Source organism: Erinaceus europaeus, chromosome 14 (assembly GCF_950295315.1).
Source record: "Erinaceus europaeus chromosome 14, mEriEur2.1, whole genome shotgun sequence".
In the NCBI taxonomy this organism is placed as follows: domain Eukaryota; kingdom Metazoa; phylum Chordata; class Mammalia; order Eulipotyphla; family Erinaceidae; genus Erinaceus; species Erinaceus europaeus.
This window is the reverse complement of record NC_080175.1, coordinates 69,749,862-69,821,950: the sequence shown is the minus strand read 5'-3', so window position 1 is coordinate 69,821,950 and position 72,089 is coordinate 69,749,862. Positions and strand designations below refer to the sequence as shown.

Sequence of the window (72,089 nt, the reverse complement as noted above, 5' to 3'; positions counted from 1 at the left end):
GGTATATTTCAACATGTTTATAAGAACTACCTGTGTTTAAATGATTTAAAAGCCAAGCACCATTGGAGGGCATTTGATGATACTAGAAAGATGGGAGAAATCAATCTTGTTAAGGATGGAAGAATTCACTGAATACCTAGGAGGTGCCAATTGAACAATCCTGCAAGTTTAATTATAGAAAAGGTATAGTTTATCTAGAATCTCTAAACTATTCTTTGTGGGAAGCATTTTTATTCCCTTTTCAAGGAAACTGAGAAATAGAGAAATTAAATAACTTGCACAAGGCTGCTTAGCTAGATAAGGTGGGAGAGAAAGATGAAGAAATTGTAACCAGAAGACCTTATTATAGCAACATTATAAAAACAGGCCATCTGTTGGCAGTGATGGGATTAGTGGGTTGAAGTGAAGTTGAAGTACTGAGTAGAGTAGGGAAACCTGAAGACAGTTGTCATGATTTTGACTTTGTTTGTTCTAGGCTTTGTCCTAGTACCAGAGGGATGAGATTCCATTGTTAGTTATGTTAGGAGAAAGAAATTCTGCTGCAGGAATTCTGCCCACAATAGTATTCACTCAGTGCAGATTACCATTAGAATGTGCAATTTGAGAGCCTCTTATTTTGCAAAGACCAATTCTTATCCACTCCCCAAATCCAATTCATTTTTATGTGTTCTGCTTATAAAGAGTAGGTCATTGAAACTATACTGTATTTCTGAGAGTGGAAGAGGAACTTTGAAGTATATAAAAATAACCTTGTAATTTGCAGATGATTGTCATATTGATCTCTAATGAATTGATTAAACTTGATTTCTTATAAATTCTTCAGGAACTAGAAAACATAAAGAGTAAGATAATAATCAACAACTCCCACACCCATAATATTAATGAAACACACAACCCAGCTCTAAAGATATATTTCCCAGTCAGGTGGTGGCATACCTGATTAAGCACACACATTACAATGTGCAAGGACAATGTTTCAAGGCCCTGCTCTTCACTTGTAGGGGAAAGGGTTCATGAGTGGTGTAACAGGGCTGCAAGTATCTGTCTCTTTCTCTCTCTATCTCCTGGCCCCCTCAATTTCTCTCTGTCTCTATCCAATAACAAATAATTACTTAAAGTAAACTTTTAAAAAGGGATCTTTTCCACAAATACCACATTGTTAAACTTGTAAAGTTTATATATTTGTGAAGTTTATACAGTTTCCTCATGGTTGGCAACACCGAGTTGAAAAAAAAAAGTTAAGAGTTTGATAATGTGATGATAACAGTAACTATCCATTGTCTTTTTGAATCCTATGACAGCAGGAACCTCACATCTCCACTACAGAGCCTATATTTACCCCAGTCCTGGAACCTTAGGATAGGGCCCACTTTCCTGCATGCCTCTCCCAATCCATATCAAATAATATTGCATCAGCCGATCACAACCTAACCAACACAAAGATTGCCACCTCAACATGCTTCAGCTCAGACTTCAGGTGTGGAATGACAACCCTTCAGCTTCATTACTCGGGTGAGAACTTTCCTTTCATAGCATTCTCTAATTCCATCCCACATGTTTCACTTTCTGACAAAGTCCCAAAACCTAGATATAGACCAGGTTCTGTGAGAGAGAGCATATGTTCACACGTATCCATAAACAAGTGCAAAATATATACTTGAAAGCAGAAGTACACTAGAGTTTGCAGTGAGTACCCCCCCCCCCAACACTTCCTCTCCACTATTCCAACCTTTGGGTCCATGATTCTTCAACAATTTGTTGGGCTTTGTATGTTAACTCTCTTTTCAGCCACCAGGTTCCAGATGCCATCAGGATGCTGGCCAGGCTTCCCTAGACTGAAGACCCCACCAGTGTGTCCTGGAGCTCTGCTTCCCCAGAGCCCCACCCTACTAGGGAAAGAGAGAGGCAGACTGGGAGTATGGACCGACCAGTCAACGTCCATGTTCAGCGGGGAAGCAATTACAGAAGCCAGACTTTCCACCTTCTGCAACCCACAATGACCCTGGGTCCATGCTCCCAGAGGGATAGAGAATGGGAAAGCTATCAGGGGAGGGGGTGGGATATGGAGATTGAGTGGTGGGAATTGTGTGAAGCTGTACCCCTCCTACCCTATGGTTTTGTTAATTTATCCTTTCTTAAATAAAAAATAAATTGAAAAAAAGAGTTTGATAAAGGAAAGTTGAATTGATTCACATAATGTTGGATAGGAAAGGTTCTTAGAACTCATTTAGTTTAGTTTCTTGATTTTTTTTTTCCTGTTAGTAACATCTGGACAAAATAAATTTTTGTTAATCAAACTGTGCATAGTACCCTTTAAAAATCATGTTGAAGCTTCATGCTCCCTTTTCCCCATATTTTTTCCATTTGTTTATAGTAATTGCTAATAGGCTCTTATTTTTCAAATTATTTTTACTGAAGTAACATCACATTATAATCATATATGTTTTAGATGTGCATCACAAATCAACTTTCGTACATGCCACTATATATTTACTACTATTCAATTTCCTGTTCAATTCTGTCTTACACTACAAAATTGACCTAACTACCCAATTTATCCATCCCATTCCTCCTTTCTGGAAAACTCTAGTTAGTCTTACAGTCTGAAAATTCTCTTTTTAAAAATATTTATTTTATTTTATTATTACTGGATAGAGACAGAGAGAAATTGAGGGGGAGGAGGAGATACAGAGGGAAAGAGACAGAGAGACACCTGCCAGACAACCTAGTTCACCACTTGTGAAACTTTCCCCATGCAGATGGGGACCTGGGGCTTGAACCCATGTCCTCGCACACTGTAATGTGTGTAAACCACTGCCTGGCCCCCCAATCTAAAAATTCTTTATTCTTTTATTTAGTTCATTTGTGTGATTTATATACATACTACTTTAAAGGGAAGTTATATTTTGTGTATCTTACTTTGGCTTATTTCATACTACCCATTATCCCTTTATGCTCTTATTTATTTATTTTTTAGTACTCATTCATTTTACTTTGCAAGGACAGAAAGTTTGAGAGGGGAAGAGAAGATAAAGATAGAGGTAGCGGTAGAGTTAGAGATAGTGATATAGAGACCTGAAGCACTGTTTCACCACTCCTGAAGGTGGAGATTTGGAAGTAGAAGGCAGGTCCTTGCACACGATGTCATGTACACTCAACCCCATGTGCCATCACCTGGCCAACCCTTTAAAATATTTTAAATGGCAACATTCGTGTGTGTGTGTGTGTGTGTGTGTGTGTGTGTGTGTGTGTGTGAGTTCATTATGCAAATATAAACCACATCATTTTTTCATCCAGTCATCTGTCCATAGCCACCTAACTTCTAGTTCTTCGATGTTGTAGATAATGCAGTGATGCAATAACTATGATGAATAGAAGGGTATGTATAGCTCCTCAAATTATTGGTTATATATTTTGAGGCAAACACTCAGAAGTTGGAAAACTGAATCATAAAGAATTGTCATTCTTAGCTTTTTAAGGAATCTCCATACTATTTTCTATAATGGCTGCACCAAGTTACAATCTCACCAATACATAAATGTTTCTTTCTTTCTACATCTACTCTAGCACTTTTTGCTTCTTGTCTTTTCAATAATAGTTATTATCAAAGGAGTGAGGTGATATCTATCTTGTCTACCTTGTGCTTATGAGGAGGTAGAACTAAGGATATAATCATTATAAAACAATGGACTCTCTTAAAAGCTTAGACCAGGGAGAACAGAAGCAGATGGTGGCATTACTTTATAAGACACAACTATATATAAATAATGTCAAAGGATATAAATCATGGTGATATTGTGTATGATAGCAAATCCTAATAATGGGATTTTCAAAGTTAACCCAATTGCCAAGTAATTTGATTATAGCAATAACTATTTATTGCCTTCTTAAACCTCTATAAAGCCCATATTTTCCACAGTCCTGGAATCTCTAGTGTATGGCTCACTTTCCTGCATACCTATCTCAATTGATATCAACTGATACTGCATCTGCTGACCCCAGCCTAATAAATGCAACAAGTACGACCTCGGTATGCTTCACTTCAGAATGTGTCCAGAGATGTCAGGTGTGGAATGTCAACCCTTCAGCCTCATTACTTGGATGAGACCTTTCTTTTCTCATAGGATTCCTTAATTCCATTCCAGGTGGTTCACTTCCTAACAAAGTTCCAAAACCTATATATAGACCAGGTCCCATGAGATCTGGCATATGTACACATGTATCCATACATTAGAGATAAATTAGAGCATAATATATGCTTGAAAGCAAAGGTGCACAATAGTCTTCAGTGAGTCAATAAATGAAGCAAGGAAGTAGAAAGACCTAAAAAGACACCATAACGTTCCTAATGAAGCAGTTTCTACTTAGACCCAGATACACTCCTCACCTACTACCTATTATACGTCCCTCAGTCACTCCAAAGCTAACCTTATCAAAGTAAGGACTACAAAAGCTGGATAACGGCAAGAGACTGGCATATGTAATGATGATGTTTAGTCACTATCAGGCCACCACATCAGCTGGGGCCCTAGTCAGGAGTCCTGAGATTCCCAAACAGACATGATGGGCCTAGACCTCGAATAAGTCCCTCTCTCCATTGTCACCGGTAATCTCTATAGGAACAACACAATGGGCCCCTTTGTGGGCTTTCATAGGACCTTACCCTCAATGTAGATCAACAATGGTAGAGAAGGTTTTATCCTCTGAAGGGAGGCTGGATAACATACTCTATCTACCACCTGAGGAAGATGGGTCCTGAAATTAGGGCAGCTTGGGATGTTCCTATTCATGACCACAGAATGTGAGCTCAGACCTACAGGATGTAGAGGTTACATAGGCTCCTGTGCTTAATATGAGCTCCAGATCAAATCGATGGGGTTTACAGTTATCAATATTTACATACTTTCCCCATGTTTGGGAACAACTATCTTCCTTGATCCAGCTTTCTAGCCCTTCTTTTCAGCCATTAAATCATCTCCCCAGACAACAACTTGGGTCCACCTGCATATCAGATGTCAGGCTCAGAAAAAAACTAATATAGTCATGGGCCCTTTGGAATATAACTAAAATAGGCCTACCAGCTATCTTCAAAATGGAGATCCCAAATCTTCATTTGTAACATTCCAGCCTTTAGGTTTATGATTAGTCAAAAATGTGTTTGGCTTTATATGTTAACTCTTTTTTCAGCCACCAGGTTCCAGATGCTATCATGATGCCAACCGGATTTTCCTGGGCAGATTGACCCAACCAATGTGTTCTGGAGCCCTGCTTATACAAAGCTCCACCCTACTAGGGAAAGAGAGAGACAGGCTGGGAGTATGGATTGACCTGCCAACGCCCATGTTCAGTGGGAAAGCAATTACAGAAGCCAGACCCTCCACCTTCTGCACCCCCATAATGACCCTGGGTCCATACTCCCAGAGAGATAAAGAATAGGAAAGCTATCAGGGCAGGGGATGGGATACAGAATTCTGGTTGTGAGAATTGTATGGATTTGTACCCCTCTTATCCTATGGTTTTTGTCAGTGTTTCCTTTTTATATATAAAAATTTTTTAAATGTTAAACAACAACAGAAAAGCAGAAAACAAAGGACAATCGTGGATAAAGACATTAAAACACACAGTGTGCAGTGCATTATTTGTTTACTCTTGAAGATGGTTCTAATCCTGCTCAATTTCTTTGGGACTTATTTGGTTCTTGATGCCACAGACAACCTTACAATTTTTATAGGTATATGGTGATGAAGAATGATATTTCTTAAAAGATTTATTTCTTATGGAGAGGGTGGGGTGGTAGCAGAGCCCTACTCAGCCCTGGAATAAAGTGATGCCAGGGATTTGAGCCTGTGTTCTTTGGAGCCTTGAGCATGTAGCTTAGAACTCTAATAGGCTACATTGTTTTCATGGTCCAAAAAGCTTTCAATGTTTAAAAAAAAATCATCTTAGTGATATTTCACAGGAATGCAATGAAACATTATTATGACTAAAATATAACAAAGATTACGGGATATCTATCTTACATTTTGAAGAGAATGTCTTAAAAGACTTGGAGCTATTTTGAGAAAAATTAACTGGGCATTCTCTAGAGGTTTCGTCTAGAGCTATAGTCTCATGATGCTGTCTCCAAAGCAGAAAGTGACATATAGCAAGTTCTCATCACCGCAGTTTATTATCAGTAGCTTCCTGAAATTTAATTGCAATATCCTTGGTTCACAGATACAGCATAGAATCCCAGAAGTGGGATCCATGTAATGATCTTTTGAACACCTATATAAGCAATTTTTTTAAAAATGAACTGCAAGGAGCTGAAATAAACCAATATGAGACTGTTGGACCTGCCAATGCCCATGCTCAGTGGAGAATCAATTACAGAAGCCTCCTTCTGCATCCCATAATGATTCTGAGTCCATGCTCCCATAGAGATCAAAGAATAGGCAAGCTTCCAAAGGAGGGGATAGGATGTGGAAGCTTGGTAGTGGGAATTGTACTCCTCTTGTCCTACAGTCTTGTCAATCATTATTAAATTTAAAAAAAAAAGAAAGAAAGAGAGAGAGAGAGAGAGAGAAAGAAAGGAAGGAAGGAAGGAAGGAAGGAAGGAAGAAAGGAAGGAAGATTGAAAGAAAGAGTACTGGGATCATACATAAGGTTGTCAAATATAGATGCATTAGAAAGGGGAGAGGATCTTTCAATGTAAGATATTTTTCTTTGAACAAGAGTGAAAGTATCAGCACCACAGCTCTTCTACCATACCTTTGGGAATTTTTCCTCTGCACTTGACACCATCTACCAACTTGTCGTTTTCCTCTACCACAGGACCCTCTCTGGCCTCCCCCCTTTAGAGTTCCTGACTATGCTGCATTAGATAGCTAACAAATCCCCACCGGTATTTCCTTTTGTTCCTTTCTCTTATTAGAGAGATTACTGGTTTATAATTGATATTAAATAAAGTTGTTGGTACATGTATAAAATTTCTCAGTTTTCTGCAAAATGCTCTCACCCCCAGCATAGAAGGTCCTCTCCAGCATCATGCACCAGGGCCTGAAAGACCCTCCCCACACAGTCCTTTACCAAGGAGCTATAGTTCCTTTTATTTCTTAAACTCCACCTATGAGTGAGTTAATCTGATATCCATCTGTCTTCTTCTGACTTATTTAACATGATTTTTTTCAAGTCCCATTTAAGAAGATTTCATCATTTATTACATTTAAGTTATATTACATACTGTATATATATCACAACTTTCTTAACCACACATCTGCCCTTGGGTAGTCAAGCAGTTTCCAAATTTGGAGAAATAGCACAGCCGTGAACATACTGTTCAGAGCTCTTCATGTATGTGATTTTGTATTCTTTGCATAGATCTCTAGGAGAGGAACTGCTGGGTCATCTAATATATTCATTTCTAATATATTGAATGCATCTCCAAACTATTTTCCACAGGGACTGGGCCAATTTACATTCCCGTGGCAGCCTACTTAATTGACTGGTCCAGTTCTTCTTCTCAAAGCATTATCTAAACTATCTATAATATTTCCTTTTATTAATTTATTTTTTAAGTTTTACCAGAGCACTGCTCAACTCTGGGTTATAGTGGAGCTAGGGATGGAACCTGGGATCTTGGAGCCTCAGACATGAAAGTCATTTGCATAATCACTATACTGCCTCCCCATCCCATTAAGCTGTTTATAAATGCTAAATTACTAAAAAAAAATCCTGTTTTTTTCTTTCAGGAATTATATATGTTAGTAATTGCTTCTGGATTTTTCTCTTACTTATCTGTCTGATGCTTGTTGGATTACTTGATTGGGTCTGTAGACTGGAGAAGCTTAGTAAATTCTACATAAGATTGAGGGAGGAAAAGGTAAATCAAACATAGTGTGATAAAAATTCCCTAGTTCTAATTCTAAAAAGAACATTCTACAAACTCCAGATGTTAAAAAAAAGTGCTTGTGGAATAAAATCAGATTAACACTGATCTTTTTTTTTTTTTTTTTTTCCCCTCCAGGGTTATTGCTGGGCTCGGTGCCTGCACCATAAATCCACTGCTCCTGGAGGCCATTCCCCCCCCCCCTTTTTTTTTTGTTGCCCTAGTTGTTGCAGCCTCATTGCGGTTATTATTGCCATTGTTAACGTTGCTTTGTTGTTGGATAGGACAGAGAGAAATGGAGAAAGGAGGGGAAGACAGAGAGAGAGGGGGAGAGAAAGATAGACACCTGCAGACCTGCTTCACTGCCCGTGAAGCGACTCCCCTTCAGGTGGGGAGCCGGGGGCTCGAACCAGGATCCTTATGCCGGTCCCTGTGCTTTACGCCACGTGCGCTTAACCCACTGCGCCACCGCCCGACCCCCTAATACTGATCTTCTTATCAGCTGTAAATTGATCATTACGATCACAGACACCTGGGAATGAAATCGCTATCTTGCCTAGATATGGCTGGTCAGGGGAGAAATGATTGATGCAGAAATGTAAGGATGGAGAATTCATTCATCTCCACTGTTCTTGGGATCTTGACTAAACAATGGTACCACCACAAGAACCATGAATCAAAATACAAACCCTGGGTGAGGAGACAGTTGTGAGATCAGTAGGTAGAAGAGATGGCAACTGAATGGAGAGGGACAAGGAGAGGGATGCTCTCTAAATAGAAAATATGCTTCTGAGATGTATGTGATGGCACATACATTACCATGCATAAGGACCCAAGTTCAATCCCCTGTCCCTACCTGCAGGGTGTAGGTAGGACTCTCTCTCTCTCTCTCTCTCTCTCTCTCTCTCACACACACACACAAACACACACACACACACACACACAGACACACACACAAAGGGAAAATAAATAATGATCACTGGAAACAGTGAATGTGGTGGACAAGATAGACATTTGATTATTGATTTTTTTTTTCTTTTAGGGCTAGGGCTCCATACCTGCAAATTCCCTGTACTCCTAGAAGACTCTTTTTCTTTATTCCTTATCTAGAGGGTGAGAGATGGATAAGAAAGAGATAGAGAGATATACAGAGAAAAGGAGAGACAACACAGCATAGCTCCATTGATTCTGAAGCTTCCTGAATGCAGGTGAATGCTCTCATGAGGGGGCCAGGGACTCAACTGTAAGCAATTCCAGCAGAAATGGCATGCTCTGTGGTGTTTCTCCTCTCTGTCTCTCTTTCTGTCTTCCTCTGACAATAATAACAATATAATAATAATAATAGAGTCTGAAAGCAGTGGAATTGTGCAAATTGTGCAGGTGTGAAGTTCCCCTTTTCCTCCCCCCCCCCATTGGACAATTAAAAATAATGTTTTTTAGGTGAAAGGAAAAAATAGAGGAATGATGTCCAAAATCAGAAGTTGCAGTTAAAAAATTAAGCATTTGCTGTTTATGAGAAATCTATAAAGTGATAGTTGAGTAGCCACTAGCAAACAAAGGTTATAACAACCAAGATATGCCCTCTGTAGTGCCAGCCAATCTGGAATTTATAGTCATAAGCTGCAGAGAAGGTCAGGGGACAGAGTGCCAATCTTCCATATGTGAGACTTTTGGTTCCATCCCTGGCATTGCAATGAAAGAAAAGTGCATCTTATGGCTGCTAATTATAATAGCTTTCTTGGATAGTGCAATCACTTGCCATGTGAATGATCCAAGTTCTAGTCTAGCACCCACCACATAGAAGGAAGCTGCAGTGCTATGGCCTCTTTCACACTTTCTTTCTGTTTCTCTGTCTCTATATAAGAAAAAAAAATGCAAATAGATAAATAAATTCTTTTTAAAATATTTATTTATTTATTCCCTTTTGTTGTCCTTGTTGTTTTATTGTTGTAGTTATTATTGTTGTGATTGATGTCGTCATTGAATAGGACAGAGAGAAATGGAGAAAGGAGGGGAAGACAGAGAGAGGGAAAGACACCTGCAGACCTGCTTCACTGCTTGTGAAGTGACTCCCCTGCAAGTGGGGAGCTGGGGGCTCCAACTGGTATATTTAAGCCGGTCCTTGCGCTTTGCACCAAGTGCACTTAAACCTCTGCACTACCACTCAAATAAAAAAATTCTATAGAAAGTCTAGCAAAGGAACTATAATGGAAGAATTTAATACACATTTTTCTAGAAATAGACTTAATGGGAAAGAAAAACATTCATAATTGTAGAAAAACTTAAGCAGATACATCATGAACTTAATTATAAGTATATATTTATAGTACATATACATGGTCTTAGAAGAGAAAAGATTTATCTATCAATAAACATTACAAAAAATTACTTTGATTATAAAAGATTTAATACTTTTTAAGAAGAGTTGCTTTTATCTTACCATATAATTATAATCCGAAATAGTTACAAATAATAAAAATTTAATTTAAAACTAATTGCTTGGAAATTAAGGAATAAGCTGTTAAGTAATTCTTAGCTCAAGGATAAAGTAACAGATTAATTATCAACTATTTAGAAATAAATTAAAAGTTTCAAAACATATGGAATGTTACAAACATACTCAAGAGACTATATTTAGCCTTACTTGTGCTTAAAGTTAAAGATGTAAAGAACGAAATCTGCCTCAAAGTATTTTAAAATCAATGTTGGGCCACAAGGGGAATTATTTAATGCCCCAGCCTCTGGGTACTTCATGGCTGGCAAATCATCACATCTTGCAGAATATGGAGGAAAATATATGAAAGACAAGATTAATAATACCATGCATGTCTCCTATCTACATGGATGACACCCAATAAGGTTGGGTAGCTCACCCTCCTTGCTTCAGGCTCCATCTTAGCTAACCTTGGCTAAGACAAAGGACATGGGGTTTGGAGGAAAGGTCAGTGGTAGCAGACTGATTACCAGTGGAGGCAAAGAAAACCAAGGGCATGGGGAGTCGGGCTGTAGCGCAGCGGGTTAAGCGCAGGTGGCGCAAAGCGCAAGGACCGGCATAAGGATCCCGGTTCGAACCCCGGTTCCCCACCTGCAGGGGAGTCGCTTCACAGGCGGTGAAGCAGGTCTGCAGGTGTCTATCTTTCTCTCCCCCTCTCTCTCTGTCTTCCCCTCCTCTCTCCATTTCTCTCTATCATATCCAACAACAACAACAATAATAACTACAACAATAAAACAACAAGGGCAACAAAAGGGAATAAATAAATAAAATAAATATTAAAAAAAAACAAACCAAGGGCATGATTGCTAGACAGGCTCAGTTATAAAATGACCCTTCTTCTCCAACAGTGAAGGATCGTTCTCTCTCTGTCTCTCATATATATATATATATATATATATACATATATATATGTACACACACACATATATGTATGTATTTCTGTACCCAGACAGAGGGTGAGTGACAAAGTGACAGAGAGGGAGTCAGAGCATCACAGAGAGAAGAGATATCACAACACAACTCGAATACTTGTAAAACTTCTCTTTTGCTTAGTGCTCCTTTATGTGGTGACCAGGGGCTTGAACCTGGGTCCTCAAGCATTGCAATGTATAATCTTTATAGGTGAGTTATCTCCTGACTTCCTCAAAAACCAATTTTGAACAGAATAATAAAACAGGTAAATTCTTTGAAAGTTTAAATATTACATTCTAAATAATAATATTTATGTGATTAATATATAATATATGTGCTTAGTTGACTTTAAAATATATAATACTATATATGTGCTTAGTTGACTTTTAAAAAAGATGAATAAATATGGGAGAAATTTTTGAAAGCTATATATTTTGAAAATGAATGATTTGGAGAGAGAAAAAATTGTAGTCACAGGGACTTCACTGCTCCTGGCTGACCTTTTCAGAGAGAGAGATAGAGATACACACACACACACACACACACACACACACACACACACACACACACACACACACAGAAGTAATAAAGTTTCCACCAATGTAATAGGGGCTGGGCTCACATCTGGATTACTTGCTGAAAAAGCAGCATACTATACAGGTGAGCTATTTTTGTTGCCTGGAGATTAATTCTTAATTAATATGGGAATATATTTAATTAAAAAAAATTGACACCAGGGGGAGTCAGGCGGTAGCGCAACAGGTTAAGCACAGCTGGTGCAAAGCACAAGGACTTGCGGAAGGATCCAGGTTCCAGCCCCTGGCTCCCCACTTCACATGCGGTGAAGCAGGTCTGCAGGTGTCTATCTTTCTCTCCCCCTCTCTGTCTTCCCCTCCTCTCTCCATTTCTCTCTGTCCTATCCAACAACGCCAGCAATAACAACAACAATAACTACAACAATGAAGCAACAAGGGCAACAAAAGGGAGTAAATAAATAAATGTTTAAAAAATATCGCCACCAGAGTTATCACTGTGGCTTGGTGAATGCATGGTGTTCTGGTGGTGGGAACTGTGTGTTGTATCCCTCTTATCCTATGGTTTTATCAGTGTTTCCTTTTTATAAATAAAAATTAAAAAAAAGAAAAGAGGCAGCCTCTACTGACACACCTAACATATTCTTGACTTTTTCATAATTTATTACTGATTTCACCCCTGGCAATAGTTCGTAATTATCAGTCTTTGTGATCAGAATATCTGTTCTCTTGGTGAGATCTCAAACAAGTATTCATGAAATAATCACTGTTTGGTCCAGTGTAAACACGCACAGAATGTTTTTCCATCATAAGAACTCTGATCTTAATTTGAAAGGAATCCATTTCTATCCATTTTGTGTTGTGGTGATAAATTTTAAATTAAAAGAAAATGCACACAGAGGTTGGGAGGATAGCATTATGTTTATGTAGATGACTCAGGTTCGAGCCATTGCTCCTCACCTGCAGGGGGGGACAGTTCACAAGCAGTAAAGCAGGTCTTCAGGTGTCTCTCTTTATCTCTCCCTCTCTGCCTCCCCCATCTCAAATTTTATCTGTCTTATCAAATAAAAAAATAATAACAAAGGGAAATGGCCACTGAAAGCGGTGGATTTGTTGTGCAGGCACCAAGCCCTAGCAATAAGCCTGTTAGTAATAAAAATTTTTAAAAATGAATAAATGAAAGTTTATATATATATATATATATATATATATATATATATATATATATATAGTATTTTTAATGAGAAAGGCACAAAAAGAGGTCAGAGCACTGCTCAGCTGTGGCTTATGGTGGTATGAGGAACTGAACCTGGCACTTCAGAGCCTCAGGAATTGTCTTTTTGCAATACCATTATTCTATCTCCCATATCCCCACTTTAATTTTATCTATCAATGTTTCCACTTTTCTTGTCTTAGAATTTCAAAACATATTCTAACATTAATCCATTTCACCCATACATACTTCAAATATAATTTTTTGGGGGGGAAACAGTAACCACAACATCATTCCACATAGGGAAATTATTAGTAATTCCTTACTAACTACTATTCACTTGACTTTAAAAATTCCCTTTTAATTCAAAAATGCTTTTGTTATAGCTGATTTATCTGAATCAGAATGTAAAGAAGATCTATTCAACACATGTTACAATCATTGATACACTTCTTGTTTCCTTTTATGTTCTTGCTGAAGAAATTTGGTCACCATATGTTAGATCTAACTCTATGCATTCATAGTGGTTTTATTTTACATACTATTGACTCCTCGTTTTTTTTCCTTTGAAGACTAGTCAGTCATTAGATACTATGAGTCTACTGGTTTTCATTTAATTATTTAGATAGAAGTATTTTACATATGCTGCTAAGTAATTTTGTCTAAATTGCATCTGTAAGTATATAATGTCTAGTTGTCCCACTCCTCAATGTTAGCCCTGATTACTGGGTGCAAGTGTTGTCTAATTACCTTTCACTCAAAGTCTTAATGTCCATTGGCCAGCATTTCCTAGAATCATTATTTTGTCATAGGATATCAAATTGCAGAAATTTGCTACATCTACAACAGAAAATATTGTTTTGCAACTATTTCAAATAATAATGACTAATCTTCACATAAATTTCAGTCATGTTATAGACAATCACTGCATGTTAGTTTATCATGCCTGATAATAATTTAATGAAGTAGGATTCTTGCGGTAGCACAGCAGGTTAAGTGCACATGGCACAAAGTGCAAGGAGTAATGATCCAGGTTGGAGCCCATGCCTCCCACCTGCAGGGGAGTCGCTTCACAGGCAGTGAAGCAGGTCTGCAGGTGTCTATCTTTCTTTCCCCCTCTCTGTCTTCCCATCCTCTTTCCATTTCTCTCTGTCCTATCTAACAATGACATCAATAACAACATCAATAATAACTACAACAATAAAAAGGGCAACAAAAGGGAAAATAAATAAATAAATATAAAAAATTAAAAAATAATAATTTAATGAAGTACTTTAATTATCTCCATTTTACAGATGAAAACCCAGAAACAGAAAGATTTCATTTAATATTTACAGGTGAGTAAACCCAGTTCAGGTTCCTATATATGTTCCTGGAGGGGGCAGATGTTGAGATGTACCTGTATTGTGACTGCTAAAGATAAACCTGATATTCAAGTTTCCTAGCTTATAAAATTTGTACCTAGAATCTAGCATGACCCACTCTTTCTTCAGTGTATTTTTGTCCTCCAAATAAGAGAGCCTGTTTTAATTTTCACCAAAGGAACTCCCAAGGTTTTTAATCAATAGTTATAAAGCAAGAGGACATTTTACACTCATTCCATCATTCACACCTCTTTAGATTCTCCTTGTCTGTGGGAAAAGGTACTTTCTGACATCCATTTTCCATGTCTTCATCTATGATGGACACAATTTTTATTAACTGTGAGTTTTATAGTGTAAAGTGATTTTATGGCTTACTTTGACTGACATCTATCTTCTGTAGTCTGGTTATTCTGTGTGTATATGTGCCTCTTAAGCACGTATGTGATTCTATTTATGTATAGACATTGCTATATATTATACTCTATAAATTATCTTGTGCAACACTTCAGAGAATACATAAATAAAAACATGTGTGTCTTCCTTGGGGCTGTGCTGGCTCATAGTTCTTCTACATGGTATCTGAGCTTGAGTCCAGGGCCTCCTGAAATAGTAAAGCATGTACTCTAACAGGTGAATGATTTCCCAGACCCAAAAGATTTCTCAGTAGCCAGAATAATTATGCAAAACAGAGAATTAAAATGCATACAATTTGGAAGAGAAGAAATAAAATCACCAATATTTGCAGAAAATATAATAGAAAATCCCTAAACAGCCTATTACAAATATCACAAAAATATATCAGTACAATAAAGTGGCAGACTGTAAAGTCAATAGATAAAAATCAATTTAGTTTCTATATAAAAGTAAAAAACTAGAAAAGATAAACTAAGATCTATTTTGTTCTTTTTTTTTATTCCTAGATATTTTATTGTTTTTGTTGATATAGAAAAAGGAACTGATTTCTGGATTTCAATTTCTTCTAACTTAGTGTTTGCATAAAGGAATGCCACTGACTTTTGAATGTTAATTTTATAGCCTGACACCTTACTGTATTGCCTGATGATTTCCAAAAGCTTCTTGCTGGATTCCTTAGGTTTTTCCATGTATACTATCATGTCATCTGCAAATAAGGAGTTTGACTTCTTCTCTTCCAATCTGTATGCCTTTAATTCCTTGCTCCTGCCTGATTGCTATGGCAAGAACTTCCAACACTATTTTGAATAGTAATGGTGATAGTGGGCAGCCCTGTCCTGATCTGAGGGGAAATGCTTCCAGTTTTTCACCATTGAGTATGATGTTGGCTGTAGGTTTGCTATATATAGACTCCACTATCTTCAGGAATTTTCCATCTATTCCTATTTTTTGTAGTGTTTTGATCATAAAGGGATGTTGTATTTTGTCAAAGGCTTTCTCTGCATCTATTGATATGATCATGTGGTTTTTGGTCTTGCTTTTGTTGATGTGGTGGATCACATTGATTGATTTACATATATTAAACCAACCTTGCATGCCTGGGATAAACCCCACTTGGTCATGATGAACAATTTTTTTGATATACTGCTGTATCCGGTTGGCTAGAATTTTGTTCAATATTTTCGCATCTATGTTCATCAGAAATATTGGTCTGTAGTTTTCTTTTTTGGTTGTGTCCCTGTATGCTTTTGGTATCAGGGTGATGTTGGCTTCATAGAAGCTGGCAGGGAGTATTCCAGTGTCTTCAATCTTCTGGAAGACTTTTAAAAGTAGAGGTATTAGTTCTTCTTTGAAAGTTTTGTAGAATTCATTTGTAAAACCATCTGGTCCAGGACTTTTATTTTTGGGAAGATTTTTGATAACTGTTTCAATTTCATTAGCTGTGATGGGCCTGTTCATGTTATCCACTTCCTCTTTACTTAGTTTTGGAAGTTGGTAGGTATCTAGGAAATCATTTATTTCTTCCAGGTTCTCTAGCTTGGTGGCATATAGTTGTTCATAGAAGCCTCGCATGATATGTTGAATTTCTGCAGTGTCTGTTGTGATTTCTCCTATTTCATTTACTATCCGATTTATTTGGGTCTTCTCCCTTTTTTGTTTAGTGAGTCTGGCTAAAGGTTTGTCGATTTTGTTTACTCTTTCGAAGAACCAACATTTACTTTCGTTGATCTTTTGTATGGTTTTCCTATTCTCAATGTTATTTATTTCTGCCCTAACTTTAGTAATTTCTGTCCTTCTGGTTGCTTTAGGATTCCTTTGTTGTTCTTCTTCTAGGTCTTTAAGATGTGCAATCAGGCTGTTTATTTGTGCCTTTTCTTGTTTCCTAATGTGTGCTTGTATAGCTATGAACTTCCCTCTTAGGACTGCTTTAGCTGTGTCCCAAATATTTTGATAGCTTGTGTCTTCATTTTCATTGAACTCTCAAAACATTTTGATTTCTTCCTTGATTTCCTCTTTGACCTAGAAGTTGTTAAGAAGTGTACTGTTGAGCTTCCACATTTTGGCACTGTTACTAATCTTTTGTTGATTGTTAAGTGTTAGTTTAATTCCACTGTGGTCTGAGAAGATGCTTGGGATGATTTCAGTGCTCTTGAATAGGCTGATGCTGTCTTTGTGGCCTAACATATGGTCTATCCTTGAGAATGATCCATGTGGATTTGAGTAAAATGTGTATTCCAGTTTCTTGGGATGAATGACTCTGAAAATGTCTTTACTGATTTTCTTCCTGGATGATCTGTCAAGTTGAGATAGTGGGGTGTTGAAGTCCCCTACTATGATTGTGTTACTGTTAATATATTGCTGTAGCTCTTTCAGTAGAAGTTTGATGTATTTAGATGGCTTCTCATTGGGTGCACAGATATTAATAATTGTTAAGTCCTCTTGATTGACTGATCCTATGAGCATTAAGTAGTGTCCATTCCCATCTTTTTTAATCTTATCTATTTTAAAGTCTATCATGTCAGATATGAGAATAGCTGTTCCTGCCCTTTTTTGTGGGCCATTAATTTAGTTTCCAGGGTCTTCCTAGGGTTTCTTGCCTAAGTGTTTCTAATGTTTCTGATAGATTCTCTATATTTTTCCATTTTTCTCCCCACCCTGGATATTATTAATATTTGGGTGATAGAGAAGAAAAGGCAATACAGTAATGCTCCACCACTAGCGATGTTTCCTTTTTGCATGGTGCTTCTAAATGGTAGCCAGTATCTCAAACCTGAGTTCTTGACCATGTTAGGTTGTGCACTGTACTGGACTAGCTGTCTCTTGCCCACTACGTCAATTAAATAAATAAAAAAAGATTTCTTATAATATTAATGATATAAAAATACATGTGAAATATAAAGCACAAAGTCAAGAATATATTAAGGTATTAGTTTCTGTTATCAGCTATTCTTAAACAGCAGTATTTTCCTATCATATTTTTGAGTATTTTTTATTTTTATATTTATTCAAGAATCAAAATATATATAATTAATTTCATGTGAGACAGCACAAAGTTGTGCCTTCCTTTCTATGTCTTTAATTAAAAGATAATAATCAGCCTCATGTGAATGAGCAATGAAGATACTTCCAGATTTCCTTCTTGAGATAGGACAAGAATCTTTAACTGAAAGAATGTTGATAAACAATTAAAACACATACAAATTATTCATCTTTGAGGAAAGACTCCTGGTAAACAAAGACATCCCTCCCTGCAATGGCTAAATGATTCTAATAAATAAAATAATGCCTTTACATATTAATATTAGAATTTTAGTCTGCAAGTATAAGAACATATTTATTATTAATAAGTTAAATATTAGTTCTATCACTTATATAATTAATTTTGCTAACATATGCTAATGTGTTGATTTTAAATATAGTACCTAGCAGTGGTGTTGTGAAAATATAGGACAAGAAAATAAATGCTGCAATATCCAGTCCCCCCCCTAATAATTTAAGAATACTAAGATGAGTGGCTGGGGAAGTGGCTCAACTAACAGCATTGGACTGAGTCTCCTGGTTCAACCCCCTGAACTACATGTACTCAAGATTTGTTTTTTTACTCTCTTTTCTATGCCTCATGTAAAACTCTCTTGTAAGTAAAAAGCTAAAATAAATCTTTAAAAAAGAATATCAATTTGCCACAATAGTCTACGCACTGAAGATACAGACCCTTCATAATATATCTTGCTGAACTTCCTAAGTCAACATATAAAGATAATTTTTATTTTTAATAGTTACTTTTCATCACAGGGCATACTTTTTCTTTCTTTTTTTAAGATTCTTTGTTTTAAAATTTTTTTATTATATCTATTTGTTTATGGATAGAGACAGCTAGAAATTGAGAGGGAAGGGGGTGGTAGAGGGGGAGAGAGACAGAGAAACACCTGCAGCACTGCGTTACCACTTGCAAGGCCTTCCCCCTGTAGGTGGGGACTGGGGGCTCAAACCTGGTCCTTGTTCATTGTAACATATGCACTCAACCAGGTGCGCCATCACCTGGCCCTGGGCATATTTTTTCTAATCATTTCAATGATATAGAATATTGAGGTCATTTCTTGTTTTCTTTTTAAATTTTTTTAAAAAATGTTTATTATCTTTATTTATTAGGTAGAGACAGGCATAAATTGAGAGGAAGGGGGAGACAGAGAGGGAAAGAGACAGAGAGACATTTGCAGCCCTGATTCACCATTCATGAAACTTTCCCTTGCAGGTGGGGACCAGGGGCTTGAACCTGGGTCCTTGTACACTGTAACATGTGCACTCAACCAGGTACACCACCACTTGTCTCTGTTGTTTTACTTCTTTTCAATGCAAATAGGACATACTATGCATGAGGTTAGAAATATTTTATAACTGCAATGCCAGCTTAAAATAACACTTGAAGCATAGTGGGGGGAAAAAAGAAAATATGTGTAACGAGTGCATTGAATGAATAATAATTTTCATTTTACATAACTGAACATTTTTACATAAAATTCTATCTACATATCTAATTCTTTTACTTTTTTACCTTAAAAGTGGAAATTTTTGGCTAAATATCTTTTCCCTTTTCACTCTTCCTCTCTTTTCTATTTCTTTCTTCTTCCTTCATCCTTTCTCTCTCCCTTCCTTCCTTCTATCCTTCATTCCTTCCTCCTCTCTTCCTTCCTTCCTCCTTTTCTTTTCTTCACTCTTTCTTTAGTACTAGAGACAGAGAGAAAAGGAAAGACATCACAGTACCAAAGATTCTTAAACACAATGAGAGCCAGGCATATACCTGGGGAACTCATGTGACAAAACAGTGCACTATCCAAGTGAGCCATTTTGCCAATCTAATAGGAGGAATTTTCTAGCCATTGCACCTCATGCACTTTTTAATATCTTGCTTTGGTGGTTCAGTGGTAGAATTCTTGTCTCTCACTTTTTAGTGTTTTTAAGTACCGTAACACTTATTTACTTATTTATGTATTTATTTTTCCTAGAGCTAGGGCCTCACAGATGGATGAATCTTATCTTCAAACTACAGGATTCTGCCTTTCTGTAGAAGGTCATAGGCAAAAACAAAGACAAAAATAAAATAAAATAAAAGGAAATATTTGTGTTTTAATTAGAAATGCATATATGTTTGTGTCCCTAATTTTTAGGCACTACCAAGAATAAAAAGTATTTGAGATTGATTAAAGTTTGTTACCTAAGTCCTTGTTTAGACTCCCCCAAGGAAGCAAACTGGCATCAACTTCAGAGCTCTGGGGAGGCAAGTCCAGAAAACAGAAGTGGAGGAGTTGGAGAGGAAGACATAAAAGAGAAGGAAGTCAAATATTGTGTAAAATATCAAGCAAGCTACCTCTGAGGATGACTGTAACTTATTCTCATGGAGGTTCACTGGAAGGTTGTATATAGATGGTATCTTCTCTCAAGAGAGGAGTGAGAACTTAAGGTCGGCTTGTAAGACAGTTAGGCTGTATCACTTAAGTCTTGTCTCAATAGTGGGACCACAGTGCTACCAGCCTAAGATAAAAACTGTAGCTCTACAGACTGGAGAGCTGTGCCTTTTTCATGATAAACAGTCTTTAATTTAGAAGTGGGAACAGAGAAGAGTGAAATATGGATAACTGCTCACTAAGTAGCAAAAGCCTTTTCTAATGCACAGGTAAGAAGTGATTCACCTGTTACCCCAACTACAGATGTATCAGATCAAGGGAAGAATATGCCTGAAACTAGTTTCTGTCACAAAAAAGAACTTTTTTCCACAGAGGGTTGACTGCAGGGCCTCTAGAGTGACCTCGAGTTATCATTTCAACTGGATGAAACTGCTCTTAGATAAAAGCTCTCCTCTATTTATTCTCATCTGTTGGAATAGATACCTCGTAGAAACCCACTCTGCAAATCTAAGATTTTGAACTCTAGGTGTTTTTTCCAAGCTATATGAAAATTCACACACTTGATTTTTTTTCTCCCCCTTTAGAGTATCTCAATTGGAGAGGCATGTGGACTATGATTCAGTAATGACTCTATTAACCAACAATTCTTTAAAATGATCCCTTAGGTCATTAATCTCCCACAAAGAAGTTCTCTTAGATTGTTCTAGAAATGTCCCTGTGCAATTTAACATGATGGTGTGCTGCTCCCTTGGGAACATTCCTCAATCAGACTTGAATCTTTGCACGGGTCCTTGTGCTTTGTTCTATGTGTGTTTATAGACTTGGCCCCCATGGTCTATAGTTTCTAAGTGAAAAGGCAATGGCTTTGAGTTGAGTGTCCTTAGAATCAAGTTCCTTTATGTTCTCTCACTGCTTTATAGGGTCCTTCCACTGATGCAAGGACTGTGGAAGATTTCTGACATATTCCTATAGATCCTCTGGTATTGTCAGAAATGTTGACATTTCTGAAATGTCCTTATATCTCTAGTATGGAATGTTCACAGTGATTTTCTAGGATTTCTGGGACTTTTTAAATTTTGTTTTGTTTTGTTTATTTTTTAACATAGAAGGAAGGAAGGTAAGAAGGAATGAAGGAGAGAAAATTGTACTTTAAAAAAGGGAAGAACATCTGACTCTACTTCCAGAAACATCAGCAATTTTGCCCTTGGCCCCACAAGCTTCTAAAATTTCCTTTTTTTTTTTCTTCTTCTTCTTTCTGGGAAAAATTCACTGTTAGTGAGACATTGGGAGAAGGAGTAAATTATATGTTGTAATATATTTATTATACAAAGAATTGTATTATTAACATAAAGGGAAAACTACATGAAATATGAGAAAATATAAAAAATAGGAAGACACAAACACTTAAGTCAGATAAGTAATGTGTTTATCATAAAGGTCACATTTTGAATCAGAACAAACATAACTATATGATTTAAATGATCCTGAGACAACCGGCTAGCTAGCTAGCTGTTTGAAAGTAAAAATTTAACTCTTTGAGTTGTGCTATATACCAACAAAATCCACATATGTTGAAATGTCTCCCATAACATATATAAATGAAAGCACCTGAACAACAATCAAGTACTGTGGGTCTAAGAGACTAATATGAATTCAGAAAAAAAATTTCATTGAATTGCCCAAAGTAACAAAATGTATAGATGACTGACTTGAATCTAGGCAAATTGACCCCAAGACTGAAGTATTAAATTAGCTTAAAATTGCACCAGGTGAAAAACAAAGAAGCCATAGGCAATTCTAGGAAAGGGAGTGCATTTTAAGAGTAATGGGAGATATAGATTCTGTGAGAAAAACTTGATGGATTTAACTACATGAGAACTTCTGGGTATTAGCTAAGTCCCAAACCCAACTCCCCTCAATTTTCCCAAGGAAAGTTCTGCAAGTTAGAAATCTCTTCTGGATTGTAGTTGTCTGCTGTCTGCCTGTCAGCGTTTAATCCCTGGCATGCCCTCTCTAGATGGATATTCTCTTTATCCCTTGCTGTAAAAGTTATGTTCACACAAATTTCAGAATGGTTTCTGTGTAAATCCTTCTCTATTTTGTTTGGGTTCTACTGTGTATTCGGAAGAAGGCAAGCAGGTTTTCCCATACTACCATCTTGTTGGAAGCTCAGGGTTCAAGTTCAAGTCAGCTGTTACCAGTGCCTGAAGCTCATTAAAGTGTTCCTGTTTTCATGACTCTGAGACTGACTTGCTATTATTAGCTTCTTTTAAATTTTGTTTGTTGGTCTTTGCAACAGTTTTTGCAGCACCAACGTTGACCTGAAAGTATTTTTCCTTGCTAATGGTACTCTTTTAATTTAAATTTCTACCTCTCTTATTCTTGTTTTTTCACTTACTGTATTTACTAACCTAATTCATTACAGTCAGTCCCAGAGATTTCTTTCCCTTTTTCTCTTTGGTTGTCATTGTTTCACCACTCCAGATGAATTTTGTTTTCAGATAGAAAGACAAGAGACAAAGATAGACAGAACAAAACTATAATACAAAAGCTTCTCTCAGTGTGATAGGAGCAGGCTTGAGCTTGAATAGAGTCTGTTACAAACCAAGTCCTCTATCCAAGTGAATTATTTTGCAGAACTCAAACCCAGAGACTGCTAGAAGACAGCACAGCACATCAGTATGGAGATTCAATGTTGAATAAACCCCTTTGTCTTTTTTGAGTTACTCTGTATTATAGAAGCAAGAATAATAGGTTCTGTAACAGTGCTATTGTGGCATCTTAGTATTCAGGACTTACCTGTCATGTAACTTCTATACTGAGTAGCCTTTCTTCTATACTTTTTATCTCTTCAGTTTGTCCTGGCAGAAAAGGGCATGACCTCAGGACTTCCTTTATTCCCACAAAATACTTTTTCTACTTTCAGCCTTACCCTTCAATCCAGATTTCTGAAAAGATTTTGTTTTCAGGCATTTGCCCAATAAGGAAATGCATCTTCATTGTCATTGTTAGCGAGCAAAATCAAACCACCATCCACTGAAAGGAAGCAAAAGATGTTTATTCACGAATTTGAATCTGGGCCGAGAGGTGACTGACAGCAGTCCACCAGCTCGACCCTGAACAAGGCCCAAACCACACAATTTATAGGATTTTTGAATACACTCAGGGAGGGGCAACACATCACCTTATCAATCTATATCCAATAACATTCTATAGAAAATGCAGAATCCAATCATTTCAAACCTAGCAAAAAGCATGATCCACTCAAAGCAAAGTGCGGGCTAATTTCAAACATTGCAAAACCACACAACCAATAGAACCTAGCCAGGTAGGGTCACCACATCCTCCCACCATCAGCTTCAGCCTTCTGGTAAACAGTTTCCTTGTGCAAAGGTCCTGATAAGCCTTGCCTGTATGCGGGGTCTTGGTAAACAACTGGTGGCTTACTGATTAGGTTCTGTTTTTCTAGGGGAAAGGGTAAGGAATTTTCCATCTCACACTATAAGCAGAAAAGCAACTATACTTAAAACTTTAAAACTACTGCATCTAACATTCCCCACTAGTCTTAGCCGAGAATCAAATCTTTGATTCATCTTCTTCCTCTTCCTCTGTAAAAACCTCAGTATATCTTGTTTCAAGGAGCATTACCTTATCTGACTGTCTCTGGATCAGGGAGATCAATGATTTCCATAGACAGGGCCCCAAGGTAAAGATTAGGAGCAGGGTGATCACAGGCCCCACCACGGAGCTTATCAGTGTTGTCAGCCAAGGGGACCAAGAGAATGGGTTGGTAAGCCAGCTGCCCTCGCTCAGGTTGTCTCTGTCTTCTATTTTTTTCTTAACTTCAATTAAAGTCTTCTTCACCATTTTAGAGTGGTTGGCATAAAAGCAACAGGCCTTGTTTAGGGCCACACATAATCCTCCCTGTTTCATGAATAGTAAATCAAGCCCCCTATGGTTTTGCAGGACCACCTCGGCCAGGGAGGATAGCGACCCTTCAAGGGACTCAATAGTGCCCTCTAGTGTCCTGATTGATCTGCTGATCTAATTGTATTAGGGTGGTCTCCTTGGCTAGGGCCATGGCTCCTATTGCCACTGATCCCGTTATGGCTGCCCCCATGAGCAGGGGAACTACTACTGAGACACACTTCTGTCTTATTTTCCTGAGGTGGTCTGTCCTCTGCCGTTCAAGGTGTGCCCACCCTACCTTACCCTGGGAATAGTATACATGTGGCAGAATATGGGCCAAAACACAGAGGTCCTCATTAGTCATTCCATAAGGGGTGATACAGGGGGTCATGCCTGAAGTACAAGCCCACCAGGTTCTCTCGGGGGCCTTGAGGAGAATGGCCCACTCCTAGGTTTTACTAACTCTGATACTCCAGTTGCAATTGCCCCTGTACGGGGAGGAGTCCAATTTATAACTGGCCGTAACAACACAAGTTCTTTTTCTCTGAATATCTCCCAGGGTCATGTGGGGCTGCACCCCCCACTTGCACTCAGGGCCTTTAGAATTTTCAGAGGATAAATTCAGCTTTCTAATGTCCCCCTTCTGGCTACCTATCTCCGCAGAGGCGGCCACACCTATATAATAAGGGGGCTCAGGATGCAGACACAACCAGCAGTCTCTAGTTACACTAGGGTCAGACTCATTCAAAAGGTGATATATTAACTCCACAGTTTTTACTAGTGGCTTCACCCTGGGATGTAAAGATTTTATGTTAGGCGGCTTAGTGTCACTTGGAACAATGTCAGTCTGGTTTTTATCAGTCTCATTTTTTCTCATCTCTGAGGATGGCGAGGAAATGGGACAGGGGTCCTCACCTAAGATAAGTGGCCTCAAGGGCCCAATAGGATTCTGAGTCCATGGTAGCAACCGCAATTGGATAGTGAATAAAGTCCCAGAGTCATTCTTAAGGAATGGTATCTTGATGCTCCACTCTCTCCCTCCTGTCCATGAATCAGTCTCATGCCAAGTCTGAACCTTCACTTCCATAGGGTTACAGTCCCTTATATTGCAAGTACCTGGTTCAGTCGGGGCGCCTTGGTGGATCACCCTTGAGAACTTCAAGTGCTTATCAATGTTCGTCGCCGGAGATCTTTTACACTTGGTGGGGCCGCCTTCTTTGGGGCATACTGTTGTATGCTTTACATTGGGTTGTTCTAGCTCTACCCCGCCAAGAGGATTGGATCAGTCCAGTTAGTTTCGCGGGCCCGCTGGGCCCCTCCCCTAGGAACCCCGAGAAGGATTCCAGAGTTCGAGAGTTCGAGAGTTGGAGAGTTGCAGAGTTAGAGAGTGCTTGTGCCACTGCGGGGGGAAAGAGGCAGCAGAGTTCTGTTTGGTGATTAGTTTGTCTTAGTTTATGAATCGTTGTTCCTGAATAAAGAAATACAGCTTCCCTGCCCAGCCGTATGTTTCTGGTCATCTCTGTTACCCGCCCATGAAGCTAGCCCGGCCAGCTGGAGCCGCCGAATTTTAACAACAGCATACATAATAGGGTCTGTTCCAAAGTCGCTTTTCTGGATCAATGGATCCGCACCCTCTGTCTATAGTGCTCCGGGTGGTAGAGATTGTCTTCTCTCTATTTTTTAGTTCAAACAGGGACAGTGAGATTGCATTGGTCCAGTTTGTGCCAAACAAATCACACAAATCAAAGGTGAATGTAGGCTTCCCGGTGGTTGACTGGCTGGAGATCACCTTTTCTTCTTTATTTCTTAGTTCCCACATGAACAGTGAGGACACTCGGGGGTGGGCGGCATGAAGACCCAAGCCGGAGCAAAGCAAAAGCACAAAGGTCAACAGGAGACCAGCCGGACCTTCATTGGATCTCTGGTGGGCACAGCACGCCATCCTCTCAGGTCCTCTGCTCCGGGTGTATCAGCAAGGGACCTCTTCAGGCGGGTGTGATGAATCCAGTGGCGCTTCCTGGCGACCTTTGCGGCAGTTGGCGTACTCAGGATCATGGTGTATGGTCCTTCCCACCGGGCCTCGAGGTGGTCGGGATGCAGCTTCTTTACCAGCACAGAGTCACCAGGCTCAAACAGGGGGGCTCGGTCTCGGTTCTCCTCTCTCTGGGTTCCAGGCTTTGTGTCCTGGACAGCGGCTCTTGCCTTTCCTCGCACCACCTGTAAGGCCTGTAGAGACTTAAGGAGACTGACATGCGACACCTCAGCCAACTTTTCAGCCCCAACCTGGGGTACCAGGGTTGGCTGTTTGTCATACACAATTTCAAAAGGGGTGAATCCAGACACATATGGGGTGTTCCTACTTCTAAGCAAAGCAAAGGGTAAAAGAGTAACCCAGTCCCCGCCAGTCTCTATTTTTAACTTGGTTAAACTTTTTTTAATAGTCTTATTCATTCTTTCTACCTGCCCCGAACTCTGGGGGCAATAAATACAGTGTAATTTTTACTCAATTTGCAAAGCTTCAGCCAACTGTTGGGTGACCTTGGCAATGAATGTCAGACCATTGTCAGACCTCAGTGAATAAGGGAGCCCAAATCTGGGGATAATTTCAAAGACCAATTGTTTCACCACTACCTGGGAAGTCTCTTTTTTAGTTGGGAAAGCTTCAGCCCATCCTGAAAAGGTATCTATCATAACTAAGAGGTACTTATATCTTCTTCGAGCTCCAGGCATTTTGGTGAAGTCTAATTCCCAATGCTCTCCAGGTTCTTCTCCTTGCCACCGGGTCCCAGGCTCTTTCACCTGCACAGGATTGGCGTTGACTCTAGCACATGTGATGCATCAGCTTGCCACACTCTGGGAAATCCTGTGCAGACCAACTATCAAATAAAATTTACTGATTAGCTCAGCCAATTTGTTTCCCCCCAAATGGGTACCTTGATGCGTCCGAGTGACCACCTGTCTTCCCAGTGACTGGGGCAGTAGAATTCTCTCATCTGGCAGGATGATCCATCCTTCTTCATTGGGTTTTCCCCAAAACTTCCAGCTCAGCTTCTCTTTTTGTTCAGAATACTCAGGCTTCTTCTCTTTGATAATTTCTTCTGGTGTAGCCACTACCAACTGGGTCTGGGTCCCCACTAGTTTTGGGGCCATCTCCCAGGCTGTCTGGTCCACCAACCGATAACCCTGCGAGACTTCTGAGTCATCTTTCTGGTGTCCTTTACAGTGGATGACAGCAACTTTTTCTGGCCCCCAAACAGCCACTAGCAGGGCTAGTATTTCCTGGGCATGCTTGATAGCTTTTCCTCTGGCTGTCAGCAATCCTCTCTCTTGGTACAGAGCCCCATGAGCATGGACAGTGGCAAAAGCATACCTACTGTTGGTGTATATATTCACCTTCTTCTCTGCTCCCCATTTGAGTGCCTGTGTGAGGGCAATCAGCTCCACCTCCTGTGCTGATGTCCCTTGTGGCAAGGATTCAGCCCACAGGACCTCCTGGCTTGTGACTACCGCAGCGCCCGTGTACCATACACCGTCCTCCACAAAGCTGCTTCCAGCCATGTAGAGGGTTTCCTGTGCATCTGGCAGTGGGACGTCCGTCAGGTCCTCAATGAGGTCAGGGCTTTCAGGATTTCTCCGCAATCATGGGTGACATCCTCTTCCGGGTTGGGGAGCAGGGTGGCTGGATTTAAAGCTGCAGTCTGCTTAAAAGTAATGCGAGGTGGGTCCAGTAATAGTACCTGATAATGGGTGACCCGAGAGTTGGTCATCCACTGGTCTGGAGGGGAGTGAAGTAGGGTGGCCAGGTTGTGGGCCATGGTAATTTCTAGGGTCTGCCCAAAGGTCAGCTTGGTAGTCTCTTTCACCAGTAGGGCAGCTGCTGCTACTGTCCTCAAGCACCCTGGCCAACCTGTTGCTACTGTGTCCAATCGTTTAGACAGGTAGGCAACAGGTTTCTTCCAGGGTCCCAGGGTTTGAGTAAGTATCCCCTTGGCCACACCAGCATTTTCTGCTACAAACAGCTGGAATGGTTTGTTAAGATCGGGGAGACTCAGGGCGGGAGCACTCACCAGAGATTTCTTCAGTACCTGGAAAACCCTTTCCTCTGTCTCAGTCCATCTCAAAGGTGTATTGCCTCCGCCAGTGGCAGCGTAGAGGGGTTTTGCTAACTCGGCAAACCCTGGGATCCATAGCCTACAGTAGCCCACCACCCCCAAGAACTCCTGGACCTGTCTCTTCAAAGTGGGAGTCAGGATCTTCAGGATGGCCTGGATCCTTCCCTTGGACAGGGCACGTCATCCCTCCTTAATTTGATAACCCAGATAGGTTACTTCTTGAGCGCACAGCTGGGTCTTTCTGGCAGATACCCGGTACCCCAAGTTCCCCAATACCTCAAGCAGGTCTCTGGTTGCCATTTCACAGTCCTCTAGGGAGGAGGCAGCAATCAGTAGATTGTCCACGTACTGCAGGAGGCTGCACTCGGGGTGCTCCCCTCGGAAAGTTAGTAGGTCCTTGTTCATTGCTTCATCAAACAAGGTAGGAGAGTTTTTAAAACCTTGGGGGAGTTGGGTCCAAGTCAGCTGTCCTGACTCACCTTCCTCGGGGTCTGTCCATTCAAAGGCAAAGATGGACTGGCTCTGTGGAGCTAGGGGAAGGCTTAAGAGGGCGTCCTTCAAATCTAGGATGCTGTACCAGGTCCGGTCGGGTGGCAGGAGATTAAGGAGAGTATAAGGGTTGGGGACTGTAGGATGAATAGTCTCTACCCTCTTGTTTACCTCATGCAGATCCTGCACTGGTCTGAAGTCATTCATCCCAGCCTTCCGAACCAGAAGGAGAGGCATGTTCCATGATGATTTGCAGGGTACCAAGATGCCAGCCTCCCTCAGGTGTTGAATATGGCTCCTGATACCATACTGAGCCTCCCGGCTCATGGGATACTGTCGGATGTGAACTGGGGTAGCTGAGCTGATTAATTGGACTACTATGGGAGTCACATGCTTGGCCAGCCCTGGGGGGTTGGTCTCGGCCCATACTCTCGGGATTTCCTGCTTCCACAGTGCCAACAAGTCTTGATTACCTGCCTCCTTTGGGGTCTCATAGAGGCAGTACTCTTCCCTTGCTGGCATGGTAAGCAAGATCTGCCTGCCTGCTTGTACTGTTGGCCCATCGTTGGCATCAAAAGAAATGGTGGCCTGCAGTTTCTGTAGGAGATCTCTCCCCAGTAGTGGCTCAGGACATTTAGGAATTACCAGGAAGGAGTGGGTAATAGTCTCTAGACCGGGGCCAGCGACTCTTCCTATGGACTTTGGATAACTCTTTGCTTCCCCTGTGGCCCCTACAATTTTAACCTTGTCCTTCCCGGTGGGTCCAATTGGTTGCTGAAGTACTTAATGGGTGGCCTAGGTATCCACCAAAAAGTCAATTAATTTTCCCCTACCAAGAGTTTTACCCTAGGCTCCCGGGGGTTGGAGGAGCCTTGATTTTTCAATCTAATTCAAGCAGCAGAGGTGCTTCCTCCTTTTTCTTTCCTTCTTTTTCTCTCATCTTAGGACAGTCTTTCTTCCAGTGCCCCCTTTTTTTGCATAGTGCACACTGGTTCTTTCTTAGGGGTTGCCTTGGCCTTTTACCAGCCCTCTTTCTTTGGTCCTCTTCTGTCCTCTCTACATCCAGTCTCCCTGGCCAGGAGGACCGCTGCCATCTTCTTATTCAACTCTAAAGTGGCTTTCGCTGGGTCTTCTCTATTTTCAAAGACTTTCTGGGTTACTGCCACTAATTTAGAGACTTCCTCTCAAAACCTTCTAACTTCTGTAACTTTTTTCTAATATCAGGGACTGACTGGGCCATGAACTGGAGAGCAACTGCCGGCCCATTCTCGGGGGCCCTGGGGTCTATGGGTGTCCAGGTTCGGTACGCCTGACACAACCTCTCCAAAAAGGCAGTTGGGCTCTCATCTATGCCCTGTTTACACTTGGTCACCTTAGTTAAATTAGTGGGTTTCCGGGCCGCGGCTCGGATACCCTGTAATAGAGTCTGGCGGTACCTGGTGAGGGCCTCATATCTGGCGCTTGTATTAGGGTCCCATTTCGGTCGAGATTGGGGAAAGACCTCTTATATCCTATCCTGATCAGTAGCTGGTTCCCCCCTGTGATCCCGAACATGCTTCTTCCCTTCTGCCCTAATTCTTTCCCTTTCTTCTAGGGTGAACAGGGTATTCAGCAGTTGCTGACAATCATCCCAAGTGGGTTGATGAGTGTGAAAAACTGACTCGAGTAGGGTTGCCACCCCTTCTGGGTCCACAGAAAAAGGAGGGTTCTGGTTCTTCCAATTATACAGATCAGAAGTGCTAAAGGGGACATTAAGTCCTCAAGGGCTGTCCTCCTGCATCTAACTCCCCTACCTCCCGCAAAGGAAAAGTCCCAACTGGCGCAGGCCCTGGCCCAAAAGCAGTCCCTGCTCTAGTATGAGGTGGGCTCAGGACTCCTGATAGGGACCCCGAGGTGGAATCAGGCACTTGAGGGGTCCCCTCAGGAGCAGTGGCCCTTGGGGTGCCAGCATAAGGAGGAGGAGGAATCCCATTCCTCCACTTCCTTACTCGCAGAGGGGAATTGGAAGCATGGGGAGGATGGGAATGGTGGGTCTCCTGGGAAACCTTTCCCCTTTCCTGCTCTCAGCCACAAACACTCCTGATCTGCTCTTAACCTCTGCCTCCCTCTGAGGTCACCTCTGCATTCTTACAAGTATTTTGGCTGGTCATGAACAATACCCATCCAGACCTCAATGTACGGCATCTGGTCTGGGTGCCCGGGGTTCCCAAAGATCACAGCGTGCACCGCTACGCACTTTCCCAGGTCAAGACTCCCTGTCTCAGGCCAGCCGACCTCAAAAGTTGGCCACTCCCTCTCACAGAACTTTCTCAGTGTGAAGACGTCCACCTGGGTTCCAAACCCAGTGGCTCTCCTGGAAATATCTGAGAAGTTCTTAGTTAGGCATTCAAGGGGGATGAGTTGGCAGCTCTTGGACTGACTCTGTCCCATTTTCTTGTCAAAATGGAACAGAAAGGAGACAAACAGTGTCACAAGGAATACAGCAATCAGCCCAAAGGTTCCTTTCACTCTTTCACTTACACACCGGCCGGCACACAATACACTTTCACACGTCTTCTCACTCTCCCGTGTTCCCCCAACTAACCCAAAGGGTGTCCACTTAGGACCTTCTCCCTTACTGGGGATGTATAGAGCCTCGGTCGAAGGGGACTCCAGCTTGCTTGACACTTAACCACACGGACACACAAACACAGATTTAAAAAATTTATTAGAGATTGGAAGAACTGCCCCCCTATGGGGGACAGGCAATCAGCTGTGCTCGCCTGGCCGGGCCCTTTGCGGAGCCTTAAGGAGTCTTAGCTTAGGAGTAGCCATATGATCCCTGGCCTTGGTCTCAGTAAATTGAGAATCTCCACTGAGCTAAAACGACTCCACAGAAATGCAGGTTAGAGCCCAATCAAGCCCCGTAGTCTATTGACCATGAGGCACACACAACTCACACAAACATTCACACAGACCATTCATTCAGTCAAGAAGGAGCGATTACCTGACCGGCCGCCGCTACTAAGATATTACAAGCCAGGCCTTCAGGAATCACCGGAGAGTAGCTCTGGCCAGACTCTGTCAACTGCACTGACAAGGTCAATCTTTTTGTGAATCGCCCAAAAAGGGGGGAGAGAGAGAAAACAGACACAAGGAGACACAATAGACACGTATTCGAACCAGGGAACCCTGTCTCAGGAGTTGGATCCTAGCAGAACCCTACCTCACCTGGCTATAGTGTGGTACCTCAGCCACACTCTCCAGGACCCTGTTTCAGACCCTGGCTTTCAGACCCTGTTTCAGATCCAGGCTTTTGGACCCTGTTTCAGATCCAGGTGTCCAGGCCCTGTTTCAGACCCAGGACCCCAGCAGCCTGGAAGTCGTCACTTCTCAGTGCTGCAGTCTGGGATTTCAACATTCTATAGAAAACACGGAATCCAATCATTTCAAACCTAGCAAAAAGCAAAGTGCGGGCTAATTTCAAACATTGCAAAACCACACAACCAATAGAACCTAGTCAGGTAGGGTCACCACATCCTCCCGCCATCAGCTTCAGCCTTCTGGTAAACAGTTTCCTTGTGCAAAGGTCCTGATAAGCCTTGCCTGTATGCGGGGTCTTGGTAAACAACTGGTGGCTTACTGATAGGTTCTGTTTTTGTAGGGGAAAGGAATTTTCCATCTCACACTATAAGCAGGAAAGCAACTATACTTAAAACTTTAAAACTACTACATCTAATAGTCATGATTTTAAAATATGTATTAATAGATGGCTCAGACTATTTCCTTTACTTTGAATGTTTATTTAACTCATCTGCATCAAGGAAGAACCATTCTTGTGTCCTCAAGAGCTCCTATATTCTCACCAGTTATAGGACAACTCCATTATTCTCAGAAATACCCATTAATATATGTCCTTTCTCAACTGAAAATATTGAGGCAGGACACTATTAGTAGCAAAAAGAAAAAGAAAGAGGGAGAGAAAGAGTGAGATAGATCTGAGAGGTGGCTCAGTGGATAAAGCATTGGACTCTCAAGCATGAGGTACAAAATTCAATCCTTGACAGCACATGTACAAGAGTGATGTCTGGTTATTTCTCTCCTCTTATAGTTCTCATTAATAAAAAAAAAAGAGAGAGAAAGGAAATATAGTGATATTATACACAATATGCTTCAATGTTAACTGTATTTTAGCAGTAATTTTTGAAACATAAAAGTTATAATAAGTAAAAGATAAACTTGAAATAATGCAAAAATGTTAGACATTCATACTCGTTATTTAGTTTCTAGCATACTATAAATTCAGTACTATATTACATTTATTAAGTTATTTTTATAGGAATGAGGCAATGCTTATAATTTCTTAAATATGGTATATATTGCTATTCTCTAATAAGATAAATAAATAGAATGTTCCTACTTATGAACACAGAATGTGAGCTCAGATCTACAGGGATACTGAGGTCACATAGGCTTCTAAGCTGAATATGGGCCCCAGGTCACATCAAATCGATGGGGTTTACCATCAACAATAAATACTTTTTTTTTTAATAATCAACAATATTTATACACCTTTCCCATCTAGAAGAGATAATAGAAGAGCTATTCTCTTCTCTGATCCAGCTTTCTGGTCCTTCTGTCAGTCATGACATCATCTCCCCAGACAATATTTAGAATCCACCTGCATATCAGATTTCAGGCTCAAGCAAAACAAAACAAAACAAACAAAAACACTATTATAGCCACAGGCCCTTTGGAATATTAACTAAAATATGCTACTAGCTATCTACAAAATGGAGCCCCCCCCTCCAACTCTTCATCTACACAATTCTAGCCTTTAGGTCCATGACTGGTCAACGATTTGTTTGGCTTTGTATGTTAACTCTCTTTTCAACCACCAGGTTCCAGATACTAGCATGATGCCAACCAGACTTCCCTGGAAAGACAACCCCACCAATGAGTCCTGGAGCTCTGCTTCCTCAGAGCCCTTCAACACAGGGAAAGAGAGAAGCAGGCTGGGAGTATGGATAGATCAGTCAACACCTATGTTCAGCAGGGAAGCGATTACGGAAGCCAGACCTTCCACCTTCTGCATCCCACAATGACCTTGGCTCCATACTCGCAGAGGGATAAAGAATAGGAAAGCTATCAGGGGAGGAGATGGGATACACAGATGTGGCAGTGGGAATTGTGTGGAGTTGTACTCCTCTTATCCTATGGTTTTGTCAGTGTTTCCTTTTTATAAATAAAAAAATAAAGAAAAGAAAAAAGATAAATAAATGGTAAAAAATTATTTAATACAAGATCCAAGATTTAAACCTATATTTCCTAGAATTTTATAACTTTTCCTTTAATATTTAGGTTTCTTTAAAAATACATTTTGACTTAGTTTTTGTATATTGTATAGAGATAGGTGTTCATATTTTTACTTCTGCATGTGAATATCCTACCAGAATCACTTGTTGAAGATTGTTATTTCTCCATTAAAAAATATTGGTGCTCTTTAAAAAAAATAGCAAGTACTCAATGCAAAATTTAAGTATTTTTCAGGGTAGTGATCCAGAAAAATTAAATCTAAACAAATGGAAAACTGTTAATAGTAGTATTTGTACTTAAGTTCAAAAGACTAGAGTTACAGCAAATATTCTTTTCTCAAAGGGAAAATTCCCAGAGATAGTAAGAACAAGGTTTCTGCCAACATATAACAGTTACAAGCTGTCATTTATTAATCAGTATGTGTTTGGTTTTCTTATACCCACTATGAGACTTAAGACTGTAGTGTGACTCAGTTATCACGACTTAAGCACAGAGCCCTTCCTTGGGAAATAGTTGGTGTTCAGTAACTGCTTGAAGCCTCAGGCATGAGAGTCTGTCTGCATAACCATTATGCTATCTACCCTCAGCCCTCAGTAACTGCTTAACCAGTAAGCAATGTATGAAGAAATGAGTGAGTTATCTTTTGCTCACAATTATAAAACAATACAACTTAATTGGGAAATGTAATGGGTGTCTTGGAATGCCAGTTGTGTTGTTTTGTTGTTAAAAATTCCGAGGCTCCAGCTGGCCGGGCTAGCTTCACGGGCGGGTAACAGAGATGACCAGAGACATACGGCTGGGCAGGGAAGCTGTATTTCTTTATTCACGAACAACAATTCATAAACTAAGACAAACTAATCACCAAACAGGACTCTGCTGTCTCTTTGCGGCAGTGCAAGCACTCTCTCTTACTCTGGAACTCTGAAACTCTGGAACCCTGTAACTATGGAACTCTGGCGGGGTTCCTAGGGGCGGAGCCAAGCAGGCCCGCAAAACTAACAGGACTGATCCAATTCTCTTGGCGGGGGAGAACTAGAACCCAATGTAAAGCATACAACACAGTTGTTTTGTATCATGTTACCTAAACAGCTGGTTAATTTAAAAGTTATATGAGTCAAACCAATGTTTTGATATCACAAAGACAAAAATGGGTTCATTAACTGAATTGTTCACTTTCCAGTTTGTGACTAATAGCTTATGTATATGGAAATTCATAGCTTTTTTTTTGTCTATTTTTTTTCCCCTGATAGAGCTCTGTTTAATCAGGTGATCCTGACCAAGTAAATTCAAATCCCCCTGACTGTTTTCTTCATCTGCTAAACAGGATAGTCAACCCAGTTCATTCATTGACTCACAAGGAAATTATAATACTAACATGATACAAAAGAACTTTGTGAAAAGCAATAAAAATCCAAGTGGCCTATTTCCTAGCTACTCTAAAGCATGAACCTTTAAATGAGTGATTTTATTCTAATTCATCAGCCCAACTTTGTGTTAGAGTTAAAGGCAATTAGTAAAGCATAAACTCCTCAGTATGATTCTTATGCCACATCACTACTCCTTGGTTGATTTACTAATTAATGTGATTAAAAATAAAAACATTTTCCTGTAGTTGCTTGGGTTATAAGACATAAACACCTAGATGAACAGAGGCTGTGCATGGATACATGTGCAGGAGGAGTAGTTGCTTTTGGATATCTGCAAAGTCACTTCATATCAAGAAAGGACTTAAATAAAGCAAATCAGCTATTGACTTAAAACTGACATATGATCTATTTTTAGATTATTTTAATATCTTTATTTATTGGACAGAGACAGTCAGAAATCAAGAGGAAATGGGGAGATAGAGAGGGAGAGAGACAGAGAGACATCTGCAGCACTGCTTCACCACTTGTGAAGATTTCCCCCCTGCAGGTGGGGACCAGGGACTTGAACCTAGGTCTTTGCACAATATAATGCATGCGCTCAACCAGGTGCGCCAACACCTGGCCCTGACATATGATCTATTCATGTGTATTTTTAAACGGGAAAGTTCTCAATCTGAATTCTAAAGGGGTGCCTAGTTCTAAAATCCTGCCATAGCCATGCTAGGTATACATTACTTTCTCTCTCTCTTTCTCTCTCTCTCTCTCTCTTGGTACATTGCATATTCAGTTTTAGACTTCTCAAGTTTTCTATGTTTTTGTCTTCTTCATCTTCTAAATCATTACTACCAAATCCATTTTTAAAAACATGACTTTGATCACTTCCTTTATAAGTGCCTTCCTTCACTTCCTGTTGACTTAGTAGGGATTAATAAAGTATGGTACAATGATCAAGCCCCAATTACAGTCTGTTTTTATAAATAAAGTTTACTGAAGCACAGCCATCCTTATTTATGCACTTATTGCCTATCACTGTTCTTATGCTTTCAAGGCTAAGTTAAGTAGTTGTTCCAGAGACTATGTGCTCCACAGTGACTAAAATACCTACTATCTTGATTCTGGATAAAAGATAAAAATAAAAATCCTGCACTCTGGTATGTATGATCTTTCATTAATTATAGTTAGCATATATAGCAGGCAATATATAAAAGTATAATATAGATATAAAAAAATTACTTCTGAATATATCTCGCAACACAGTGTCTTAGTTCCATTAGTCTCTTATCCTGTTGGAAGTCCACATGTAGTGAATTGTCAGGACAACCAAGTAGACTTTCTATATTCGAACATGCTTGGATTCAAGTTCTAGAATTCCAAGGCTGATAGATCAGTCAATTCAGTCTATGAAGACTTCCTTTCAGATTTGCAGATGGCCATATTCTTTTGTGCATTTAAGTTGAAGTCAGATGATGAGCTTTCTGGTGTCTCTTTTCATAATAAGTCCACGAATCTTCTTGGGACAGGGCTTATTGAATAACTCCCTGGTTGACTCTTTCTCTAAATATAGTCACACTGAGGGTTATAACAGCAACATAGGGATTTCTAAGGAGCACAATCCAATGCATAGAACATGATTTACAGAGTAGTTATTGAGTTATTGTTTGCTGGATAGCCCATGTATTTACCACAGAGTAGGTATTATCTCTGAGATAAGTGGGCCTTTGTTTTCTAAACTTCAAAACCATGCCGTCTTATCAGAATATATTTGTGTGAGGTAAAGTTGCAAAAGCATATTTAATAACTAACACTATGAAGGAGTATGGGATGGAGTAACATCCAGTGGTCTGTGGTGGGGGGAGTTAGCACTTCGTAGGTGGGTCAGGAGTGGTGACACAGATTTTGAAGAAAAAGTGAAACTGTATCATTAAAACAAAGTCTTTCTAAACAATGTTACTTCAATAAAAGTGAATAAATTGGCATAAAAAGCACATCATAGATCTATGCTTATAGTAGGATTACATTTTTGCTAAAAATGTACAAGACTAGCATAGATACATGCTCCAAATTAATCAAAGTTAGGTAGTAAAGCAGTGGGAAATAGATATTTTCCTTTTTTATTTCCTACATTTTGTTTTAAATAAAAGCACATATAAAAGTAAATACATAAATAAGTTCATCAGAAAACAAGCTTTACAATGCATACAAAAGCATGCATTCTATCAGTGTCTAGACATTTTAGTTGTTTAGCTTGTATGAGTTGAAATTCCTATAACATTAAGTTAATCATTGTAAAATGTACCATTCAGTGACATTTAGTACTTTCAAATGTTGTACAACTATCACCTCTCTATTGTTCCTGTCCATAACTTTTAAAACAACTCTATTAAGGCATAATTTTCACATCATAAAATTCCTCCTTTTTTAAAATGCATAAATTAAAGAGTTTTATAAATTTAAATAGCTATCCAATCATCACCACAATTTAGTTTTATATCATTTCCATTGCCCCAGTAAGAATTTTTTATGCCCATTTAAACATCTTGTCTCATTAGCATTCTAACCAAATAATAGTCAAGTTTCTGTCTTCTCAGATTTTTCTGTACAATTTACATATATGGATTTGTGAAATAAGTGATCTATTGTTTTTTCTTTCTTTTGCTTTGTGTAACATTTCTGAGATTCATCTTTGTTACAGTGTATTTCATTATTTTATGCCTGTATTTTAACAATAATATTTCATTGTATTTATAAGTCACACATATCCACTCACTCAGAGACACTTGAGTTGTTTCTGTGTTTTGCCTATTATGAATAATTCTGCCGTGAACATGAAAGTCCTTGGTGTGAACATACAATATCATTTCCTTTCAGCTGAATTTTAAAAGTGAAGTTACTGGGTTGAATGTTAAACTTGATTTAGCTTTGTAGAAAACTGTCACATTATTTTCTTTTTGACTTGGTTGTTGATTTATAAAAGCATGGGACAAGAACAACTAAACTACATAGACCAAAAGAGGTTTCATCAGATTGCGTGTGCCTTCTGTCACCATATCTGCATAATGGGAATACAAGTGCAACTTATTTCTTAGTCTTTTCAAGTTGAAAGGTTCTATTCAAGCACTCTGAGCACTTCAGCCTTAGCAAGCAACCCACTCAAATAATTACTGAAACATGATACAATCACCGAGAGTGTTGACTACTGGCAAACAAGTAGACTCTGTCTTTTCTAGCTCTTGTTGCAATGTTGTTGGGATTACATTAGAACAGGACTAGGTTGCCAGGACTTCAGTACAACGGGCCTCCAGGTCCCCTCCAGTTTGCAACTTGCTGTCTTGTGTTCTCCCTTCCACCCTTAGGGCAGTGCACCTTTCCATGACCTCATGACCTGGATGCTGATGTTCTTTGATGTAAGTTTGTTTGGGTTTCAGGTTAGTTTCTTTTCTTTTATCTTTCTTTTTTAAATATTTATTTATTGGATAAAGACAGAGAGAAATTGAGAGGGGTGGAAGAGAAAGGGAGAGAGACAGATAGACAGACACCTACAGATCTGCCTCACCATTTGTGAAGCTTTCCCCCTGCAGGTAGGGATCAGGGGTTTGAACCTGCATCCTTGAGCACTGTAATGTGTGCACTAAACCAGGTGCATCACCACCTGGCTGCGAGTCACGTTAGTTTCTATGTGGAGCTGTCCATTTATAGATCTTTCCATTTATAGATCTTTCCTATTCAGACACCTGCTCCCCAATTTCTTAAATGTGGTTGTTTGTTTATTTGTTTTATCTTCCACCAAGGTTATTGCTGGGGTTGCCAGTGGCCATACTCCCCTCCCCACACCATTCCTTTTTTTTTTGACAGGACAGAGAAAATTTGAGAAGGGATGGGGGGCGGTAGAGAAGGAGAGAGAGATACATGCAGCAGTGTTTATAAAACTTCCCCCTTGCAGGTGGGAAGTTGGGGCTTGAACCCAGGTCTTTGGTAAATACAGTTTTTTTTTTGTTTTGCTTTGTTTTGTTTATAGTTTTATTTTCAGTAAAATACTTGCAGACTCTTCCGAGATTTTTCAGATTTTCTCACTAAATCTTTTCTCTCTGATGCTTACTTGGTAATATTTATTTCTTCTCAAAGTATTCAATTCATTTTTATGGAATTAACTGTTATACAGATAATGACTCTCATTCATTTTGCATTCAGATATATTAATGTCTCACTATTTTGTGAAATTATTTGTCTTCAAAGATTGGGAACTGAACAGCTTGCTGTCCATGAGTGTCCATGTGCTGAGACATTATTAAGTTTTACAAAGCGGACAAAAATTTCCAGTAAATATAGTAGCTGATTGAGTAGAACTTGGTAAAGACCATTAACTTTTCATGGAAGTGTCTGTAGGAATGTTTGCTAGTTTCAAAGTTAAAGACAGGAAAATGGCAGTAAATGTTTTAACTTCACACTCTGAAAAAGAAGAATGTGGCTGATTCATTCTATAAGATATAGTACAGCAATAATTGTTGGTGGTAGTCTTAAAAATATGGAGCATACATGAAAATTTAAAAAGTTGGAGAAAAATAAGTCTTGAGGAAGAAATGAGCTGTAAGTCACATTATTATGAGTTAATATTTAATCTGCATCTCTATCTTTTTCTCAACTCTCTAAAATTTATATGTGGGCAGTTCTTTCTAAATGAGTGGAAAATAAATCAGATCTTAAGATTTCATCTCTAATATGTGAAGAAAGATTTTCTAAGTCTCCTCTCTTGTATTTAAGACAAGAAAAGCCATATGACTAATAATAAAAAAAAAAAATTCACAGATATACATGAAGCCATCAGATACTGAGCCTTCCTAGAGTAATACAATACATGAGCTTTTGTTGTTGTTGTTGTTGCTGTTGTTAGTGGTTTCTTTTACAATGGGGAATTTATTCAAGAAATCAGAAATCTACACTTACCTGAAATAGAAGCAACTAAAGTCATAAACAGGTAGAAATACTTTCATGGTAGTTTTAGGAAATTGCTTGAGGCTTAGTAGAGACACATAAACCTGTGAATGAATATTTATAATAACTTTATTCATAATGACCAAAAATAGGAAATGTGAGATTTTTTCTTATAAATAGATGAGCAAAAGTTTGTTGTGCATCTCTATAATAAAATATTATTCAATGATAAGTAAAAGAAAATGAGCTATCAAGCCACTGAAGAAAGGTTTGGATGGATCTGAATGACCAAATGCTGAGGTAAGGAGGCTCCTCTCAAAAGGTTACATACTATATAGATTCAATTTTATGACATTTTAGAAAAGACCAAGTTATAGTGATTAAAACATATCAGTGGAGGTTGGTGGTGAAGGGAAACAGGTGAATCACAGAGAATACCTTTGTAATGGTGAATCTACTTGGTATGGTATATTATGGATTTGTCAAAACTCAAAGAACTTAGTAGCAGAGAAGTAAACTTTAATATGTATGCATTTAACTAAGGAGTTCAGAAGGTCAGTATGTCCCAGGAAATGTTGCATTTTGTGAGAATATAATTTAATCATATTATAAATGTATGCAATAAACTCACCAAATGGAGATGAGGTTGGTGACATGTTGATCTAAGTACTGGCAGAAATGAATAGGAAGTGAAGACTAAAAGCAAAGAGAATTGAACTAAGCCTTGTGCTCCAAATGATAAAATGTTTTTCCATGAAGGAATGAGTGAATAGTTCTGAAATTTAGATATGCTCACACTGTAACTGAGTAATAGACTAAATAATTCCTGAATGGTAGGAGTCAAATCACTGGCTGTTGGAGTTGGTGAAGAAGCAGGTATGTTCCATGTGGGGACAGGCTAAAACCATTAGTATAAGTTCTTGTTTAGTTAAAGGAAACACCACTGGCTAAATAGAGAAGTCTTCACAGTCTTGCTTTTTTTGAGACAGGTAAATTAAAAAAAAATCATATTATTCTTTAATTTTTCCAAGGACATATAGATGGATAGCATATAGCTTTTCTATTTCCTAGTAGTCTAAGGTAAGAATGAAGCAAGCCATAGGTTCTTAGTGTGTATCTGTAAATTATTTTCATGAGAAAGCTAGCTTCTCTCCTATTTATTAATTTACTTATTGAGAGAGAGAGAGAGAGAAGAGAACAACACAACACCAAAGCTCCCTTCAGTGCAACAGGGAATGGGGCCAGAACCAGGGTTACGCACATGGCAAAGGAGCACACTATCCAGCTCAGTTATTTGTGGCCCAAAAGCCACCCTCTCTTGAAAATTAAATCCAGGAGACAGTTGTTTCTTAAGCTTTCATAACATTCTTATGATAAATACAATAAAGATTTTTTGAAGACCTTTTGCTAATTAATAATAAATTAGATGAATTCCTATGATATATGTACAAGATAATATATACTATGTAACTTATAAATCCATACAACACAATTTATAGATACTCTGCACTCTACTAGAACTGCAGGACAGAACTGTGAGCTGGAAGCAGTGAGCTGGCCCTAACATGGTCAGTTGGTGCCCTGCAGGGCTCACTTCTACAAGAAGAGTTGGGAGCACTGGTGGGGAGGTTATACAACATTAGGTCTAAAGAGAAAGCTGATCTATATTCCTCCCATGGAGGATTAAAAGTGGGAGGCTTAATTTGTCCCTACAGAAGAAGAAGCACTATAGATTCCCCTTTCTCAGCTGGCTGTGTGACTTCTTAGCACTTACCTCATTGTGTGGAGCTCCACAGAAGCTGACCTGGAATTATCTCCAAGTGAGTCAGCAAACACAGAGGCTTGTGCAGGGTGTCCTGTGTAACTGCTCCCATCAAATGTCACCGGCAAGTTACATTATGTTTTTAACTTTTTTTTTTTTTTACCAGAATATTGCTCAGCTCTGGTTTATGGTGGGACAGAGGATTGAACCTGAGACTGAGAAGCCACAGGCATGACTGTATTTTTGTATAACCCCTATGCTACACCTCCACCCTACAGTATGTTTTTTTTTTCCTTCAGGATTATTGCTGGGGCTCAGTGCCCACACTTCGAATCCACTGCTCCTAGAGGATATTTTTCCCATTTTGTTGCTCATCGTTATTATTATTGTTGTCATAGTTGTTGGATAGAACAGAGAGAAATCGAGAGAGGAGGGGAAGACAGAGGGGGAGAGAAAGATAGACACCTGCAGACCTGCTTCACTGCTTGTGAAGCGACTACTCTGCAAGTGGGGAGCCGAGGGCTAGAGCCGTGATCCTCACGTAGGTCCTTGTGCTTTGCCACTTGCACTCAACCCGCTGCGCCACCACCGGACTCCCTCCTACATTATGTTTTAACAGTTACTAAAGTAGAGTTTCTGTAAACAGCTGCTGCTTAATCTGCTATACTTGTGTTACTTATAACAGTTTATTCAGAACCGAGGCTCTGTCTAAGGTGATTGGCAAATTGACTGAGGCTCCTTTTCCTTGTGTTAAAAGACCAAGACCTACACACTATTTACTATGTAATTTAGTGGCCTTTGATTTTTAATGATTGTCTCAGATCCAGTCATTTTGTCAGGTATCAAATAAACTCCAGCAAAACTGCACACTGCTCTCTTGGTGTTTGTCAGTAGGGTATTACTTAATTTAACTTCAGCAATTCTCCTTTCAAAGCTTCAGAGCACACTTTAACTGCAAAATGAATTTTCCAAAGTGTGTCCTTTCCTTCATCAAACCTCTGCAATGCTTGTTTTATTTCCTTGGTGATAAAACTTTTTTTTCTACTATAATTATTCTTTTTAAAGTGTATTATTACTTAGGGACATCTTATCTGTTGTCTAAGAATCTGAAACGAATAAGATTAGGAATACTAGCTTAATTGGCAGGGTATTTATGTAAATCTAAATATTTACATCTAAAACAAGAAGCTCTTTTATAGTTTGTATTGATGGGTAATAGTAAGCACTGTGACTCACTAGAACGGTAAAGGGCAGTTTGGGGAATTGTACCACTATCATTTAAGTATAGTCTAGGTAAAACAAAATTTCAAATACAGGACTGCAATAAGTAAATAGAGTATAAGGAAAACAATGGTAGCATAGCTTTGAACAGTTAATTATGAAAAAAGCCAGTTAATTGATAGGACTCACTTTTACTTAAATTGTTGGTAGAGTCCATCCTTGTTCTCTTACCACTTTTATCATATTTTCCTACCCTGTCATCTTTCTTGAATCTTCTGTTCCTTCCTTCATGTTAGCTACTACTATATAAATGTCTTTAAGCCATCTCGCTTCAAAATCCGACTTCCTGTGAGCCTTCCCTGCCCACTGCATTATACTTCTCCTTCCACTCACCTGCACACATACTGAAACCTTATTTACCATTCATGTGTCCACTCTCTGCAAATTGCATTCTCACTGTGGTATCTCTTGAAATTGTCTCTTGGCACAAGTTCTTGTGTGAACACCTTCACTTTTCACAGGAAATATCTACCTTTTCTTGGCATCCTTTCCAACACTGTCATTTTCCCTTTGCTGAACTATTTTTCTGCTAATGGTCCCCCCGCCCCGAGACTCTCAGTTTATTCTATATATAAACTTTCATAGCAGAAATGCAAATATTGCATCGGATAACTGGAGACTCACATTCCAGGAATTGTCAAATAAAGGCTTTGGAAGAACATCTGAAGGGCACCTAGCAGGTCTAGAAAGTGAGCCATCTTATTTCCATTTCCGACTTCTCTTTTCCTCACACAGCGCTGACCAGTCTCCAGTTCATTTCCACTTTCCAAAGGTTAGAATTAATCTGTTTGCCTACACATATTTCGATGGAGTGACAGCTAATGTCTTTTCCTTTGCTGAAATCTCTCAAACCTTGCCCTAAAATATTAGACTATTCTCCCTAGCCTTCTCAATCTGTGCTCAGGCTGACTGATCTCATCCATTACCAGGCCTGCAGCTCCCATTAACACACTGATGAATCCAAAATCTAAATAGATCAGACAAAGGAACGTTGGTCTCCTTGAAGAAGAAAAGTAGACACAGTGGATAATAAAAGTGGAAGGGTAATTTTAGTCAAATTATGAAAGAACACTCAGTACATTTGATTACAAAGTAGATTTATGAACTCCAGCTATTAAAGAGAAAAATTTTAACCCAAGGCACTGAATTTGAAGACTGTTGAAGATAATATAATAACTTAAATTAAGATCAATATGTAGGGGCTGGGAGTTGGTGCACCAGGTTACAAACATACTACTGGGTTTGAGCCCCTGTTCCCCACCTGCAGAGAAGCTTTCAGAGAAGTGAAGCAAATACTGCAGGTATCTCTGTCGCTCTTTACCTGCCCCTTCCCTTTCAATTTCTCTCTGGCCTATCAAATAAAGAAGAAGAAGAAGAATAAAAAGGAGGGGGAAAAAAAGCTACCAGGAGCAATGGAATTGTTATACAGAAATCAAGCCCCAGTGATAACCCTGGTAGCAGTAAAATAACAACAACAACAATAATAAAATAACCATAGAATTTCAGAGCTCAAAGGTATTCTCTCTCCTGTGGTTGGAGAAGGTAGCTCTTATAACTTCAAGGTAGGATGTATTAAATATAAAAATGTGAAAGGAGTCGGGCAGCAGTGCAGCAGGTTAAGTGTAGGTGGCGAAAAGTGCAAGGACCAAGGTAAGGATCCTGATTCAAGCCCCCGGCTCCCCACCTTCAGGGGAGTCGCTTCACAGGTGGTGAAGCAGGTCTGCAGGTGTCTGTCTTTCTCTCCATCTCTGTCTTCCCCTTCTCTCTCCATTTCTTTCTGTCCTATACGACAACAATAATAACTACAACAATAAAGCAAGGGCAACCAAAGGGAATAAATAAATATTTTTTAAAAATGTGAATAGGGGGCCAGGTGATGGCACACCTGGTTGAGCACACATGTTATATTGTGCAAAGACCTGGGTTCAAGCCCCTTGTCCCCAACTGCAGGAGGAAGGCTTTGCAAGTGGTAAGGCAGTGTTGCAGATGTCTATCGCTCTCCCACACTATCACTTCCTTCCCTCTCAATTTCTGCATGTCTTTATCCAATAAATATATATAAAGATAATGAAATTTTAAAAAAATGAATAGCATGGGAACATTCTACTATTATCACAAGGCATGGCACTTCTGTAGTGGGGGTCGAACTAGAAAACAGTAGTCAGGATTTGTCAAGATTTTTTAGTCAGCCATGAACGAAGCAAAGTGACATAAGTAGGCAAATCAGTTAAGTTAGGAAGGCAAAGTTGATTTTTCTGCTATTTATAGGCAATGTAAGTTGCCATGTTGAAAACAAAGCCTGTAAAAAGAAAAGTCTGTTGTGACTTTGGATCACAATATGAATTTGGACTTAGCATATGGCTGAAGTCAGGCTAATGAATGGAATTACATAAACCAAGTTATTTAACTTGCAGGGGCCCAGAAGTGGGTCCTGCTTCTTCACCCCATCTTACTCCCAACCCACTCCCGCCCCTCACTCTATCAGTTGTGCGAATACACTCTCTCTTCTCCCAGCTTTCTGACTTTCTCGATTTGCCCTTCATGGCTGCTTCTGAGAACTGAACACGTGTAACCGAGCTAGCTGGGAAACTCTTAAGACTCTCCTCTAAAGCCATAATGAGTAACCTGTATCTCTGCTGATAATTGCCTATCTTGCTGTACCTAAAATATACCATTCCATACTGTGGAGTTGCCATGTAATAAACCTTGATTGTTTTACACCAGTGCTGAGCTGCCATGCTCCTGCAAAGTCCTTTTATTTTTTAAATACAACAAAAGTCAAAACTGGACTTTGTGGGATAGCAGCACACAAAACACAGGGTATACATTTCTGTTTAAGAAGATAATCAGAGTTACATGCAGGGACCATAAAGAGTATTATGTAATCTTTCACATTTTAAAAATGAAAGAAAATGTGAATATCACTAAGTCCATGTCAAAGGTTTTCTGACTGACCTAGTATTAGAATTCAGACTTCAGTCTTATGAACCATCATACAAGATGCTATCAGATAAAAAACATTAGTCAGAATCAGGAAAAATTAAGGAAGTTCTTGCTCCTAGAATATCACTTTAATAATACTTTGTGCCAGCCAAGTAAATATTGAGATTTTTTAAGGAAAATGCTTTAATACACAGACAAACGTGTAAGTTTCAAGGGTGGCTGACAAATGTTTCCTTGCCTCTCTCCTTTCCTGCTCCCTAGGGCCTGTTCAGCATTGTTGGCTGCAAAGATAATTCACTTCTCTTAAAGTTCTCTAAATTTAGAGCTGAGCTGTTCAGAAAAATCTTTCATCACACATAAATGAACAGCCTGATTGTTGTTTCCAAAACATTGAAAAATCTTGGAAAAGAACCAGAACACACACTTTCCTTAAAGAATGTTAAGTCTATGCTATGTGGGCCTTACCCATTTCAAAGACCACTTGACCACTCTTTCACATAGCACCAAGCTCATTCCCAATCTCTTCTGATTCTTCTCCTTCTTAAAAAATATTTTATTTATTAATGAGAAAGATAGGAGAGAGAGAAAAAGATAGGAGGAGAGAGAGAGAAAGAACCATGTGCTGCCGGGTACATGTGCTGTCAGGGATCAAACTCAGGACCTCCTGCTTGAGAGTCCAATGCTTTATCCACTGTGCCACTTCCCATACCACCATCACCATTTCTCCTTCTTCTTCTTCTTCTTCTTCTTCTTCTTCTTCTTCTTCTTCTCCTTCTCCTTCTCCTTCTCCTTCTCCTTCTCCTTCTCCTTCTCCTTCTCCTTCTCCTTCTCCTTCTCCTTCTCCTTCTCCTTCTCCTTCTTCTTTTTCTACTTCTTCTTCTTCTTCTTCTCCTTCTCCTTCTCCTTCTCCTTCTCCTTCTCCTTCTCCTTCTCCTTCTCCTTCTCCTTCTCCTTCTTCTTCTTCTTCTTCCTCCCCCTCCTCCTCCTTCCTTCTCCTCCTCCTCCTCCTTCCTTCTCCTCCTCCTCCTCCTTCCTTCTCCTCCTCCTCCTCCTCCTCCTCCTTCTTCTTCTTCTTCTTCTTCATCTTCGTCTTCTCCTTCTCCTCCTCCTCCTCCTTCTCCTTCTCTCCTCCTCCTCCTCCTCCTCCTCCTTCTTCTTCTCCTTCTTTCTTCTTCTCCTTCTTTCTTCTTCTTCCCCTTTTTTTAAGGCAACTTGGGTCTCACAAATTAGTGATTTTGCTAATCCAGGGTCACTTTTTCATTCAGGAAAACAGAGATGAGGAGAGAGAAAGAGATAGACAAGGAAGGAAATAGGTAGATAGATAGATAGATGATAGATAGATAGATAGATAGATAGATAGATAGATAGATAGATAGATTATAGATAAATCACAACAAAGGAGCTTCTCCATGCGGGGTCAGGTTTGAACCTATGTCATGGCACGTGGTAAGGGGTGATTCATCCAGTCCCTTACTCCTACTTGACAAACCATGTCATTTTTCCTCTCAGTGAGATTACTCTTTGCAGACTTTTTTTCTTAATAGCTTAATCTCACTGGCAACTTAGAAATATATTTTAATGTAAATGAGTCAATTCTCTTGAAGATATATATGTAGGACTATCTATTTTGATTAAGATTTTGTAATCAAGGGAGTCTGTCATTGATATTTTATTTTATAAATGATTTACAAGATTCTGAGATGGGAGGGTGTAATTCCACACCATTTCTACCTCCAAAGTTTTGTTTCTCCATCTTTCACCTCCACTCCCACCAGGATAACCACCATAGTTCTCCCAAGATATTAGGCATGGGTTGGATACTTTCTTATTTTATTTAAAAATTTTTTTCTAATGGGAGTCGGGCAGTAGGACCGTGGGTTAAACACATGTGGCATGAAGTGTGAGGACCAGTGTGAGGATCCCGGTTTGAGCCCCCAGCTCCCCACCTGCAGGGGAGTCGATTCTCCGGCGGTGAAGCAGGTCTGCAGGTGTCTGTCTTTCTCTCCCCCTCTCTGTCTTCCCATCTTCTCTCCATTTCTGTCTGTCCTATCTAACAATGACATCAATAACAACAACAATTATAACTACAATTATAAAAAAAAAAAGACAAAAAAAGGGAAAATAAATTAAAAAATTTTTTTCTAACAAGTTCATGTGCTTCAGTGCTCTGTATTTGCATATGAGTGGAGTCACGCAGTAGGTGTCTTTAACTAAGGGAGTGAATCTTTGGGTGAGCATTGTGTCCTTATACATAGCCCACGCATAAGTAGACTTCTACCCTTTCTACTTCATCTTTCCCATAGAGGATGTGGTTCCTATGTGCTGTACAAAGATCTGAAATCTTAAGGAAGAAGCCTGTCTTGAGTAGGTCTAGAAAGTTACTGCATTTCATGTTATTGTGTTATATTTTAAACCTTTACAATTAGAATATTTAGGCTTAAAAAAAAAAACCCTTCGATATTTATATACTTTTCCCATATTTGGGAGCAATTCTCTGCCCTGATCCAGCTTTCTGGTCCTATTTCAAACTCTGACACAATTCTCCCATTCAATACTTTCAGCCCACCTGTATATTAGCTGTCCAGCCCAGTCAAAAGTACGGGTCCCTAGTCAGGGAGTCCTGAGGTTCCTACACAGACATGATGGGCCTAGACCTTGATTATATCCCTCTCTCCATTGTTACTGGTCATGTCTATCAGGAACAACACAATATATCCCTTTGTGGGCCCCCATATGACCGTGCCCCCAACATGGATCAATAATGGTAGAAAATGTTCCATCCTCTGAAGGGAGGCTGGACAACATACTCTATCTACCACCTGAGGAAGATGGGTCCTGAAATTGGGGTAGCTTGGAACATTCCTACTTATGACCACAGAATGTGAGCTCAGATCTATAGGGATGCAGAGGTCACATAGGCTCCTAAGCTGAATATGGGCCCCAGGTCACATCAAATCAATGGGATTTATAGTCAACAATATTTACACACCTTTTCCCTTATTTGGGAGCTACTCTCTTCTCTGATCCAGCTTTCTGGTCCTTCTGCCAGTCATGACATCATCTCCCCAGACAATAACTTGGGTCCACCTGCATGTCAGGCTCAGGAGAAAACAAAAAAAGAAAAAAGAAAAAAGAAAAACTAGTATAGTCATGGGCTCTTTGGAATATAACTAAAATAGAACTAGTAATTATCTGTAAAACGGAGGCTCCCAACTCTTCATCTGAACTATTCCAGCCTTTAGGTTCATGATTAGTCAACAATTTGTTTTGCTCTATATGTTAACTCTTTTTTCAGACACCAGGTTCCAGATGCTAATATGATGCCAACCGTACTTCCCTGGGCAAATGACCCTAACAATGTGTTCTGGAGGCTTGCTTCCCCAGGTCCCCGCCCCACTAGGGAAAGAGAGAGACAGACTGGAAGAATGGATTGACCTGTCAATGCCCATTTTCATTGGGGAAGCAATTATAGAAGCCAGACCTTCCACCTTCAGCACCCCATAGTGACCCTGGGTCCGTACTCCCATGTCGGGCTGTGTCATGGGGGAGAGAACTCGACTGGAGCCAACCTGGGCTGCTTCTTACTCAGCAACATGGGAGAGGAACAAGGAACTGAGCGGCTGAGCGGAACCTAATGCAACCTTTAATTAATCAGAGAAAATGCCTTACTATCTTTTGAAATGGAAGTGACAGGTCGGAAAAGGAAATGGCTGGGGGGGTGGGTGGAGAGAAGGAAAGAGCACAAAGGTAGCAAGCTTCCATCTAACCAGTGGGCATTAAACCAATACCCTGCAGGCAGGGCAGGTCTCAGGCAAAACAGTGATTATGTAAATAGACTACAGTGGCAAGCAGTGCAAGGGACCTGGTGTAATGACCAACACTCCCAGAAGGATAAAGAATAGGAAAGCTATCAGGGGAGATGATGGAAAACGGAGTTCTGGTGGTGGGAATTGTGTGGAGTTGTACCCCTCTTATCCTATGGTTTTTGTCAGTGTTTCCTTTTCATAAATAAAAATAAAAATAAGAAAAAGTACGGGTCCATCTGAGTACAGCTTAGATAGACTTCCAAGCTTCTTCCAACATGAAGACCCCAAATCTCTATATCTAAATATCTAAATATCTGCTATATTCTTGCCTTTACGTTCCTGATTATTTAACTGTTTGTTCTGCTTTATATCAGTACTTTTCAGCCACCAAGCTGCAGATGCTATCATCATACCAATCTGACTTTCCTGGGCAGAGGGCCTCACCAATGTGTCCTGGAGCCTTACCTCCTCAGAGCCCAGCCCCACTAAGGAAAGACAGAAACAGATTGGGAGTATGGATCAACCTGTCACCCCCATGTCCATGAATTTGAAGAATCAGGTTGCTTTCTTTTGAAACTTAGTTCACCCTTGACAACATAATTTTTGTTTAGAGAAGGGAAAGCAAATAATATCAAAACATAGAACATCTGGGTTATTATGGCCCAGGTGTGGGTGCATCACATGAGAGACAAAAAGAATTATGAAAACAGGTTTAATGAAATTCAAACCGAGATTATTTTTTAATCTAATTTTGATTTTTGCCATCACTGGAACTCAGTGTATAACTTCCCAGAGGCCTTTTTTTTTCTTTTTTCTTTTTCCTTTTTTTAGTTTAGACAGAGAGTGAGAGTCAGTGAGAGAGAGAGAGAGAGAGACAGAGAGGCAGTCCATGAAAGGAGAGACACTACCCACTGTAGCTCCACCACATAGTCCTGAGGACTCGAAAACCTCAGTCATGCTACACAATGTGAGCATTAGATAACTCACTCAGTAGCGTGAGTTATCTGCATACTGTCTGGTGTCTTCTGTGAACACAAAATGCATGTTTTCTGCTACAAATAGATTAATTGCAGCTATGGACTGTCAAAAGTCAAAAGTGTTTGCCGAACTCAATAGTATTTCTATGGACATAGCTGCAGTCAATCATTAAAGACTTTACCACTTAATTCTGGTTTCTTTCTAGCATGGCCAATAGTCAGTCTGTGGAAAGTGTTCTTAAAAAAAAAAAACACTAATTGGAAGAATGTGTGGATCTTATTTTTGGCCTTAGTATTGCATATTTTTATGAACTTGGAAGTATGTTAACCTTTCTTTCACTCGAAATTCCTATAACTAAATAGTCTTACTAAGTAATCTTTATAGACACAAAAGGCTAACCAAGTACATAGTGCTTAGATGAGTTGTTTCACTGAAGAGATGAAATTATTCTATATCAAGCCAGAGGTGATGAGGCTGCTGGTAATATATCTGAGCAGGCCTCATTCCAGGTGAGTAGCTATAATTTTAATAGTGGAAAAGGTTAATCACAGTTAGTTCTTTAAAGTTACCAGAGACTCAGTAGGGTGCATACTAATGAAGCAAACTCTAGCATGCTGCATTTGGTCTTAAATTAATAAATAATATTCTGACAAAGTTTCCACAGGTCATCTTTAGTAATAAAGATCATTAACAAAAAAAAATATTTAAGTAGGTACATCTCAAAATGTGGATGGGTATTCACTGCATCCTATATAAGTAATTAAATTTGGTGATATAGTATAGTAGCATTTCTCTTCCTCCTCCTACACCACTTTTTTTTTTTTTTTGCCTCTAGGGTTATTTCTGGGACTTGGTGCCTGCACTACGAATCCACTGCTCCTGGAGGCTATTTTTTCCCTTTCGTTGCCCTTGTTTATTATTGTTATTGTTGCTAGGTAGGACAGAGAAATTGAGATAGGTGAAAGGCAGTAAGGACCTGCTTCACTGCTTGTGAAGTGACTCACCTACAGGTGGGGAGCCAGGGACTCGAACTGGTATCCTTCTACCCATCCTTGCGCTTCAAACCATGTGAGCTTAATCTGCTGCACTATGGCCCTGCCCCCCTCCACTCTTTTTTACCAAAGCACTGGTTTATGGTGGACCGGAGACTGATCCTGGAATTTTGGAGCCTCAGGCATGAGAGTCTTTTTGCATAACCATTATGCTATCTACCCCCCCCCCCACTCTTTTCTTCTTAATCTCTTTTCTTTTCTTTTTACTATTGATTTAATAATAATCAACAAGGCCATAGGATAAGAGGAGTACAATTCCACAGTTCCTACCACCAGAGTTCTGTATCCTATCCCCTCCATTGGAAGCTTTCTGTTCTTCATCCTTCTGGGAGCATGGACTCAGGATCATTATGGGGTGCAGAAGGTGGGAGATCTGGCTTCTGTAATTGCTTCCTAGCTGGATATGGGTGTTGGCATGTTGATCCATGCTCCCATCTTCTTTTTCTTTTTATCAGAGCCCTGCTCAGCCTTAGTTTATGATGGTACTGGAGACCGAACCTGGGAGTTCAGAGCCTCAGGCATCAAAGCCATTTATATAACCATTATGCTGTTTCCCCAGCTGCATATCAGGATTTATGTAACCTGACTTCTGCTTCTCTCTTCAGCCTTATCTCTCAACTTGACCTAGTACTTTGACTTTTGATGACACTTAGCTAGCAGCTCTTGCTTGGAAACATCAGGATACTATTAAGTCTGTATTATGTTTCACAGGCTGTCCCCACTATCTTCCGTTCTAGATACCTATTGCTGTGTCATAAGGCATGCCAACACATAGTGGTGGTGGTCCCAGGAATTGAGCACACTGAGCTTGAGGGTGCTCACTCAGTGGGATATCTAACTGTGAATGCCATCAGACTTGGTTGGAACTGGAATTTTGTAAGCTTTGCTAACTCATATGTCAGGTGTCTGAGAATGAAGGACTCCTGCTGACACCAGTTCCTTGGGCATCTCTCTGTGTACCCTTGAAATAATCTCTTTAGCACAAACTTTCAGAAGAGTCAGATTCATGTGTTTTTCAATAGGTAAAAAACAGTATCATCTTTTATGACTAAATTTTAGTGACCAGTACACACATATAGCAAATACCTGTTATTTCTCTAGACTCAGTTCAACAAATCATTTCTACTATAAAATCTTTGGACCATGTTCACTTTCTACTTTACCCAATGCTCTTTCTCAGATTAGCCATTTGCTCTATTGTACTTTTATGCATTTTAATAACTGCTCCTATTACTGCTTAACTGACACGGTATCTTTATTGACATGATAACACTTTGCACCTATCATTAACTTTAGTCTACTAAAAAGCGTATTTCTCTTTATTTTAGAGAGACATAGAGGGGCCAGATATGTGCACACCCAGCTAAACACACACATCAACACATGCATGGACCTGAGTTCATGGTCCCGACCTCCAAGGGGAACGTTTCATGAGCAGTGAAGAGTGCTGCAGGTGTTACTCTTTCTCTTAACACTCCATCTCCCTCTCCCTTTTCAATTTATCTCTATCCTTTAAAAATATATAAAAAAATAATTAAATTAATAGCAAATAGGGAAGCAGAAAGAGAGTGAGAAAAACCACAAAATCAACATTTCTTTCAGTGCAGTGGGAGGCTGGCTTGCAGCTGAGTTACGCACATGACAAAGTAGGACACTATCCAAGTGAGCGATTTTACCAGCCTTAAAAAAATAGTATATTTCTCAAGGGATGGTCATATCTTTACATTTTTTTTTATTATTTAGCTATATTATTTAGACCAATATACACCCAAAATGGTCTATTAATGAAATGACTAAAGAATTAAGTTTAATATTAACTAAGAAATGCTAGACTACCCTGACTCTTTAAAATATATTAAAGGATATTTAATAACGTTTTCCATTGTTAAGAATACTTGGTGGGACTGGGTCATGATGATACACGCAGTAGAGAGCACATGTTAGAGCACATGTTATTATGCATGAAGGCTGAGGTTCAACCCCCCTGTGCCTACCTATAGCGTGGGAAGCTTCAAAAGTGGTGGATCAGTGCTGCAGGCACATCTCTTTCTCTTTCCCTCTCTGTTTTACTCTATCTCTGTCAGAAAAAAAAAAGGAAGAATAAAAGAAAAAAATAGATATGGCATGGAGAGACAGTATAATGATTATGCAAAATACTTTAACGCCTGAGGTTCTGAAATCCCAGGTTTAATCCCTGACACCACCGTAAATCAGAGTTGATCAATGCCCTAGTCTGTCTCTCTGCAGCTTCCTCTCTCACTCATTAAAATAAATAAATAAACATTTTAAAATTTTTCAAAAAGGCTCCGGGGAACAGTGGAGTCACAATGCAGACACCAAGTCACAGTGATAATTTGGGTGAGGGAAAAAAAATGCTGTGCATTGGGCATTATGGAAATTTATAATTTGTTGTTCTTTGTGATAAAAAGGATGGAAATAGAGTTGATTGTGCCAGATAAAGTGAACAAGGAGGTAAAAGACAACTAAATATAGGATGGTTTTGTTCACTTGTATATATGAACACATAAACTTCGAAAAAAGTAAAAAGTCAAACTGCAAACTATCAAAGACTTTGTGGGAAACATGGTGGCTGTCAGTAGGGGCCCAGAATTCTGGGGAAGGGTGTAGTATGGAATTGTTTCTCCTAACCTTACAATTGCATAGACCATTAATAAATTAAAGAAAAACAATCCCATAAACCCCTACCTGCAGGTAAGCTTCACAAGGGATTAAGTAGTGCTGCAGGTGTCTCTCTAACTCTATCATCTATCTCCCCCTGCCCTCTTGATTTCTGGATGTCTCTATCCAATAAATAGGTAAAGATAATAAAAATAAATAAATAAAAGGCATGTTGGATGACATTTTACGCTTTCTTTTTTAAATTAAATATATGCAACACTGAAAAAGAAAAGGAAATTTTACCATTTGTGGTTTTTCTGCATCATCATCAGGATTTCACTGTACTTGGCCAACTTTTCTAGACATAAAAATAGAAAAAGAAACAGAGGGAGAGAAGGAAATATACCATAGCACCCAGCTTCTGCCATTGTAGTGGATGCCAGACTTGAACCAGGGTCAAATGCATGGCAGACCAGGTTCATTCGCTAGGTGAAGTATCTTGTCAGCCTGAAAATGTACAGTTTGATTACTGCCTTTAATTTTTTCTTTTTTTTAAATTAATTTATTTTATGAGAAAGAGAGGAAGAGAGAGAGAGAGAGAAAGAGCCAGACACTCTGGTACATGTGCTGCTGGGGATCGAACTCAAGACCTCATTGGTTTTTTTTTTTTGCATTTTATTTTTTATTTATAAAAAGGAAACATTGACTAAACCATAGGATAAGAGGGGTACAGCTTCACACAGTTCCCACCACTAGACCTCCATATACCATCCCCTCCAGTGATAGCTTTCCTATTCTTTAACCCTCTGGGAGTATGGACCCAAGATCACTGTGAGATGTGGAAGGTGGAAGATCTGGCTTCTGTAATTGCTTCCCCTCTGAACATGGGCATTGATAGGTCGATCCATACTCCCAGCCTATCTCTCTCTTTCCCTAGTGGGGCGGGGTTCTGTCCAATACTTTATCCATCGTGCCACCTCCTGGATCACGTTACTGTCTTTTTTCTTTTCTTTTTTTTCCTCCTGGGTTATTGCTGGGCTCGGTGCCTGCACCGTGAATCCACCACTCCTGGAGGCCCTTTTTCCCCCCTTTTGTTGCCCTTGTTGTTGTAGCCTCGTTGTGGTCATTATTATTGCCATTGTTGATGTTGTTTGTTGTTGGACAGGACAGAGAGAAATGGAGAGAGGAGGGGAAGACAGAGAGGGGGAGAGAAAGATAGACACCTGCAGACCTGCTTCACTGCCTGTGAAGCGACTCCCCTGCAGGTGGGGAGCTGGGGCTCCAACCGGGATCTTTACGCCAGTCCTTGCGGTTTGTGCCACATGCGCTTAACCCACTGTGCCACCGCCGGAACCCCGTTACTGTCTTTTCTATATTGAGCAATAGGTACCTAGAAATCCTAAACTTAATTTATTCCTATGATAGACTCACAATGATTGAAAGCCAAGTCACACAACGCAGATTAAGAGCTCATGCTCTACCTTTGAGGCACTAAAAATATTAAAAAGAAGAATATACTACACTCATCTTCTGTCTCTCAGTACTATTTTCTACTTTCATCTTATAGATCCCCCAGTGATGATTACTGTGAAAGCCATCAAAAGTCCATAAAAGTCCAATGCAATAATGGAAGAAGGAACTTTTCTAAGATTAATTTAAGAAAAGATGGATTTGCAAAATGGAACCGTTAATTTCCTGGAAATTGTGGAAAGAAGGATAAGCAGAACTTAACAAAATACACTCCTATTTGCTTTAGATTTATATGTTTGCCTTTGGATATATGCTGATCATTGACACTGAGAACATTAATCTTTGGCATCTTCATTTCATGGTCTGCACAAAATGCTAGTTCAGAAAGTTGTTGCAGCTCTCCCCCATATTAGTGGAGGTGAGGCAACTTATATTTAATTTTCTCGAGAGCCAAGGATTTTTGTTTTTATTATTATTATTTTTTAATTCTATATGCATTTCTATTTCAATATTAACACTTTGTATTATCTTAAGAAACTGTAAAATTTTAATGGCTTTCCTGGCATATTTTGGCAACTCGTGATCTCTGCCACTGTAGTTGCAATGGCCCAGGGAACATGTAATTACTCTCTCATAGTAGAAAACTCTTAGGGGTCACATTCGGCTCAGAGTCACGTTTAGTGTTCTGCTTCGGTCTCACTGTGTAATCATCACTCACTGAGCAAGGCAGCTGATGAGAAGGGAAGACAGAACAGGGGCACTGCCATCAACAGGCAGGGCACGCACAGACTCAAGAGCGTAATTTGGTTCAACTAGTACTTGGAGACACTTACTGTCACATTATGCCACCCTACAACTAGAAAGAGTCTAGGGGATAAAAACTACTGTTTAGGGAAAACGTTTGGTTGTCTGATGGAACACATTTCAAATACTGTTCAAACAAAAGCAGAGACAAGTTAAAGGTTCCATTCACTTATTGTACCATGGATGAAATGTATGACATTGAATCTGACAATTCCATAATGTTTCCTCAGGCAATACATGCAGTGATGCCTTCTTACAAGGCAAATGATATGCAGCGAGAAGTGCTGCCCAATTATTACACATAAAACTAGATAATAGAGGCTGGGAGACAGTTCACCCTGAAAAATATGTTTTTATTTTTTAATCGTTTTGTTGGAGTGGTTAAAGGTTTACAGTAGAGTTGTTGATGCATGGGTAAAATTTCTTATCTCACATGATAGGTATCTGCAAAAGACTCTCAAACGGTGTTGGAAAAATTGGGTGAATATATACATACAATGTAGAGCATGTCAGAACAGGTACAAAAGGGGTTCCAGGAAGATGGCGGACTGAGAAGCTGCTAGCAGCGTGTGCTCTGATCACATCTTCTGGAAACGGTAGGATTTTCTGCCTTTAGCAGGCCAGTCAATAAGGGGTCCTAGTGGTGACACCAAAAAGGTGACTATAATTTAATTTGGGTTAAGAATTAGAGTAAAGGTGGCACGGACTAGCGGGCGGGCTGCTCCAGACTTCCCAGGCGGCGGCGGGCAAGGCGGGTGCGCCGGGCATTGTCCTCCGCCCAGGAAGGCGGCTTCTCCGCCGGTTGCAGAGCACTGCTGGGCGGCCGGCAGAGGACCCGGAGGGAGCACTGTAGCTCGGGGGCTTTCTCTTGGGAGTCTCCAGGGACCACTGCGACCCTGAGGGCGGATCCAAAGACTTCTTGAGTATAGCTCTCATTGGATCAAAGGACTTGGAGCTAGTTTTCATTTTCGAGAAATCCTTTAAAAAAGTCTGGAGGGGGGGGTTTCCCGGAAGATGGCGGACTGAGAAGCTGCTAGCCGTTGAGCTCCGAACACATCTCCTGGAACAGTAGAATGTTCTGCCTTTAGCAGGCCAGCCAATAAGGGGTCATAGCGGTGACAAGGAGGTGACTATAACTTAATTTGGGTTAAGAATTAGAGTAGGGGAAAAAAATTCTTTTTTCTTCCTTTTAATTTTCAAGCATACCTCCTTCCCCCCCCCCATAAGCAGTCCCTGGGGACCAGCTCCTAGCAGGATACCCCACAACACCAAACAGGGTGCTTTTTTGAATTCACTGATACACATTTTGGGAAGTTCCTTGCACTGCTCTTTAATTACAACTCTTTTTCTTATCTTCTCCCTTTTCTCTCTCGTCGCTCTCTCTCTCTTTTTTTTTTTAAATCTTGTCATACACTTCTTCCTTCTTCTTTGCCTTTCTGAATTTTGTTGTTAAAATTTCATAGGCTCTTGCCGGCTGGGCTGGCTTCACGGGCAGGTAACAGAGACGCGGAGACAATGGCTGGGCAGGGAAGCTGTATTTCTTTATTCAGGAACAACGATTCATAAACTAAGACAAACTAATCACCAAACAGAACTCTGCTGTCTCTGCGGCGGCATAAGCACTCTCTCTCTTACTCCGGAACTCTGGTGGGTTTCCTAGGGGCGGGGCCAAGCGGGCCCACGAAATTAACAGGACTGATGCAATTCTCTTGGCGGGGGAGAACTAGAACCCAATGTAAAGCATACAACAATTCCCCCTTTTCTTTTTAACTAAATGACTATTGTATCAAGGGTGTGGGGTGAACAGAAACCTATATCATACAGGCATTTTTTAAAAAAGAAACTGGCACAAACTAAACTTTATCAGCTTGAAAAAAGCATTTCTTGCCTCTGGGGGGTGTACTTTCTTCAATGGGCATTTTCATGGGGGTGGGGAACGGCCTAGAGTCCCAAAGGCAGCTGGCTGCAACTTACTTACTATGAAACAAAACTTGTTATTAGCATATCTACTGCACGATCCAACGTTTCTAATAGAGAAGGAATTTGAGACTTTTACATATCAACAACGTCTTTTAACCTTTTTTTACACCCATTCAAGATGGAGACACACTCTAGGTGTGGGCCGGAGAGGAAACCTCAGGCATGAGAATAATTAGCATAGCCATTGTGCGATCTACCATTTCTAATAGAGAAGGTAGTGGAGAGTTTTACATATCAACAAGTCTATTTAACCTTTTGTTTAGCCTAACTTAGTTAAAATATATTGATTGTTAACTAATTTTTACCTTAGACTTTAAATGTAAGTTAATTTTATCTTTATGAGAATTACGTTGAAAACCTTTTTCATTTAACTTTGACTAGTAAGAATTTAGCCTTAAAGTTACTGTTTACCAAACTTTAAACATACACATAAACATGGTCATTAATACACAAGGAGAGAAACCTTTGTTACGAAGACATGCCATTTTAAACACGAATTTAAATATGTATTGTCTTAGTTGTTGGGGGGGGGGGGTTTCACCATCCGGAGGTGGCTTCCCGCGCAGCTCTACTTCTAGGAATTGCAGGTTGCGATCTCTGCACAAATCTCTGCATACTCCAGCTTGTCTGCCTTCAGACCGGACCGGTGGCTGGAGATCTTGTGTGCCCAGTTTTGGCAGGGAGCCCGGGGGTCTGGGAGGCCCGGGATGGTTCCAGAATTTATAGAAAGAGGGCAGGCAGGCCAGTTTTGTAGAAGGCGTGGGCCTAGGTGCCCAGGGGTGGCGGCCATGATAGGCCGCCGCGGCCCTGACCCACAGCCCTGCCATGTTTGCTGCCCCGTTCGCAGTGGCCTAGCAGCGTGGAGGGATCACGTGTCCAGTGCCCTGCACCAAGCGGTGGAGAGCCGGGTCCTGTGGGCTGGCCTCGGGCTCTTGCGTGTTGGCTTCGGGCTCCAGGGGCTCTTGTGTGCTGGCATCAGGCTCTTGGGGCTCTTGTGTGCTGGCGTCGACCTCCTGCGGGCTGCAGGGCTGAGGGGCTGTGGGCGCGGTGCGCGGGGTTGTCTGGGCACAGCTGGCTGGCTGGCTGTTTAACCAGGTGGAAATGGCAGCTACATGCCTCGCCTCCCTCCCGCTGGCTCTTCCCGCTGGCTGTTTTGAGTTCGCCCGAGCGAGTGGAAACCACAGAGTGGTCCAGAGATAAATGTTCCAGAAACAGCAAAACAGTCTCATGAAGAAAGAGCAGAGGCCTTTGGAGATCTCTTCACAAGCAGAAGAGAAGGCCATAGTGCATAGGTAGCCAAATTGTCTTTACTTATCTGAGAGATGCGCAGGTCAGGTCCACGTGGGCGCCATTTGTTGTTAGAATTTCGTAGGCTCTTGCCGGCCGGGCTGGCTTCACGGGCGGGTAACAGAGACGCGGAGACAACGGCTTGGCAGGGAAGCTGTATTTCTTTATTCAGGAACAACGATTCATAAACTAAGACAAACTAATCACCAAACAGAACTCTGCTGTCTCTGCGGCGGCATAAGCACTCTCTCTCTTACTCTGGAACTCTGGCGGGTTTCCTAGGGGCGGGGCCAAGCGGGCCCGCGAAATTAACAGGACTGATGCAATTTCTTGGCGGGGGAGAACTAGAACCCAATGTAAAGCATACAACAGAATTTGTGAATTATTTTGGGGAAGAAATCTGACTCAGAGCGGACTCTCTATGTGTGTATCTCTGCTCTAGTTCCCTTTGTTCCTCCCCCTCTTGTTACCCCTAGAATATACAGTGGATAGTAGATTTGCATAACTGTCTATTCTTGCTATCCTCTCTTTCTTTTCTCTTTCTTCACTGGGATTTGGTTACTATTTTTTCACGGACTGGAGAAATTGTTTGGCTAACTGGTAATGATTAAACTACTTCAATACTTACTTCAGTTGCTACTGTAATTCCAGAGGTTGGTGAGTCCAATTGTCATAAAGGTATTTAGTACAGTGTTACTTGTACTCAAGACACAACAACTGAGGAACAACAGAGCATAAAAAAAAAGAAACACATAAATTAAAAAATGGGTAGATCAAAAACAAATAAAACAGCTACTCTAATGAATGAAGACAAGAGCCCAGAAGAAACTACAAATCAGCCAGAAGTAACCATAGATAAGAAAAGTATGCAAGCAATAATAAACTTATTAATCACAGAAATGAAAACAACATTGGAGGAAAGGAATGGCAGTATTAGGGAAACAACAGTTGAGACCCCCAAGGAAAATACTGATTATCTTGAGGCAATTAGAGAACTGAAAGCTGAAATAGCTGTAATGAAGAAAGAAGCTGAGGCAAGGGAAAGCAGACTACCAGAAGCAGAAAACAGAATTAGTCAGACAGAGGATGAGTTAGAGAAAACAAAGAAAGAGGTGAAAGAGCTTAAAAAGAGATTGAGAGACACTGAAAACAACAACAGAGACATATGGGATGATATCAAAAGAAGTAACATTCGTATAATTGGCCTTCCAGAGGAAGAAAGAGAGGAAGGGAAAGCAAACATTCTAGAGGAAATAATAGAAGAAAACTTCCCAGATCTGAATAACAGAAAGGATATCAAGGTTCAAGAAGCCCAGAGAGTACCAAACAGAATCAACCCAGACCTGAAGACACCAAGACACATCATAGTCACAATGAGAAGAAGTAAGGATAAAGAAAGGATCCTAAAGGCTGCAAGAGAGAAACAAAAAGTCACATACAAGGGAAAACCCATAAGATTATCTGCAGACTTCTCCACTCAAACTCTAAAGGAGGCAAGTTAAAGGAGGCAACCATCATCAAGCCGGCCCTGAAAGAGGTACTAAAAGACCTCTTATAAACAAGAACATCACTATAATACTTGCAATATATCAGAGCAAACAATTTTTTAGAACAATGGCACTACAATACATTAAATCCATAATATCAATAAATGTCAATGGCTTAAACTCATCCATCAAAAGGCACAGGGTGGGGGGATGGATCAGAAAACATAACCCAACCATATGCTGCTTGCAAGAATCCCATCTGTCACAACAAGATAAACACAGACTTAAAGTGAAAGGATGGAAAGGATTATCATACAGGCTAACGGACCACAAAAAAAGGGCAGGAACAGCCATTCTCATCTCAGAGATGATAGATTTTAAATTAAATAAAGTAATAAAAGATAGGCAAGGACATTACATAATGATTAGAGGATCAATCAGCCAAGAAGACTTAACAATTATTAACATCTATGCACCCAACGAGGGACCATCTAAATACATTAAGCATCTACTGAAAGAATTTCAAAAATACATCAATAGTAATACAATAATAGTGGGAGACTTCAATACCCCACTCTCACACTTAGACAGATCAACAAAGCAGAGAACCAATAAAGATACAAGAGAATTGAATGAAGAGATTGACAGACTAGACCTCTTGGACATTTTCAGACTCCTCCACCCCAAAAAAACTGGAATACACCTTCTTTTCAAATCCACATAACACATACTCAAGGACAGACCACATGTTAGGCCACAAAGACAGCATCAATAAATTCAAGACCATTGAAATCATCCCAAGTATCTTCTCAGACCACAGTGGAGTAAAACTAACATTTAACAACAAACGGAAAATTATTAAAAGACACAGAATTTGGAAACTAAACAACATGCTCCTTAAGAACCACTGGGTCAGAGACTCACTCAAACAGGAAATTCAAATGTTCCTGGAAACTAATGAAAATGAAGACACAACCTATCAAAATATTTGGGACACAGTAAAGCAGTACTGAGAGGGAAACTTATAGCCATACAATCACATATTAAACACCAAGAAGAAGCCCAAATGAACGACCTTACTGCACACCTCAAGGACTTAGAGGAAGAGGAACAAAGGAACCCTAAAGCAACCAGAAGGTCAGAAATCACTAAAGTTTGAGCAGAAATAAACAACATTGAAAATAAAAGAACCATACAAAAGATCAATGAAGCCAAATGTTGGTTCTTTGAAAGATTAAACAAAATTGACAAACCCCTAGCCAGACTCACCAAACAAAAAAGAGAGAAGACTCAAATTAATAGAATTGTAAACGATGCAGGAGATATCACAACTGACGCCACAGAAATCCAGAGAATCATGCGAAACTTCTATAAAGAACTATATGCCACCAAGCTAGAGAATCTGGAAGAAATGGAACAATTCCTAGAAACCTATGCACTTCCAAAACTGAACCAAGAAGAACTACAAAATCTAAATGCACCAATCACAGACAAAGAAATTGAAACCGTTATTAAGAATCTCCCCAACAACAAAAGTCCTGGACCAGATGGCTTCACAAACTAATTCTACAAAACTTTCAGGAAACAGTTAATACCCATACTTCTTAAGCTATTCCATAAGATTGAAGAAACAGGAATACTCCCTTCCACCTTTTATGAAGCCAACATCACCGTGATACCAAAAGGTACAAAAGCCTGGGTTTGGGCGATGCCAGCCCCCTAAAGCTTCACAGATGGTAGAACAGTAGAGAATGTTCCATCCTCCAAAGTGAGGATGGACAATATACTCTATGCTACACCTGAGGAAGATGGGTACTGATATTGGGGCAGCTTGGAATGTTCTTACTTATGACCACAGAATGTGAGCTCAGATCTACAGGGATGCAGAGGTCACATAGGCTCCTAAGCTGAATATGGGCCCCAGATCACATCAAATTGATGGGGTTTACAGTCAACAGTATTTATATACATTTCTCATATTTGGGAGCTACTCTCTTCCCTGATCCAGCTTTCTGGTCCTTCTGTCAGTCATGACATCATCTCCCCAGACAATAATTAGGATCCACCTGCATATCAGATTTCAGACTCAGGCAAACAAACAAACAAACACTAGTATAGTCACAGGCCCTTTGGAATATTAACTAAAATATGCCTACTAGCTATCTACAAAATGGAAGGCCCCCCCAACTCTTCATCTGCACTATTCCAGCCTTTAGGTCCATGATTGGTCAACAATTTGTTTGGCTTTGTATGTTAACTCTCTTTTCAAGTACCAGGTTCCAGATGCTAGCATGATGCCTACCAGACTTCCCTGGACAGACAACCTTACCAATGTGTCCTAGAGCTGTGCTTCCCTAGAGCCCTTCCCCACTAGGGAAAGAGAAAGACAGGCTGGGAGTATGGATCAACCTGTCAATGCCCATGTTCAGTGAGGAAGCAATTACAGAAGCCAGACCTTTCACCTTCTGCATCCCACAATGACTGTGGGTCCATATTCACAGAGGGTTAAAGAATAGAAAAGCTAACAGGGGAGGGGATGGGATACAGAGTTCTGGTGGTGGGAATTGTGTGACGTTGTACCCCTCTTATCCTATGGTTTAGTCAATGTTTCCTTTTTATAAATAAAAAATAAAAAAATAAGAATTAGACCCCTATTATCCTATAGTCTCTGAATCACTATTAAAATAGTAAATATTGTTAAGATAAAAAAATTATTTTAAAAAATAAAGTCAGTCAACCCAGAGGCCATGGAGGTAGCTTAGTGTTAGAATATATGCCTTGCATATATGAGACTCTGGGTTCAATCCCCAGCACCACATAAAATGGCAGTGTGAGGTCTTGACTTCTTTCAGTTAAACATAAATGAATAGGGGCCAGGCGGTGGCGGACCTGGTTAAGCGCACACATTACAGTGCACAAGGACCTAGGTTCAAGCCCCTGGTCCCCACCTACAGACGGGGAGGCTTCATGAGTGTTGAAATAGGGCTGCAGGCATCTCCCTGTCTCTCTCCCTTTCTATCTCCTCTTCCTTTCTCAATTTCTGGCTGTCTCTATCCAATAATAAAATTAAAAAAAAATATATATATATATATATATGAATAAATGAACATATGAACTCAAATAAAAAAGCAAATAGAGTATTGAAGGCATAGTTCTTTTACTAACTTTGCTTACTGGGTAAGTGTTTGAAGATAACATTTATGCCCATTTCCACAAATATTACGTATACAGACATATTTATTCTATCAATTGTTTGAGTTCCAAAGTCATAACTATGGCCACTTAGATTTTTTCTAGGTATTTTAATTCTAAAATCTTTGTTCCTTTATTTTTGGTACATCTATAAAATGGAAAAAAAGAACAACAGAAATCTTAACTACCCACATAAGCATGGTGTCAGCACACAGGCTGACTTTAGAACAAGTATAGCATTCACTATCTCTATTTGTCACATTCCTCTCTGTGAGCTTTCCCAAACCAAACATATACTTCTGATAAAATAGTGAGTACACATGGCCAACAAGTCTCTCAGATAATCTCTGAAACCCTGATTCCAGCCACGCTTCTGCTGTTAAGTCCTTTTTGGACAGAAATTCTTAATTGCCCCTCATAACTTCAGTTTCACTAGAACACCTATTTTTCACAAAAGTATTTTATTTTTTTAGAAAAAATAGATTATATTTACTTATTGTAGAGAATAAAGGTAACAAAGCAACTGAGTATATTTTTTCAAAATATTCAAATGAGAAAGGGAGAATAGAATTTAAATGTAATTTCTTTGAAATGAGAGAGAGAAGAGACAGTAAATTAATCTCTGTGATATTTGCAGGAACTGGATCTAGTATCAGAATGGCAGACCTGAACTTGAAAAGTCGGAGAGACATCTGTTTATAAGTTTAACCAAGATGAAATAGAACAAAATTGTAGTGTATGGTTTAGAAATTAAAAAAAAATTACTTTGAAGAATTACTCCAGTTTCTTCAAGTACAAAGGAAGGAAGGGTTGCTCACAAACCATCAAAAGTGACTATTGAATGCAAGCATACAAAGACTCAAGGTTAGTTGTATATGTTAGGGTTAAAAACTGTATCATAATCATTTATGCTTTCATATGACTTATTATTCAAAAGAAGCTTGGTCGTCATGGTTACTAGGTAGAAGTAATGAGAAAATACTTGTAAGAGAGAAAACTAGACTAAGATTCCAGAACCTGGGTCTGGCTATGGTCTTGGCATTTTTTTCAGCTCTGTGATACTACACAAGTCATTTTAAGAAATTTCTCATCTGAAAAAGGGAGGCAAGGACTAAATGACCTCCAAATACCCTTCAGAACACAAAACTTATTTTGTCCATTTTTATTTTGATAAAGAAAACACAAAAGTGTAGAGAAATGTTTAAACCAGACTATTTCATTCTTAAGCCCGTGCTACGCTGCCTACATCTTGTAGTTGGAGACACACACTGCTGCTAAGTTTGGGATCAATTTTTTTTTTACTTTGAAAATATTTATGCCATTCCTACTTTGAGTTAAACACTGTACTAGGTGTCCTCTGGGGTGTGTCTGTGGGGGGAGATGTATTAGATGGATTTGGGCCCTTGAGGGAGCTTCCAAACTAGTGAAAAAGTGCAATATACATCGTTCAAATGTTTAAGCTATAAAACTAAAGACATGAAGAGACAATAAACATTCCAGGACTGAGCATAACAACACAGATAGTCTTTGTTTCCCAGGCTGTTTGTTAATTGCCACAGACATTTGCTGTTAATTGGCCAGGACATTTTCCAGTTCAATTCATGTGATGTGCTGCTAGTTCCCTCTTGTCTACTAAATCTATTGCTGCCATAGCCTGGAGAGATTCTCAAAGTGCCATGGAAGACTCCAGAAATGTTACCTCCCTGCAGAGGGAATTGGTTTGGGCATGAACCCATGAATAGTTTAATGTCATTCAGTTTATGTCATGTGTTATCCTTGAGCTATCTAAACTCTGCCATCAGAACCAGGGTTCCTGCTTGGAAGCCTGGGATTAGGAGTTTCAAGGGGTAAGACTGCATTAAACTTGATATCAACTGTTTCTCAGTGTAGTGGCAAACCATTTTAAACACTTTTCTCGCCTTTTTCTCCTTCCCTTTCTCTTCCCCTTGTCTCTTCCCTATTTTTCTCCTCTCTTTTCTCCTTTTCTGTATCTTCTTCCTCTTCCTCCTTCTCTAAATTTATCTTTATTTCCAAACAATGTGATTATAACAATAACTATCTATTGTTTTCTTGAACCCTAAGACAGCAGGAACCTCACATTTCCACTAGAGAGCCTTTATTTCCCACAGTCCTGGAACCTTAGGGTGGGGGTGCACTTTCCTGCATGCTTCTCTTAATTCATACCAAATAATATTGCATCATCTGATCCCAACCTAATCAACTCAATGAGTACCACCTCAGCATGCTTCACTGTAGACTGTGTCCAGAGACTTCAGGTGTGGAATGACAACCCTTTAACCTCATTACTCGGTGAGATCTTTTCTTACATAGTATGCTCTAATTCCATTCCAGGTGGTTCACTTCCTAACAAAGTCCCAAAAATCTAGATTTAGACCGTTCCCGGAGATAGAGTTTATGTTCACACGAATCCATAAACTAGGGCAAAATATATACATGAAAGGAAAAGTACACAATAGTCTGCAGTGAGTACCACCCAATGCTTCATCTGCTCTATTCCAGCCTTTAGGTCCATGATTGTTCAATAGTTCATTTGGCTTTGTATGTTAACTCTTTTCAGCCACCAGGTTCCAGATGCCAGCATGATGCTGACCAGACTTCTCTGAACAGACAGCCCCAACAATATGTCCTGGAGCTTCACTACCCCAGAGCCCTACCCTACTAGGGAAAGAGAAAGGCAGGCTGGGATTATGGATTGACGAGTCCACGCCCATGTTCAGCAGGGAAACAATTACAGAAGCCAGACCTTCCACCTTCTGCATCCCACAATGACCTTGGATCCATACTCCCAGAGGGATAAAGAATAGGAAGGCTTTCAGGAGAGGGGATGGGATATGGAGTTCTGGTGGTGGTAATTGTGTGAATTTGTACCCCTTTTGTCCTATGGTTTTGCTAATGTCTCCTTTTTAAAATAAATAAATAAGAAAAAAATCTTTATTTTATTTTATATTTAACCAGAACACTGCTCAGCTCTGATTTACGGTGATGCTGGAGGTTGAACCTGGTACCTCTAAACCTCAGGCATGGAATTTTATTGTATGAACATCACACTATCTCTTATCCTCCTCCTCTCTTCTATCTACTCATGTAGTATATAAAATTTTATCCAAATTTTACTGGATTGTGTGCTCAATGAGGGTGCAAAAATAACAAATTATAGATATCATACAATGTTCATAAAGGAAGAATGTACAAATAAAAAGTAAGACTACCTTGATAAGTGTTTTTGTTGTTGTTTTTCTTTTTTAAATAGAGAAAATAGTAATAAATGATAACCATGACCACAATATATTTCACTGACTTTTTTCTTTTTTTCTCTTTTTTAATTAAATTTTTTTTTTTATTGTTGTAGTTATATTGTTGTTGTTGATATCATCGTTGTTGGATAGGACAGAGAGAATTGTAGAGAGGAGGGGAAGACAGAGAGAGAGGGAGAGAAAGATAGACACCTGCAGACCTGCTTCACTGCTTGTGAATCGACTCCCCTGCAGGTAGGGGAGTCAGGGGCTCAAACCAGGATTCTTACACTGGTCCTTGTGCTTTGTACCACCTGTGCTTAACCAACTATGTTACTGCCTGACTCCCTCAGTTACTTTTTAAAAAAAGATTTTATTTACTTATTTATTTTTTTTTCTGGTTGTGTGCCCCTAGTTTTTTTTTTAATAATTTATTTCTTTATTGGGGAATTAATGTTTTACATTCAACAGTAAATACAATAGTTTGTACATGCAAACTATTTACTTATTAATGAGAAAGATAGGAGGAGAGAAAGAACCAGACATCACTCTGGTACATGTGCTGCTTGGGTTGAACTCAGGACCTCATGTGTGAAAGTGTAGTGCTTTAGCCACAGCGCCACCTCCTGGGCCACTATTTTAGTGACTTATTGTTATTATTATTATTAATTTATAAAAGGAAACACTGACAAAACTATAGGATAAAAGGGGTACAACTCCACACAATTCCCACCACCAGAACTCTGTATCTCATCCCCTCCCTTGACAGCTTTCTTGTTCTTTAACCCTCTGGGAGTATGGATCCAAAGATCACTGTAGGATGCCGAAGATGGAAGGTCTGGCTTCTGTAATTGCTTCATCACTGAACATGGGCGTTGACAGGTCGATCCATACTCCCAGCCTGCCTCTCTGCCTCTCTCTTTCCCTAGTGGGGTGGGGTTCTGGGGAAGTGGAGCTCCAGGACACATTGGTGGGGCTGTCTGTCCAGGGAAGTCTGGTTGGCATCATGCTAACATCTGGAACCTGGTGGCTGAAAAGAGAGTTAACATATGAAGGCAAACAAATTGTTGACTAACCATGAACCTAAAGGCTGAAATAGTGCAGATGAAGAGTTGGGGGGTGGGGTGGGGTCTCCGTTCTGTAGACAGCTAGTAGGCATATTTTAGTTATATTCCAAAGAGCCTGTGGCTATACTAGTGTTTTTTTTTCCCCCTGAGCCTGAAATGTGATATGTAGGTGGATACAAGTTATTTCCTGGGGAGATGATGTTATGGCTGACAGAAGGACCTTTAGAAAGCTGGTTCAGGGAAGAGAGTAGCTCCCAAATATGGGAAAGGTGTATATATATTGTTAACTGTAAACCCCATAGATTTTATGTGATCTGAGTTCCATATTCAGCATAGGAGCCTATGTGACCTCTGCATTCCTGTAGATCTGAGCTCACATTCTGTGGTCATCAGTAAGAACATTCCAAGCTGCCCCCAAATTAGAACCCATCTTCCTCAGGTGGAGCACAGAGTAGGTTATCCAGCCTCCCTTCAGAGGATGGAACATTCTCTACTGTTGTTGATCCAAGTTGAGGGCAAGGTCCTATGGGGGTCCACTAAGGGGTCTGTTTTGTTGTACCTCAGTGACTTTTTAAAGATATAGTTATGGACCAGGGAAAGGAAGAATGAGAATTAGAGTACTACTCTACCATATGCAACATTGGGCCTCACATGTAGTCTTGCAAGTCATCTGCACTACCACTATCCCAACTCCCTAACCACTTCAGTGACTTTTTGAGTCCTTTTGCTAAATTATTGAAATTTAGGTGGCTTTAAAGAGCCTCCCCCATCCAGTTTTACAGTTGGTGGCATAACTGAAGGTAGTCTTATAAGCCTGCCTCCAAGCTTTGAGTTTGTTGAAGAGCATTATACATAAGTTATCAAGAGTACAGTCTTTGGAGTTATACCTGAATATTAATTCCTAGCATGATTTCTTTGTAATTTGTGTCCCCTCTCAAAGATTTGCATTACTAGAAATAGTTGCCTTTGGCACTTATTGCTGCTAGCCTCCCTTTGGCTTACCTGGAAGTTAACAACAGCTGTGGTTAACAGTTCTAGGTGAACTCAGTCACTTGCTCAGGATATGGTCCAACCCAAGCATGTACTTTGTGTCTCTTTTTCTCTCTCTCCCTGGGCTTTAAGAGCTTTTCAATCAATGCAAAAAATGGCCCAGAGAACAGCAGCTATAGAAATGTTCCAAAAATTTGTCTTTTGCATTGCCATTTCTAGAAGGTATTGTGTTTATTTCTCAGATATTCTTTCTTCTCTTTTCTATAGTAACAACCATGAAAATGCATCCTGTATTGGCATTTCCTTCTTATCTTTCACTTTCACTTCCTAAGACATTTACCAGGTGTATGTCCTGGAGCTCTGCTTCCCCAGAGCTCTGCCCCACTAGGGAAAGAGAGAGGCAGAGAGGCAGGCTGGGAGTATGGATCGACCTGTCAATGCCCATGTTCAGCTGGGAAGCAATTACAGAAGCCAAACCTTCCACCTTCTGCATCCCACAATGACCTTGGGTCCATAGTCCCAGAGGGTTAAAGAATAGGAAAACTATCAAGGGAGGCAATGGGATATGGAGTTCTGGTGGTGGGAATTGTGTGGAGTTGTACCCCTCTTATCCTATGGTTTTTGTCAATGTTTCCTTTTTATAAATAAATTAAAATAAAATAAAAAACCCTAAACTAAGACACACTTACCATGAAGATTAAGTGAGATAACATATCATAAAGAGATTTGGAATTTAGTTCAAAAATGTTGTATTAGAAGATATAAATCAACATAGTATTTATAAGAACAGAGAAGGTGATCCATTTGAGAAACTTCAGAGATCAATATGAAGGATTTTTAACTATCTCATATGATTATAATGAATAATTAGGAGTCCTCAGGCATAGCAAAGGATTGAGATGACTCTGATTCCCGACATCGCCATTCTTGAGAAAGAGGCTATGGGGGAGAAAAGTAAGTTTAGTGGTGAGCAATGTTGAATTTAAGATTTGACATACGAAGCTTGATATTCTTGTGGGTAGGCATCTGTGACAGTTCATTCTCATGCTCTTTGTACATATCTAGGACTGAAGAGGCAGGAGGTCTAAAAAGCAAATTGCCATTTAATCTAAGTAACCCTTCACATCATCAAAGAGATATGTGTAGAGCACAGGTTGTGAGCTGTACTTGTGGGCCAGAAGCATGTGTGGGTTTTCTTTGGTCAGAATAGTATAGTTTGGGTGTTTTTTTTTTATCAGTTGAGAGTAGGTGCCTTCAGAGTGTTCTGACTGTAGATTCTTAAATTATTCATTTTTGAATGTTTTTATAAGTGATTTTATTTAAAAGTCCAGGTTGTCACTTTCTTTTAAAAGAAAATCTAGTGATTTGACAATTTGTAGCTTGCCTTTCTGAATGGCAACACTCATGGGTCTAAGCAGTTTGTCACCATTAAAATAAGACAAGCTTTCTTCTACTGACTACAAGTCATACCTCTTGCCCTACCTTTAGACCAGAGTCACCTGCCATTGACCATGAAGGTGTTTTGTTAGTTTCCTTTGTAACAGAAACATATCACTCATTTTTGTGATGTATTTGCTTCCATGTGGGTATTTGTGATTGAAATCTGTACAGAATTAGGTACTAGGAGATCAAGAAAACCCTGTAAAGGCATTATTCTTGACGCAGATTTAAGAACAGAGATCCAATGAATTGAGTAGTATCTCCTGGAAGTTCAAGTTCACCTGAAACCTGTGACTCCGACCTTTGTTAAGAACAGGGTTCTGCAGGTATAATTAAGTTAAGATGCGGTTATACTGCATTTGAATGGACATTGAGTT

The 72,089-nt window shown here is 39.8% G+C and overlaps 1 long non-coding RNA gene across 1 annotated transcript; it reads right to left on the bottom strand.

Moving 5' to 3' along the window:
- Positions 1-23,139: 23,139 nt before the first annotated feature.
- On the bottom strand, positions 23,140-53,634 carry LOC132532671 (uncharacterized). The gene is made up of 4 exons (XR_009544578.1): positions 53,535-53,634; positions 49,276-49,373; positions 40,313-40,404; positions 23,140-23,235 (listed from the first exon to the last, which is right to left on the bottom strand). It is a non-coding gene; the product is annotated as an uncharacterized LOC132532671 (long non-coding RNA).
- Between the last annotated feature and the right edge of the window lie 18,455 nt (positions 53,635-72,089).